The sequence below is a fragment of the Mus musculus genome, chromosome 11 (genome assembly GCF_000001635.26).
Source record: "Mus musculus strain C57BL/6J chromosome 11, GRCm38.p6 C57BL/6J".
NCBI classification, from domain to species: domain Eukaryota; kingdom Metazoa; phylum Chordata; class Mammalia; order Rodentia; family Muridae; genus Mus; species Mus musculus.
Genome location: NC_000077.6, coordinates 64,662,286 through 64,734,374, shown reverse-complemented (window position 1 = coordinate 64,734,374; position 72,089 = coordinate 64,662,286). Strand labels below are relative to the sequence as shown.

At 41.4% G+C, this 72,089-nt stretch overlaps 1 long non-coding RNA gene across 1 annotated transcript; it reads left to right on the top strand.

Annotated features, from left to right (window-relative positions):
- The first annotated feature begins 15,116 nt into the window (after positions 1-15,116).
- On the top strand, positions 15,117-71,582 carry Gm30305. Its single transcript, XR_879925.1, has 4 exons — positions 15,117-15,335; positions 24,685-24,860; positions 56,147-56,355; positions 71,159-71,582. It is a non-coding gene; the product is annotated as a predicted gene, 30305 (long non-coding RNA).
- Positions 71,583-72,089: the final 507 nt, after the last annotated feature.

Here is a 72,089-nt window from a genome sequence, read left to right as displayed (position 1 = left end):
TAGCCACTTTATATCACTACTACCAATATGGAAGGTTGCAAGCACTCTCATTTCTGAGCTGGAGACTGAATAGTGACATGTGCTCCAGTACAGCCCTGAGCTGAACCCCAGCCCTCTCTCTACATTCCCATTGACCCCACTGCTCCTCACCGGAGAGCTGAATTGGAGACATCTGAACTTTCAGGAGATAATTGGTGTCAGGTGAGGTCATGAGGGTGAGCAATTATGATGGAATTAGCACTCTTCTAAACTCACCAGGGAACTTTGTTCCATGTTTGTGCATAGGGGAAAGGCCACCCGAGGACACAGTAAGAACATGGCTGTCTGCACATCAAGAAACAAGCTCTCACTAGCCTGTCCATGCTGGTACCATGAGCTTTCTCCAGAGCTGTGGCAAAGTAGATTTCTGTTTTTTAACTAATCATTCAATCCATGATATTTAGTATGGCAGCCTATGATGACCAAACAATGTGCCTTCTGCTTGAACAAGTTTCCATGTTCTACTTGGATCAGGGTATCTGGAGCCCAGTCTCTAGGGCCATTAGGAGCTTGTCCTGCCTACAGCCAGTGACCGGTAGCTGGGAAGTTTCTGGTCACTTCACTCTTGGGAAGGCACAGCCTTGCACATGCTCACGGTCTTCCCGTACCATCCAGCTGTGACTTTAACACCGTCACCTTTGACAGTTCCTGAATCTTTCTATTAACTTAGGGGCTATTGACCCTACCTATATTAACCTTGAGCTGTGAGCTGAGCCCTAGCTGATTATCCTGTAGTTTCTGATAACACTCAGGCGCATGCATTCCTCCTTCATTCCACCCAAATAAAGTGAGGCTCCTTGTGCTTGCCTGTGTCCCGCCACTGCTGCCTGTGCAGAATGGGATCTCAGGAGTGTACAGCAAGCCTTCACTAAATGCGCTGCATGTGCACAGTCCTGTCAGCAGCCAAGACCTGAAGACTATTCTAGTTTCACTTTATGACCCATGAGGAGCATGCCCTGGGGTCTCTGCTGTCTTGGCATTATCAGAGGGGCTGTCTACAGTCTGGCTAATCTTCACAAGATCTTTACTGGCTACTGGTGATGTGGAAGATGATAGATACCTGGTCCTTGTGATTTCTGGTGAAAGATACACAAACACACACGTACGCAAACACAAAGTAGATATGGCCAAGTTTATTACACAATAAAGTGGGTACCTTCACCGGGCAATAAATACACATGACCACAGAGACCACTGACCTCATCTGCAATATGGACAGATTACATCTTTCTTCCATTTGACCTCGTTTCCAGAAATTTGTTTAACGGTCTTTCTTTCTAAGATCCCATCCCATGGAAACTCCTATTACAGTGGTTTCTAAAGTGGTAATATCTCTATCTCACCCTGTATAGAATCCTCACATGGGAGTTTCAGGGAGACAGAGATAGAGACAAAGTCTAACAAGCATCATGTGATAGCTCGCCTTAAGAAAACTACCCAGCTGTACCTTGGATACACTGAACACAAATTAATATTCAAATGACAGGACCCTGAGAAAATACTCAGATCCAGGATGAGAACAGTAGTGTTCTTTAAAATACTTTAAATTTTTATTTTTACTTTTTTTATATATGGGTACATTGCCCTCAAATGCCTCACACGGGCAGTGAGTAGGGTTGCCAGAAGAGGGTGTTGGATCTCCTGGGAGTAGGGTTGTAGTCAGCTGTTTCCCTGCTGTGCTGAGACTTAAAACCCAGGTGCTCTGTGACAGCAGTCAGTTCTTGCAACCACTGAGTTATCTCTCCAACCTCAACATTAACTTTCTTAACATGTAAGAGTAAAATTGCAACAACGTGGTCAACATACAACAGAGTTTAAATAGCTGAGAAGAACTAAGATCTTTCTGGGGAAAAGGTAGAAATACATGATCTATTTACAGAAAGAGGATTCCTTGACCCAATTTGTCTGGAAGCATTTTTTTTTTTTGGTTTTTTTGAGACAGGGTTTCTCTGTGTAGCCCTGGTTGTCCTGGAACTCACTCTGTAGACCAGGCTGGCCTGGAACTCAGAAATCCACCTGCCTCTGCCTCCCAAGTGAGTCTGGAAGCATTTTTTACTATTGTTTGCTGACTAAGCAGCCTGCTTCAATGACATAAAATATAAAATAATACAGACTTTCCAGGGGCTAAGTCCTCAATGTCTCCAACCCCTGAGCTGAGGCTGACCTTAGCTCAGTGGCAGAGCATGGGACTAACACGCACAAAGCTCTGGGTTCTGTTCCCAGTGCAACAAAAACAAGGCAAAGAAATACAAAAGGCTTCGATTTATTGCTTTAACTTTTCACTCAATAATTTTACTAGTTAGAATTCATCACAGGGAAATGCACACAGGTTTGTGTTAAAATATTGTTATTAGAAAGGTCACCAAGAATCATAATAAGGAAATATCTGATAAGTGGACAGCCACTGACTAAGGAGGTATTTAAACAACTCGTTCAGCAGCACTGTGACTAAAGTACCTGGCAGAGAAAACTGAAGGCAGGAAAGGTTTGATTAGACTGTTCCAGACAGTTCCGGCCATGGTCATTGGCTTCCTGCTCTTGGGTAGCGCATCATGGCAGTGGGGGGGGGGTGTGGAGGAGGAGGCTGGCGGTGGGCAGGAATGAGTGAGAAGTGGATTCTGGGACTTGATTTTCCCTCTTTTATTTTCTCTAGGAACAACCTACAGGATGCCACCACTCTCAGAGTGAGTCTTCCCTCTCCACAGACAAACCCAGAGGCCTGATTGCTATCCTCCTTGGTGATTCTAAATCTGGTCAGGTTGACACTGACGAGGCACTAATGGTGTCTTAGATTATTATTGAAAAGTGTATTTCAGTTGTGCAGCATAGTGCACACCTATATCCCCAGTGCTGGGGAGACAGAGGATTAGGAGTTCAAGAACAACCTGTTCTACACAGCAAATGTCAGGTCAGGCAGGACTACATAAAGAGATCTTGTCTCATAAAACCCTCAACTTCCTACCTCAAATATTTCAGAAAATGGTGAAGTAATGTGTCATACAAGGAAAAATATGATAAGAGATCATGGTAGAAAAATAGTGTGAAATGATAGACACCAGTTATTGATACTCTGAGTACTGAATATCCTATCTTGCTGATTTTCTATTTTTTAGATGCATATTTATGTCCAGAGTGACCATGAAAGTCACTGAGTGAATCACAGAAGTGAGACACTCTGAATGGCTTGGGGTTCAGAAAGATAGGACGAAGCAGTATTTTTCTCTCCAAACAGTGGCTAGCTGGAGACTCTCCTCATACGAAATGTCACACACAGGCTTCCACCTGAGGAGGAAGGGAAACTGAAAAAAAAAAAAAAAACAACATCTTGGACAGGACCTTTCCTTTCTCCTGACCCGAGCTCACTCTTTGCTTGGGCCCCGTCCAGGCAGGAGCACATAGGCATATTTAACAGTAGTGCCCAGAGAGAAGTTTGGTTGGGTTTTCAGGGGACTATGCAGCTGCTGTGGTCCTGTGGCTAGCCAGATGCTGATGGGGTGATCTTGGGAGGGAAGTAGAAAGATTCTCCATAGCCCAGGTTCCAGCTGTGTAAGCAACCACGGTTGTGAGGAGAAAGATGAGAGAGAGTGCCCTGGGGTCTACCCCAGTGTCTTGATCCAGCACCATTGTCTCGCATGCTGCCAGATTATGTGGCTATTCAAGTTATTGAATAGTTAGTACTTGATAAATAATTGTTAAATAAAGTAACTCAAGTTTTTACACAATAGATTGAGGATGGAGAAAATACTGCATGGATGAGGTGGAAGGAGAAAGTGAGTCGGTGAGAGACTAGAAATCATGATGTGTTGTCAGGGCAGCGATACAGCAAAACAAATCATCCCTCTTTTGGAGCAGATGAGACCCTGTTAGCCACAGGCAGGCTTCATATATTATAACAGTCTCATATTCTTTTATTTTAATTTTCCATTCCCTTTCTTTCCTAAATCCTTATTCTCTTCTCTCCCAGCCTTCAAACCTCTCTTCCTAACTTTATCTCCATCCCCTCTTCCCTCACTCCTCTCCTCCTCTCTCCCCCTTACTTCGATTGTCTCTCTGATTGTCTCATACCCCTACCCTTGCCTGCCTCCCTCTTAAATACATTTGAAGCCTTATCATATCATTCCAACCACAAGCTAAACATTGTACACCCTCAAAGGTTTCCCCAGATCTTTGGATTTGGGGAAAATTATGTTACAACAAACACTCACATATTTTATCACATAAGAATAATCACTGTAGAATTCTATTATTAAAATATACCAGCAAATTTCCTATTCTTTCAAGTGGGTCTCACACCGTCCAGTCTCTAGAAAATGACTTCAGAATCCTCAGGGCTGGAGGGGGTTGGGACTTCTGAGAAGCAGGCCTTCTCCTTATGTAAAAAGCAAAAATCTTGGCTGCCTAGAAGATTCCAGGTCCATCAAGGCATCTCTAGCTATTGCCCTTTAAGGATGGACATGTGGATGTGGTCTACAGAATGGGCCACTTTAGAGAACGAGAGACTCATCAATTGCTATCAGTTATAGGTGAGGGAAAGGGGGCTGTGGAGGACTGCACGGGAACTGAGGGATGCTGAAGGTCTCAAGCATAAACATTCAGGACCAAACTAAATACTTAGAAATCAGAATAATTGTGTCCCCAGACTTTGGTCCCCAATTCTGGCTCGGAAATAATAATTGGGACAGAAACACAGAAGTATCAGGCTACAGAATATTAATACTAACAGTAAAGAGATGGACCTCACGAGTGAGCTGATGTGTAGACTTTGACTTTCCTCACAGTGTTCAGTGATTCCCGTGCCTCCCTTAACCAGGCTGTGTACAACAGGAAGCCATGCTGGGCAAATTAAAAATTACAATGTGTGAGGAGCATGTTGTCATCTGAGAGGCTCCACCCAGCAGCTAACTCAGACGGATACAGACACCCACAGCCAATCAGTGGATGGAGCTTGGGGACTCTTATGGAAGAATAGGAGGAAGGATTGCTGGCCCTGAAAGGGATAGGAATTCCACAGTAAGACCAACAGAGTCAACTAACCTGGACCCTTGGGACTCTCAGAGTCTAAACTACCAACCAAAGAACACACACGAGGGCTGGACCTAGGGTTCCCAGCTCATACGTAGCAGATGTGCAGCTTGGCCTTCATGTGGGTCCTGAACAATTTGAACAAGGGCTACCCCAAAAGCTATTGCCTGCAAAGTGGGATATGTTCTTGGAGCTGGGCTGCCTTGTCTGGCCTCAGTGAGAAAGGAGGTGCTTAGCCTCACAGAGACTTGAAGTGCCGGGGTGAGGGGACTCCTAGGGGGTCCCACTTGCTCAGAAAAAAAGAGGATGGGGGAGGGGTATGGGGGAAGGATTGTGGGAGTGGGTGACCTTGGAGTCTTCATCCCAGTGAGTGGGATAAGTAAAAATAAATAAATAAATAAATAAATAAATAAATAAAATTAAAAAATTACAATGTGTGGCTAACAATGACTATGGTATTTGTTTCCAAACATACGGTCCTTCCCTCTACTATCTCCTGGCACCTTGCAGTGAGTATTCCCTTTACAGGTGAGAAGCCTAAGGTGGTCCTTACAGGAAGAGCTGAAGATGGCACATTTTTACATAAAACCCATCCCTCCGTGGGATTCCCAAGGTCCCTGGTGGCTTTATAATGGTCTCTCATTATAACCGTTCTGTCATTTCCTTGTTATTAAAAACTATTCAGGATGACAACAACACTGGGCAATTTAGGATCTGGGAGTCCCTTTGAGGACCTCAGATCTAGGTGGGTGGCTGGAGCGGTGGGCCCTTCCCATTAGATTTATAGCTGTTAGGTATCTTCACCAGGGTGGTGATTTTGTCTTTACTGGTTGTCTTTAGTTCTGTTTTCTTCTTTGTCCCGTCCTTTTCTCTCCCTGCCCCCCCTTTTCTTAACTTCTCTTTTTCAGTTTAAAGCCTAGAATCAACAGGATTTTTAAAAAAATATTCTGAGCTTTCCTAAGGACACTTGGGGGATTTTCAGAATGTCAGCTGTGCAAACATGATGCCATCTTTGACAAACTGTCTGGGAAGATTGGCCAGGGGTGCAGCCAGGCCCTCTGTACCGCACACAGATGTCATGTGTGGTGTCTATAGCCAAGTTTATTATCTGACAGATACAGAGCACAAATATTGACTTTTGCTATTTTTACTGTAACAGCAGCCATAAACATTGATGACTACCGGAGAGGTCAGGCTGCACTGAAAACCCTGTCTCCACAGCCCAACAGGGCCTTTGTGCTGCTGTCTTCGCAGCCCAAGAGGGCCTTTGTGTTGCCTCAGGCCAACTGAGGAAGGAGTGACTTTGTGCCTAGGCCGCTAGAGCTGGGCCAAGCAAGGATCCTCAGTCAAGAACAGACATAGCAATGGCAAGATGTGATTGTGTGAAAGATACTGTCGTTTTGAAGAACATAGAAAAAAAAACCCAATCCCTAAAGGATCTTTATTGCATCTGTGTTCATTTAGTCCCAGATGAAGTTCCTAATATAGAGGAAAAAACTTAAGTGAGCTCAAAGGCTCCCTGTGTGGTGCCTTCCTCTGATCCTGACACACATCTTCCTTTTCTAATGGCAATGCTCCACAGATAACTAAGTTTTCCAGTTTCTTCTTGGTATTACTTCCTCGGCAAGGGAAATAGTCTGTTAGCTCTTCAGAGGTCCTTGGTGGGGGACTGAAGGGCTGTCTTTAATGATGAAAATAGGTTCATTATACAAATGTAAGAAAGCAAGGACGTTTTTCAGATCTACTGGTTTTTGTTGTTGTTGTTCCATAAATTTATATTTTAAAATTTACATCACAAATGCAGAGTGATCCATATCTCCCATTTGGTTATGATATGACATGATCTGCAAGAGCCAGGAACATGACAGTTTATGTAGACAGAGGAGGGTGATGGAGGGATGCTGATGGGGTCCCTTGTGTGTCTTTTAGCATGTCTGTGTCCTGCACAGACACTTTGTCTGCTCCAGAGCACTGGCTCGAGTAGAGTGCAATGTCACAAACCCGCACTTGGAAGCTTCAGTTAGTTCAAGGCCAGAACACCTCCACTTCCCTGGTCTGGAACAAGGCGAGTGGATCCCCACTGTCTTCAGAGACTCAGGGATAGCAATTCAACCAACCGAGTCATGGTTAGGGATAGAAATGCACATAGGTGTGAACAGAGACAAGCAAAGAGTTGTGAGGGGTCTGGAGGGGCAGCCTTGCTGTGTGGTGGTAGAAGCATCTATTACATTTATCTTGACACAATGAAGCCCTGCCTTTACTTTAGAGTCTAAACATCAGAACCCGAGATGTGAGGAAGTGCTTTGTAATAGCGACTCAAACACCACATACTGCGGTATCTGCCTTTGGAGGAGTCACCCAGAAACTCATCTAATCAGCCTGGAGGAGGAATTCCTATCCCCCACAAGACGGTAGATCATACAAGCATGTCACAGAGAAGGAACATCTAAGCTTGCAGAGCCAAGTCCAGGTGGATGCACACCTCCATTCGGGCACGCATACCTTGTAGATTACAAAGAGTTTCAGTTTCAGTGTATCTCGGGGTCATCTTTTCATTTGCACTCAAGAGAAATCAGCATGGCTATTGCCAGAAGAAACTGCGCAGTAGCTCACAGAGAAGTTCCTTGCCCTTAATCATCATCTTATTCTTGCACAAAACCTGAATCAGTAAGATGAAGAATGGCATCGTCGTAAAGCAATTCTGTGAAACACTGTTGACTAGAGAGTCCAATGGTGCTTATCCTTCAGTGTCGCAGCCGACCACAGAGGGAAGTCAGGGATTGGAGTTCAAGGAAGGAGCTGATGCAGAGGCCCTGGAGGAGTGCTGCTAATTAGCTTGACCCTTATGGCTTGCTCAGCCTGCTGTCTTACACAGTGCAAGGGCCACCTATCCAGAGGCAGTACTACTCACAGTAGGCTGGGTCCTCACATATCAATCATTAATCAAAAAAAAATGTACCTAAGAAATGGCTTGTGTAGAGACCAGTCTGATAAGGCAATTTTCCCAACTGAGGTTTCTTCTCAGATGACCTGAGCTTGTGCCAAGGCGACAGTCCTCCATCTTTGGTGGTACAATCCCTCGTAGTAGAGTGTCTTAAAGTTTCTGTTCTTTTGGGTTTAGGGGTCTGCTTTAATTTTTGTACTTGATAGTGTGAGTTTATTCCATGTATTATCAGCTAAAAAGTAAAACTTTAAAAAGTGGCTGGAAGGCTGCAGAGATAGCACAGGGGTTAAGACGCTTGCTGCTGTTCCAAAGGAACGTGTGTGGAGTGGCTTACAACTTCCAGAAACTCCAGACTCAGGATATATGGTGCCATTTTCTGGATACACACACACACACACACACACACACACACACAGAGAGAGAGAGAGAGAGAGAGAGAGAGAGAGAGAGAGAGAGAGAGAGATGCAAAGACAGAGAGGGACAGAGACAAACAGAGAGACAGAGAGATGGAGACAGAGAGAGACAGGGCTAGACAGACAGACAGACACACACACACTCATACACACACACACACACACACACACACCACACACACACACACACACACAGAGAGAGAGAGAGAGAGGTAAAATAAATCTTTTTAAAAGCATGCGACCTTTAGACTTTCCAAAGAAGGTGAACAATGCTCTTTGTCATCCTAGTTGTACATTAAGTCACTTAGAGTTATTGAGGTTCTTTAAACCAAAATATCCAATTCTCCTTTCACTACTGCAGCTACACACACCCTTCCCCACTTCCTTCCTGATACCCACCTAAGTTTCTCAATTTGAGTAAACTTATTATATGACAATTGAATCTTTATGCTCAAAAGTCCGTTTTAGTTAAACATTCCTTTTGATTAGCAAATATAACAGAAACAATCGGCTGTTCCGTGAGTCTGCGGAACAGACTCTGTGGTATTGCACTGAGAACACATTTCTTCATGAACCGAGGCCTGCCCTAGCCCAGATATTAACAGCTGCTCAGCTAGGGATAGGATTTTGTGTCCACCACTCACCGCTTTTACGATGGGGGTTTTGTGTGGCTTGAATTTGCACAGGTCTTGTGTAGGCTTTCACAATTGCTGTGAGTTCAGTGTTCTGAAAACATCTTTGGCTCTAACAATTGTTTTTCTGGAAAAGTCCCCGAGCCCCGGGGGAAAGGGTGTGACATCCATTTAGAACTGAGTACTTCACAGTCTATTATTCTCTGTGCATTGACCAGATGGGGGTCTCTGTGTTAATTGCCATCTCCTGCTAGGAGAAGCTTCTTTGATGGGAGTTGAAGGATGCAATGATCTATGGGTATAGCGATAAATCATTGGAAGTTGCTTTCATACTCTGTCCATCTAATAGAATGATAATACTAAATTCTCCCCTAGGGCCTATCCAACCACGGGTTATTGGTCCCATTAACAGGGCCAACTATGGGATCTCTCTCATGGGATAGGCCATGGAACCAATCTGAAAATGATTGGCTAGTCCCATAACATTAATGACACTAATTTCATAAATTATTTTTTTAACTTTATATGTATGAGTATTTGCCTCCATGTGCACATATACACCATGAACATGTTCAGTGCCTGAAAAGGCAAGAGTTGGAATCACATTTCTTAGAACTGGAGTTCCAAACAGTTGTGAGCCGCCATCAGGGTACTCAGAGCCAAACCCACACTCTGTCTAATGGCAGACACGTTCTCTGTAAGAGCAGCCTATGCTCCTAACCACTGAGCCATCTTTTTAGCCACAGTTGCAACATTTTTGCATCAGTAGGCACATCTTGCCAAGATAGTCATTGTTGCAGCTCCGAGGGGCTCAGAGATGAGTGATATCAATGACCACTTTTCTCCTCTAGTACCATGCATAACCTAGAACTCAGCTTCCAGAATCATGAAAGCTAAAGCTTCCAAGTGAGGACCATCTTGATTCCTCTGTGTTCCTTGACTTCAGGGTGCAGTATCTTCAGCAATGCGATCTTATCATCAAGTTCTGGATCATTCCACACATTTTTAATGGGTAAGAGCAAACCTACGATTTCCTTAATAGAGTGACTGTAGTTGACAGGTCTCATTAGGGCATCTAGTTGAACAATTAAGCAGGTCATCTTATCTTACATTGTCACAGCAGAAGAGAGAACACTGGCTTTCAGGGAAATCAGTTCCATTTGGTTAGAGCTGTGGCCCAGCCTTTTGCCTTAGATCATGTTCAGCCAGTGCAGGAGATCTTGAAAGCAAGTATTAATTGATGGATAATAACTATCAACGGACAACTATATACGCTACCCCACCAAACAAGATCACAGGAACTTGATTTTACTATCATCATAAGTTTGCTAGATCACCGTGAGCTAAAGGACCTGACTAGCTGGTATCATTCACATTAGCGTGGTCAATGTGTACCATTTTCAGAGAGGCCTACATCTTAGTAGAAAACAGTTTCTGGGTACTGCTGAGAGCTTACAGGGTTAAGAAGATATTACTGGTTAGTGGGGCACGTGCGGTTAAGTTGTCATCAGGCAAGCAGGGCCTGCGGGTTGAGGAGGGCCCTGAAATCACGTGTCGATATTTTTACGGGTGCCTCTCAGTCAGTCCCCTGGTGACTTGCTTTCTAGAGCAGAACAGAATTTTCTTCAGCAGCGGGAACTCTGTAGAGATGAGGACGTGAACGAATCCTTACAAACCGTTCTTTCTTGGTCAGCTTATGAGTCATTTCTCCTCAACACACAAAAGCTCCACCTAACACAAATTCGATCATGTCGCTGCTCTTAGTAGCATGCCATATATTTTCTTCCCCACTTGCCCGTGTCCCATCAAAGATGAGGAATGTTGTGTAGAACTCTTGAAGAGCTGAGGTCAGCGTGGAGCCAGTCTGACAAGCTCATGGGAAATTCTTAAAACATCCCAGCCCCAGCTTGGGGCCTCTGTGGAAATCTTCAGATAACAATCTCTGTTTCTTCCAACTTGCCCATCACCTCATCTATAGTATTTGCCCTCATGGTTTGTGTCAGACTTTAAGGAGATGGGGGTAGGGGTGGGAACAGGGGGATCAGATACTTGAAGAAAAAAAAAATCCAGGATGAGAGGCAGCTCAGTTTTTCGCTGCTTACACACTGTAAGACTAGAAAACTAAACTCAAAATAATGAATGCACGAACAGAAAACCGTGCCCTTCAGAGTTCTTTATCGCCTATTAATAACCACGAGGAGCCTTGGAGGACTTTCTCATGCATTCATAGGAAGAGCCCACTCCTGAATGAGTTGATTGTTCAGTGTTTGGCTGGAAGGTCTGTGTTCTGCTCTCTAGTATAGAATGCAGCTGTGTGGTCATCAATGTATATAGAAAATAAATGTTTAGCCACCTCGGGGCTATGGGCTTGACTACTCCTTAGGGAGATCTTGCTGCTCAGCGAAGGAGAACTCACTGAGTACAGCCAGCTGGCTGTGCCCAACAGACAGCCCCAGGGAGAGGCACAGTGTCAGGGAGTGTGGTTTGAGAAGGCTTCCCTAATACTAAAATTGCTTACTTGTTCTCATTTGCTGCATTTGTTTTGACATTTCAAGTAATGTTAAAGAATCTACTCTATTCTATTTTCTGGAAGAAAAGCACAGCTTTAAATGTCTGGGGAGTGCCGCTGTTTGAACACCAGAGCAAATACAGAGACAGGGAGACAGTGCTTCCCTGAAGGCTTTCCCCCCCACAAACCATCCTCTGAGTAAAAGGGCAGAAAGACAATAAAATACAGAACATATCAGCTTTAAAGAAGAAAGCTCAAAGCCACATTCAAGGTTCCTTTCCATTTTCTAGTTACATTCTGCAGCCCTAGTCTGCTATCAGAAATGCTCACAATCCAAAGCGTCTTCACCAGGCGTGACGCCACAAGAGGCAATTTCTGTACCTGACCTCACTTGGCAGATGCCAGTCAAAGCCCAGGAAGACCAAGCCATTTGATGAAATTGCATCCAGCCCTCATGGGTAAGGCCTATGTAAAACATAATTGAACCTCCTGTTTGGGTTGGATTTCTTCCCTGAGATATCTCATTGTGGAGAAGAAAATGTTCCAAAATAAAGAGATCTACAATTTGGGTCTCAGGCATTTGAAATAAAGGACGATCAACCTGTTAAAACTTCCCCTTCACGGCAGCTCTTTGAGAGAACAATGCAGCCGGTCAAAAAGAATATCAGAATAATAATCTTGCCAATCTGTATTTGCTTGAATTTCAAGTACTATGAACATGTTTGGAATTCCTTGTTTAGATTGATGCCTCACAAACGGGTACTTTATATTGAAGACTTGGCAGAGCCTCAGGGCGAATCCCCATATTAGCGAGAGCGTTTCCTTCTCTGAAGCAAGGGACTGTATTAAATACGATAGTACTGAAACGCGAGGAGGGATTACTTGCAGAAACTCAACAGTCCTGATTTTCAGATGCAGTAACAATAGTCAAATGGCCCCTGGCAGTGCCAGCCTGCCTACTGGGTTATTCAGAGTATTTCCTCTTGGGTCAAGCTTCATTTTGCTCAACAAAAAGACATTGTGGTCTATGAAGGTGAGAGGCTATCTCCTAAGCTCTGTGCTTTCCCTGGGTCTCTTCAGTGGAATTTTAACATCTAGGATTGAGAGCTGAGAAATACAGAGAAGGCAAAGGAGAACACATATTGTGTGCATGGGAGAAGCACCTCACTTCTAGTCTAAACAGCTATGCCCTCATCATTTCTTCAGAGTTCCTCCACCTTAAATCAGACTCGAGCAATAAATACCAGAACAACGGATAATCTGTTAATAACAGGAGCTTAACAAAAATGAATGTCATCCTAGCTCGATCTGTATGAGGAGATTCTTGACTGGAAATGCTCAACATGACTATAGTTCAATGGATGTCACATCATTGGATGTTGGGATGTATCTAGTTTCCAACTCTGACATTCAGAGGAGGTCAAGGCCCACAGGTATTCCCAGCTCCTCTCCCTCAGCTTCTTCATATGACAGGAGTGATCTCTTAGGTGTGCATCTCACCGGGCGGACTCTGATGCCCTGGCTTTAAGATTCAGGCTTTGAAATTTCTTTTTTTAAAAGATGTCTATAGTTCTTATCATTCTCTAGTTTATTAAAAGTACAGTAAACAAATAAAAGTTGTATTTATGATGAATGACAGGTTTGAAATAGATGGATAGGGAGATGATGGATGGATAGATAGATAGATAGATAGATAACAGATCGATAACAGATCTGTTTTAGTGTTGGTACTTTGAGATTTTGATTCCTATAGCATTCCTGGTGAACATAAACATTAGAAATTCTCAGTGAAAGTCTAGAGGGCTGAACTCAACAGTATATGAAAATAGTCATGTCCCATGACCAAATAAGCTTTATCTCTGTAATGTGAGGATGTTTCAACACAGACAGATTCATAAATGGAACACACAGTGTTAGCAGAATGAAAAATAGAAATCACATTATTATCAAAATTTCTATTAGTAACTAGTTGGAACTGTGTCTCTAAAGCAAATGATAGAAATCCACACACTCTCCCTAACAAAGACACTTTGTGGGGCTGAGATGTAGCCCTAAACCGGGTTCACCCTGAGCCTCCTTCAAATACTTGGTTCCTACATTTCTCAGCCAGAGTTCAGTGTCATCTCTGTTCACAATTACTATTTGCTGACACCCTGGTTGCCTCCCAGAGATGCTCCAAAGTAAGAAAGGACATCTCCTTCTTGCCTTTGTATTCACAGCCACAAAACTCTGGGAATTGTTCTCACTGGCCAGTCTGCATCCCAGCTAAGAGGAAGAGGAGATTCGTGCTGTTAGCTTTGTTTGTTTGTTGTGTGAGATTGAGCAGTCCAGGCTGGCCCTGAACTTTTAACCTCTCTGCCTTCTGAGTCCGGGGATTGCAACTCCTGTGTTCCACCACACTTAGATGGGTTGTGCATCTCTCACTTTAACTGTACTGACTGGAAGGGGCATAAGGCACAGCCAAAGAGGACTAAAGTATATTCCTTGAAAAATATCCATAAGACAGAGACTCCAGGGCTGTGGGTGTCAGCTAGCCTAAGGGAAGGTGGGACAAAGGTCACTTGTCTACAGCTTATGTGTCCGAAGATAGCTCACTTTAATCTAAAATGCTTAAAACAATGTACTCTGTCCTTTAAATGTTGTTACCTCCCAGTCCTGTGGAAATGTTCCAATGCTCTTTCAAATATTCATATTTTCTGAAGAGGCCTAATCCGCAGTTAAGTCTCAAGTGAAATGAAAGGACAATCTAAGACTGAATGAGCAGGCTTATGAGGAAAAATCGTGGCTTTGCCCAATTCACATAAGGGAAACTGCTAAGCATTTAACCCACAACAAAAGGATAATTAGGCGACATCCCTGTCCATTTGATGCAAGGAAAACATTATTTTAGCTAATTAATAATTTCTAAAGCATTTTCTTAATGACACTTTGATGGCAATCTCAAATGGAAACACATCTGTGTACATACAGAGCAATGACTATTGAAATAGTGTGTGCACGCATGCACACACACATCGTAATTACTCTCTGGATTTGTCGCCTGAGGTAACTTGGAAAATAAAGGTCAGATTTAGAAACCATTTATGGTGAGAGCACCACAAGCCCGGGGAAGAGATTTATTCTCCTATTTCTCATCAAAGCTTTTGATCCTAAACAGCATGCCCCCTTCTTTAACATTTGTTTCCACATTTATTTGTGTGCAATATGAAGGTAGGGCTGAGGACAACTTGCCAGGCTCAGTTCTACCTACCCACGATATGGGCTCTAAGGATTGAATTTGGTCTTCAGGGTTGGCAGCAAGCATCCTTGCCCTCTGAGCCATCTCATTGGCCACTAGCCTATACCTTCTTGTGGTCTAAACTTCATAATACCAAATTTCAAGTCAAAATATACTGACTAGACTACAGCTTTGAAGTTATCGTGCACAGTATGGAAGGTAAAATCATTAAGATTTGATTGGGTATTAAATTGTCTCAATTTATCTCCTTTAAGGAACGTGAGAAACACGCGCGTGTTTTTCCCAGAGAGCTCTGCTCATAAGTACGGGTTGATCCAGCCTCTCGACTCCAGGGGCAGCAGCCAGTTACAATCGGCAGTCAGTACTCTCCTCTCCGTGTATCCTCAATCCTTTCTTTCTCTGGAGGCTCCTATACTGCTCTTTCAGAGTCCAGACCAAGGTTAGACCATCCATGGGCTCCAACAGGAACTGATAGGTGCAAATTCTTTGTCAGATCACTAAGAAATGCTGAGGGCACTTAGACCTTTGAATTAACCAGGTAAGATAAAAACATTTTAACCTAGCCCAGGCACACTCATTTTTCCTGGTGTCCAGCCCCAGTTGGGTTCCCCCTTTTTCTTAGTGTCCAGCCTCTGGGCTTTTGCTGAAGCTTCCGGGTTCTCCTCCAGAGGAGTGGTTCCTCAGACAGGCCCACTGCTGACCAGTAGGGGGAGCCCCAATGTAAAGGCATCGTGGGCTGTTCAAGTTTCTCACACACAGGAATTACATAATTTGTGGCATACTAGGAATGAGATAAGTGCCATTAATGTAAGATTATGTTTTTTTCCTAAATGGGTTAAGATGATTTTAAGTTCTCAGTTAAACGACTAAGAATGAACAGACTTCTACCTGACTTAGGAGTTATTGATGGTTGCTAACTGCATTTTAGAACCTTAAGCACTTTCACAGTTCAGAGTGAAGGGGCAAATAGGGAGGCCAGTGTCTGTCGGTGCAGGAGATGTCAGGGCTGCAGTGGGAGGTGAAGGACACCTGACAGAGACCCCTGTAACCTTAAGACAGTGACTTAAGTGTGGGCCCTGGAGAAGCACCAGTTGCAAACGTTCCTTTGATAACAGCTCAGCAGCCTGAAATCACACACAGCAGGGCAAACAAGCTCATTGCTCATGATCTACACAGATCAGGGTTGGAAACAGGGTAGAAGAACATAGGTCTGAACCCAAGGACAGCCAAATGCTGAAGGCCAACTCTCCTGATTGCCCTTCCTACAACTAGCAGTGGATCTCAATTTCAGCAAAGAGAAAATGGATTTCTTTTCTTTCTCTTTTCTTACAGCTGAGAGATTTTTAAATTAGAGTTAACATGCCTCAAACAGAACTTAGAGTGCATCCATGAGGGTGAATAGACCAGAGGAGAGGTTGAATAAAAGAGGGAAGGGAAGGGAAGGGAAGGGAAGGGAAGGGAAGGGAAGGGAAGGGAAGGGAAGGGAAGGGAAGGGAAAGGAGAGAAATTTTCTTACTGGTTTTCTTATCAAAGTTGAAAAGCTCTATGGAACCAGGGTAGCAGTTACAAAATGGTTTGGAGTTGAAGTTAGGGGATTGTCTACAGACAAATGCAGACTGGATATATACACTTTAAACTGTCGAGACAGATGTGGCCTGATGATAGCTTGCCATAGCACACCAAACAATCACTGAAGTAGAAGGCAGCAGAGTCTACCTTAGAGGCAGAACACACGCAAGAGCTCACTGTGTAAAGCGCTGTACCAGAAGGGAAAGGCTGCCAGAGGCAGTGTTGATTGGCTTGGGGAGAATCAGTGGAGACTTTCCAGAAATCATCATTTTTGCCAGCTTGAAGAGTATGTAGGTATTAGGAGAAAAATGTGGCTTGATGGGTGAGAAGGGAAGTTGTCACCCAGGCTGAAGTAACTGCCTGGATAAAGTCTCAAAACCAAAGGGCCGGGGTTGGAGAGATGAGCCAGCAGTTCCAAGCACTCGCTGCTCTTATGGAGAGCCTAGGTTCAGATCCCAGTACCCACGCTGGGGGGCTCACTACTCCTAACTCCAGCTCCAGGGTGCTCAGACGCCCTCTTCTAGCCTCTGCAGGTATGACATCTATGTGCATATACCCATGTGCACACATACACAGACATATACATAAATAAAAATAAAGTGAATCTTCAAATAACAAAAATGGAAAGAAAATGCTACCCATTGTTGTGACAGAAACCATCTCTGTAAAGTTAGAATATCAACAGCAACAACGACAACAACAAAGATTGAGCTGATAAGGCACAAGCAAAGCAGAGAGTGATTTCCAGAAGAGAGGATTGTTTATATGAATCACTTCAGCCATATATAGAAACTGAAAAGGAGGATAAATACAGTGTCACTTCTAAGTAAGGACGATGCCATAAGAAGATAAAGGCTTCTTTATGTGTATTTTTTAATGTGTATTTTTTTTTTTAAAACGGGAGTCCCTAGAGATCATGAGGACAATGAATAGCAGGAGAGGAAGACTAATGAAAAAGATCAGTTAGGAGACCACTACAGGATTCTGGGATGCCAATGTAGTCTAAGCCAGAGAAATGGTCATGAGATGGGTGCAAGTAAGAGATGATTCATCAAGCCATCTGATATGAGTATGTGGGAGAAAGCAAGAATGACAAGCAGGTGACCATGTTGGAACAGTTAAATGCCATTTTCTGAGAAGGAACCTCAGACATAGATCGAATAGCCAGTTGTGCATTGTACATGTTGAATGTAATGTGTTAATGAGTCATTAAATGGACTGGAATGAGGGAGCCAGGTTAGAGATAAGACCCCATGGGAAGTGGTAAAGACAGTAGAGAATTCCATCTGAGGAGATGGCATTGCCTGAGTGTGTACAGGTGAAGGAGAGAATATCACAGGAAGAGTAGAGAAACCTAAGAAGACGCCAGGTAGACTATGGCTGAGGCATGAGGAAGAACTTATCCCATGTCCCTGCAGCAGGGAATCATAAGGGTATATTAAATAGATAGAGCTGTTAGAGTATTATTGAAACAAATAAGTGTCTAAGTTACATACAGAAATCTTTGACCCCTCCTTGAGTACTTTGAAAGGATGTATGGAAGGGCATATTGGAAGCTCATAAGAGAATGACACTTTATTTGACAGCTCAGCCTAAAGATGGGGTGATAGAGGGCCTATAGTTTCATCAAAGAAATGTGCAGTACCCAAAGAAAAAATTTATTAGAAGCTGGGATATTTTAGAGAAAGTGTATAGGCAGTAAAAACGGGCAGAGGTTATCTCTTCTGCATTGAATGAGAATAAGAGGTGTGAAACAAGGTTGTGAAAAAAAACCCACATGAGCTACATTCTGAAAATGCTTTGTAAAATGTGATGCTATGTGGGGAAAATCTAAGTATCCAAGCCAACGGAAGTCAAGGCAGTTTTTCATCAGTGGTAACTTCAGAAACAGGGAGACAGCACTTAGAGAATTCTGAGATGAGAATACAGTGAGATCATAATTTTATACCCAGCTATTGTTTATGAGAAAAGGTGCTCAAAATTTTTGGATATCCTGGAATGCCCATGCCTGTCTTGGAAATTTATTCAGAAAATTCTAGAAAGCAAGAAACAAATCAAACTTAGAACTTCACAACTATATCACAATGACAAACTAAGCACTTGCACACACTTTTCTACTCCTCCACCTTGGAGAAAAACTAGCGGAACGGGAACAGGGTAATATGTCCTTACAGGATAGAAGGTTCTGGAAAAAGAGATTTAATCAGCAGATCAGAATTCTAAAGAATTTTTGGAAAACTATATGGTAGACTGACTTGGCAGTAGAAGGAGAGTAGAGAAAACCACAAACAAATGGAGACATCTGGCTATCGTGAGGGCGTGTGCCTGTGGTTAGAGCTACTGGAGAGACTGCAGTGGAGGATTGCTTGAGCACATAAATTTGATGCCAGCTTGGGCAATATATCAAAACTTACCAGGAAAAAAAGAAGGAATTATGTAAGGAAGAAGGAAGGAAAGAAAAAGAAGGAAACAGAGACAGCTGGGCTTCTGGAATGGGTCACTGCAGAAGACAGCACTGGTCCTCCCTAGAGAGCCCTGGAAAGTCTCCAAGATCACCATCAATGAGGGTTAGAGATATTTGTCGAATGATGTTGGATGAATGAGCAGGCTGTGTAGTAATTAGCAACATAATTAATTGAAGGGTTGCCAGCCCAGCTGGGCTGGTCCTCAATTCTGATACACAGAAAGCTGGCTGTGTTACTTCCTTCTGTATAATGGATGAGATGTGTCCTCTAAATAACATGGTAGTCCTGTCTTCAGGAAAGGAGAAATTAGTGGAAGGGCAGCTTTGTGCCAAGCTCAGTTCTAATGTGACTAGGGAGCCTGGGACTTCTTACATGCCCCTGCCTCATCCAACCTCTTAGAGGCATCTGCAAGAAGAAGTAGCCCTCTGCCCAGGAGGACTGTCAACCTAGGGCAGTGCTTCTCAACCTTCCTAATGCTGTGACCCTTTAATAGTTCCTCAGGTTGTAATGACCCCAACCATAAAAATCATTTCACCGCTACTTCATAACTGTACTGTTATGAATTGTAATATAAATATCTGATATCCAACCCCCCACAGGGGTCGCTAGCCACAGGTTGAGAGCCACTGATCTAGGGAGATGATACCCTGTATGGGTATCCTTCCCCTGGAACCGCTGACCAAAGCAAAGCTTAGTGACTGACAGTGCCCACTCTAGTCCTTTAGAGCTCTAGGGAAAGTGAACCAGCAGTGAGAAGCTCTCCTGTGAGAAAGTGGGAAGGACAGACCCTGAGAGGTTAGCACAGGCCGTGCGGGCAACTATGGCTTCTTCAGTGACGATCAGCAGAGATGTGTCAAAGGATACCAAACATGGAAAGAACACACTTCTTTGAAACTGAATCATTGGATGGACAAGAAGGTCTGAGTAGTAAAGCGACAGAAGCGATAGCATGATTGTTACAGAAGAAATGGTTCCAAAATGAACGATGCAGCCAATGGATTGTAGCTAAGAGATAAACCCATCTGTGGTCTTGTCCTTAGCTTTTCCCCAACTCTTAAGACAGATCCGCCTTTGCTATTTAGAAGTTTTGTTAGAACAGCAGATATACTTGTCATGTTGTATTTCTATGGTTTGTCTTATTTAAAAAAAATTAAAAACAGAGGCAACTTATTTTATGAAACTGAGGTTTCTTTGCCTTCTCCAAACTCCACTCTTTGCTTTGTGGAACTTCTTGGTCTTACTTTGTGGGCATTTGCAATGTCTCCTAACTTTTCTATTCAAATAGTTATGTCTCTCTTTTATTTTCAGATGCATAAAATTATAGGTTTATGTTTATTTTCTTTGGGTTTATTCTGAAAATTTTGAAAACACCACAAAAATTAAGACAGTAATGAATTATTTATTAAAAACTGTTTTCATGTTCTGTAGGTGTGTCACCTGTTACAGATGCTGAACATTGAGTCTGAATGCTATATCTGTAAATTACCTGCTTCCTCCAAGATCACTATTTTTCTCAGAAAAAAAAAGCCACTGACAATTTTTAGCTGATATTTGTGACATTTTCTTGTGATTTTCTAAATAATATGTTAGCATTGCTATTTCCTAGTTTTCGATATTAGTATTATTTATTGATTTGCTGGTCTGTATGACTGAAGCAGAAAAACATAGAGAATAGTTTAGTTACCTAGTATTTCACTTGGTTTGAGCTATAACACTTCTTCTTCTTTCTTCTTCTTCTTCTTCTTCTTCTTCTTCTTCTTCTTCTTCTTCTTCTTCTTCTTCTTCTTCTTCTTCTTCTTCCTCCTCCTCCTCCTCCTCATCCTCCTCCTCCTCCTTGTCCTCCTCCTCCTCCTCCTCCTCCTCGTCCTCCTCCTCGTCCTCCTCCTCGTCCTCCTCCTCCTCCTCCTCCTCCTCCTCCTCCTCCTCCTCCTCCTCCTCCTCCTCCTCCTCCTCCTCCTCCTCCTCCTCTTCTTCTTCTTCTTCTTCTTCTTCTTCTTCTTCTTCTTCTTCTTCTTCTTCCTCCTTCTCCTCCTTCTTCTTTGTCTCCTCTTCCTCCTCTTCATCCTCCTTCTACTTCTGCTTCTTCTTCTAGTAATAATAATAATTATTATTATTATATGGCAGCCCAAGACCCTTAGCTGCATATGCTGTGCAGATATACCCTGTTCTGAACAACATACCTAGCAATATGCTTGTAACATAGGCACCACTTCTGCACAGGGCTGAACACATACTATTTTCTGAGCAATGGAGAAATTTCTCCTCCATGGGACAACCATCAAACTTAGAATCTGGCTGATCATTTTCTTGATATGTCACCGAGAGGAATGAATTTTAAAAATGGAATGTAGGTGGTGCCAACAGTAGCAGCAGTAGTAATTTGTACTGATTCAGTTATTTTCAAAAAACCAAAATTATAAAAGAAGCTGCGTTCCCTCCTGACTATATAATAGGGATTTTGAAGGCAGGAGGCCCATCTCTTCCTACCCACACTCTTATTTGGCTGCCTGAATCTCATGCCTCAGCACCACCAGCATCTGTAGGCCAAAGCTGACAGAGGCACACAGAGCTGAGCACAAACAGATCAAGGAAGCCCAACTCTGACAGTTCTTTGTTACCTTCCCGTGTAATGGAAATTCTCCCTCTTCCCTGAAAAGGACTTGTTCTTGGCAGTGACAGTGACCTTGGAGTGGGTGGTCAGTTGGGGTAGATATGGGCAGATGAGACTGTAAGTAAATGGACAGAGATTCTGAGAGTGTAAGCCACAAAGATCTCCAAATCCCCTGGCATGGTCCCTGGTGCTGTACTCTCTCCTCCTCTGCTGGAGATGTACCTTCTGCTGTCAGCTCTTGTCTTTCTAGCATGTTTCCAAGTACGTGGAAGAGGCATGCAACACCATGCTTAAATGCACGCCAACAGTTTTGGTCTATCATAGAGTCAATTAGCATCCATGAAAAGAGCTTGAAACTATAGTACATACAAATGAGGCCTTGATGTGGAGAGATTTCCAGTCTCCATCTTTGTGTAGCTTTCCATTCTTATTCTTTTAAATGCACACAAAGTCAGGTCCAGTGAACTGTTTATTCTTGACTGAGACATTTCCCTTCTTGTTCTAGTTTGGGATTAAGCCCCTGGTGTTTACAGCTAGACTTCAAGAGAGTTCCAGGTTAGGTTTGTGTTCATCAATCTACCTGATCATAGCCAGATCACTTAGTTTCCTTTCTTCATAAAACTGCACAAAATGCAACCCAGGTTAGACCAGTTTTGTGCCATGGCACAATAGAACAAAGCAAGACAAAAAAACCAAATTGCCACAAAGAAGGCTTCTTTCTCATTTTACCTTCAGAAAACAGAAAGTTCACAACAGGATCCACCAAGTACCTCGTTGTTCAATTGCCCTGTTTTCTGAGAGCCACACTAAATCAAGGATTATGTGTTCTTTCCAATGCTTTATTGGGAGACATTCCAGTTTTCATGTTCTTTGATTCCCCAGCAGGAAGACTAATAAGCCAAGTATTTTTTAAAACCACACTGTGGTTGAACTTTGGCTGTGAAGTGTTGAACTGACAACCTCAGAGTCAATACACACCCCTCCCACCACTAAGCCCAGGAACCTTGCAGCCTCCATCATCCCCCACTGCCTGGCATGCAATGTCTGTGAGGTGTGACAGAAGGGCATATCCTCCTTCATACTCTTGGGCATTTTTCTTGGGTTGTTTTTTCAGATGTTGACTTTCCGTAGCCCAAACTCCTGATAAGTGTCTCAGACTCGAGTTTCAGGTGTAGGTCACCCAACTACATTCTTTGGGCTCTTGAGCTTAGTAGGTTTTTAGTTTGTTTGTTTGTTCCCATTTCTGGGGTCAGTGTAGATTCTTTTACATATAATTTAGGATGTCTGTCATCTCAGTCAGGAGAACTCACACTGTAGCATATGAATCCCCAGAAGGTGTATGTGTCCCTGTCTACTCTTGACAAGGAGAGATTCAGTGCAATAGCTTGTGAGGAACTCATACAGAGCTGCCCAGTTGACCGAAGGGAAGGGAGGCACACATTCTCTGGGTGTTGTTTGCCTGCACAAGTAAGTGGAGTCCTGGGGAAAAAGCCAGAGGAGTGCTGAGTAGGGCTGGTTTGTGCATTGGTGAAGTAGGCCAGGAGAAAATGATATGCAATACAGGGTCACGCATGGGGTTTGCTGGGGAGAACATGCGCTCCCTAACCAGGAGTGGCTGCTGTTTTGCCATGATTTTTAAAAGTTAAGTGGAAATGCAAAGTATAGCATGAAATTTGATTTTTTGATGTTGGTATTAACTTCATGTGTTTAAAAATGTTGTATTTTCTACAAATGGTGATATTTTGACTTCTTCCTTTGCAATTTGTATCCCTTTGATCTTCTTTTGTTGTCTAATTGTTCTAGCTAGGATTTCAAGTACTATATTGAATAGGTAGGGAGGGAGTGGCCCGCCCTGTCTAGTCCCTGATTTTAGTGGGTAATATCAGAGCAAACCCGGCATGTTTGATTCTGCTATGTAACCCTGTCCCATGGCGATCCCTTCTGTTCCAGAGTTAGATTAAAGTACAATCAAAACACTGAGGGATTATCGGGTCCCTTGCTGAGTTTTCCTATGAAAAGAAAAGTTCTGGAAACATCTGGCTTTCCTTATACAGGCGAACAGTTCCTGGATAATTACTTTTATCGTATTGGATATTGGATAATTAGTTCTATCACACTAATCTCCATAGCAAATGCTATGATAAACTAGCAGCTTGGGGGAAAAAAGGAATGAATTCTCAGATTGTGAATCATGGCTTGAATTTTTGGAAAATTATTATAAGCAAAGGGATAAACTTGTTTTGAAATGAAAAACAATCAAAACCGTGTTTATTTTTTAGTCAAGCCCTTTAATAAGGTTGTTTGACAAGAAGAAATCTGATAAATTACGTCCTAGTTTGGTTTCTGTTGCTGGGAGGAGACACTCTAGCCAAAAACAACCTGAGGAGGAAAGAGTTTATTTAGCTTACAGGTTCCAGTCCACCATCCAGCAAAGCCAAGGCAGGCATTGAAGCAGAGATCACTTAATGCTATTGATTGACTTCCTCCCTCCGGCTTGCAGCTCTCCCTGGTTTGCTCAGCATTTGTATACAGCCCAGAATCACCCATTCAGGCACAGAACCCTCGACATTGTGCCGGACCTTCCCACTGTAATGAATGGTGAATGAGTAAGAAGATGTCCCATAGGAATGCCCACAGGCCAGTTTGCTGGAGGTGGCTTATTAATTTACAATCCCTGACGAGTCCAGGTTGGGTCAAGTTGACAAAACTAACCAGCTCAATGAGCTTGCGATTTAAGTGAAGAGGGCAGCTGTAAGTGTGGACATCAGAGGCAGCAGGGCTCTTCTTTCTCCCCAGTCACATTCTTCTCTATGTGATTTACCTGATAGAGATTTAGTACCAAATGCCACCCCCCGGTCTTTTTTTTTTTGACACATTGTTTATAAGACTTTGCTTTTCTTTGAAATGATTGTTTAAAACTTGCCAAAAATCCCACTGTCACAAAGGACCCAGGGGAAACTAATCCGATCCTCAGGAGCGGCCCTCTGTTCTGGGTTTCAACTGAGCAGGTTTTTAGAACCTAAAAATTTGGAATGTAGCACTTACCCTAGGAAGGCTTAAAACCATCGCAGGTTCAGAAAGGAGTCTCAAGACTCCATCAGAAATCAACTATATTTCATTTACAGAATGTTTGCCACATAAATCTGGTCTATTCTTAATCCCCACCCCGGCCACTGAGAGCATGCAGGCCCCACCATTAGTTTATCTTGAATAATTCTAATAGACAATCTTCTCTATTGCAGACTCATCACAGAATTTCTGTGTGTATAATCAGCATCTGCCTCCATTGGTCCCAAGTTCATGGGTTTCCCCATCACAGATCAGCAGTAGTTGGGAGAAGGGGAATGCCGTGAGTAATGGACATTCCTAAGCAATCCAGAATAGTGGTTCACATGGCTGCCGTGCTGGAGTGGATAGTGTAAGTAACCAGTTTATCTAATATACACGGAAGAATATGCATCACTGTATCATAGAGTGGGCATCTGAGGGTTTGGCACCTACGTTGTGAACCTGAAAGCAGTTCCCCGTGGATACCGAAGAGTAACCCATTGACTTTCCGTCAATGTGCCATCTTTCAGATTGTCTAAAAGAGCATTTGTTCCCAGGTTCCCGTCACGGTAGGAGGACGTGCTGGATTCTATCAACATCTTGATGTCACACTGTCTCCAAACATATGTTCATTTACAAAATTGGCCTTCCTCATTTTTTTATATTCCATTTTGTTTAAAGCCATATTAATGAGTGGCTCCCAGATATGTCAATGCCAGTAAATAATATAAATGTCTCATTTCTTATCAATATATAAAGCATCTGATAGACTAGCTTTTGTCATGATTAGTTGGTATGTTTTTGAGACAGAGTCCCTTTACATTACCTGGTTGGCCTAGAACTCCTGACCGAAGGGCTCATGCCGCTTCAGCCTCCTCAGTTGCTGGTACAATGAAAACGGTAAGATTATTTTAGCTTTAAAAAATTTAATCTCTTCAAGTGATTAAAAAATGTTTGAGCTTCTCCCGAGTTAACACATAGTACTTTGTATGTGCTACCAGTACCCTTTAATGCAGTGGTAACAAGAGCTCTGCCCTCGTTGAATTTCACGTTGTTGGATGTGTGCATGGGTTGTATATTGTCCAAACATTTTGTTAGACGCATCGTGTTCAGAAGTTGTGCAGTGTAGCACTGGAAATAACTCAATAAACTGCCCCTTTAAACACATCACTTTGTAGGTTCATATTAATCTGTAAAGGAGACATTGATTTTTGTCTTGCATTCATATTTTAGGGGAGTTTTGTTTTTAAGTAAAGTTGCACAAATATTTCTTCAAATATTGAAGATGAAGATGAAGACAAGACAGACATTCCAGCTTCTTATGCTTCGCTTTGCCAAACTAGCATTTTATCTACGTGTGGGGAGCTAGGGTGAGGTTGCAGCTGCAGCCAGCTGTTGGGTATCACCTTAGTGACAAATAGTTTCTCTTCTTTGTTTGTTGTGACAACTTGGAAGGAATTGGGTGGTTGCCACACCATGAGTTGACTTATAGTGGTTATTAATACCCTTTGACATTGAGGAGTTTTTCTGGACCCCAGTTTTCATTAAGTCCTGGGTATGTTAGTATCCTTTCTATAGCTGAGGTCCTTCCTCTAGGACCTGCCCTTATCCTTCACTGGTACTCCCAGTGTCTCCAACAATGTGCAAGAATTTATGCTTGGTCTTGCAGAGGCGCTATGTTCTGAGAAGTAGATCCAATGCTAGGTCGTGTGCTCCCAAGCTGGTATCTGTGCAGAAGCTGAGCGCTGACACTGGGTATATCTTGGTGGAAGCAAACCTTTTGGTCTAAAAGTGAACAGATGTTTTCTTGGAAAATACTTTCTTGGGCACCCTTTGCAGTGATCCAGCATTTGTTTCCTAATAGTTCTGGAAAGCAGGGTCCGTTATGTTAGTCTGTAGGTCTATAGTGTCTCAGAGTACTACTATTCTTTTTACTATTATAAAATCCATCTAGAAGAGATTGCATTGCGGCTTCCAAGAAAATGGAGACTACGTTTATTCTGTTGTTTGGAAAACAAAAATAAAATGGAGAAATATATATGGAATACTTGATTCCAAGGCTATAGAAATTAGGTAACAAGGAGAGTGACTGAGAGACAGAAACAAAGAGGTAACCAACCACTCAACCGCCCTTTGCTCTCTGGCTGCATCTTTGGGAAGGTTTGAGGGTCAGGCATGGGGGCAAGGAACAGACCAAAACTGGACTGAGGAGACCCAAATGAACAAGGCACCTGCACTGGATGGCAGAGTGCTAGAACGTTTTAGACTCCTCCTTTCAAGTTGTAATTCCTCATTGAGGCTACACAGGTCCTATAAATCAATTCTGGAAAAATTAATTTCCTTGCAATATTGAATCTTTCAATTAGTGACTATGATAGATTTTTTAAGTATTTGAGGCTCACTTAACTTTTCTTCTTATTATATAATTTTTCTAGCTCAGAAGCCTTGCAGTGCATTTTTAAAATTAGATAAGTGATTAGGTGTTTGATTATTTAAGATGATAATGTTTTTAAGTTCAGTTTCTAATATATATATATATATACATACATATATATACACATATATGTATATATTTGTACATATATATCCCAATCTATAATTTAGTATTGAATTTGTACTTAGCAACCTGAATAATACAATTTATTACTTTTTTCTTTTCTCTCTTTTGTTTTTGTTTTTCTTTTTTTACTTACTCACTTTACATCCTGCTCACTGCCTCCCTCCTGGTCACTGTCTCCCACAATCCTTCTCCTATCCCTTTCCCCTTCTCCTCTAAGCAGGTGGGTGTCCCCCTAGGCATCCCTCCTTCTTGACACATCAAGTCTCTGTAAAGTTATGCGCATCCTTTCCCACTGAGGTCAGACAAGGCAGCTCCCGCTAGAAGAACATAGCTTTTGGGATAACCTCCATTCCAACAATTTATTACCTTTAGCAACCTGTACATTTTGTGGGAGATGTGAGCAAACAGACCGAGAAATGTTGCCAACAATAGATAAAGAAATGATTCCACCCAAATCCTGCTAGGTAAATCAACAAGAGTTTTGTGTTCATTCATAAGGGGTTGGTGTTTATTCACAGGTGAACAAACAGGGGTTTGGTGTTCATTCACAGGCCTGTGTGTGACTCACATGCAGTGCATCTGTAGAAAGTGAGCCCAGAATGCCTGACTACTCACAAGCAGCATCGATGAAATTTTCTGAAGCCAGCTCGTGCTCTCTCTCTCTCTCTCTCTCTCTCTCTCTCTCTCTCTCTCTCTCTCCCTCTCCCTCTCCCTCTCCCTCTCCCTCTCCCTCTCCCTCTCCCTCTCCCTCTCCCTCTCCCTCTCCCTCTCTCTCTCTCTCTCTCTCTCTCTCTCTCTCTCTCTCTCTCTCTCTCGGGTGGGGGTTCTTTCTTCATTAGATATTTTCTTTATTTACATTTCAAATGTTATCCCCTTTCCTAGTTTCCCCTCCAAAAGGCCCCTTCCCCTTACCCCCTCCCCCTGTTCACCAACCCACTCCCTCCCTCTTCCTAGCCCTGGCATTCCCCTATACTGGGGCATAGAACCTTCACAGGACCAAGGGCCTCTCCTCCCATTGATGGCCGACTAGGCCATCCTCTGCTACATATGCAGTTAGAGCCATGAGTCCCACCATGTGTTTTCTTTGGTTGGTGGGTACCAGGGTATGCGTCAGTGGGTAACTGCATATGTAGGAAGAGTCCGTGAAAGCGTTCCAACATTTCTGTGAGCTCTTCCAGCATTTTTTGTGAGTTCATGAGCCTCCCACCTCCCCTTGAGGAGGGACTGTGTCTTGGTTTTCAGATGTCTAGAATCAGGCTGACTTAGACTACTGACTTTTCTGGTTCTTCTGCTTACACATTGTGGGGCTTCTTGGCCTCAATAATCATATAGGCTAATTTCCATAATCATCATTTTTTTCTCTCTCAGTGGTCATGAGGTACACTGTAAACTCCATATATCATGGTGATCCCTAAGAGTAGAACAGAGCTCAGGGCTGTGATATGGCTTTGTAAGTGTGAACCTGGGTTCCCCATACCATGTGAAGCAGGATATAATAGTGCATATTTACAGCCCCACAGGCCTATGGCATTATGGGAGGGGGAGATAGAAGAGTCTGAAAGCTCCTGGTCCAGGATCTGGCATCCACAGTGGTGAACAAGAGACCTGCCTCAATCAAAATAGTGAGTGAGGATCAATGCCTGAGGTGGTTCTCTGGCCTTCACATGGGACCCATTTCCTTGCACTTGTGGTCATACTATGGAAACAGGCACACACATTATACACATTAACACTGTGTTAAATAAATTAAAATGACCTTTGGGATGTGTTAATTTAACAAAAACCCATTCTTTACCAGTCAAAGGGCTACGAATGTTATTTGATAGCATCTCATATCTGCAGCAGAGCAGCTGAGCTTTCTCTGCCTGCCTTTAACCCACTTCTCTGATGTGACTACCAATGTGATTTAAAAAATGACTCAATATATGACGCTCTTCTTTCTGTTTCTATACTAACTTCATGTCATTGCTTCCATGTTTAACATTGGATTTGGGGTACCAGGCTGTGGCCACTCAAATTTGGTTCCAGAGTTAACTATCATCTCTTACTCCCCTTGAGGTGAGAGACACATTTCTATGTGGACACCTTTGACTTGTGAAACAATTTACTGTGAACTAGTAATGTCCAGCCATAGGTATCTCTTATACATTTTGCATTTACTATTCTTACTGTTTTTGATTTTGTTATATATATATATATATATATATATATATATATATATATATATATATATATATATATGAGATCATTTTCTCTTGTGCTAGATTTCATTTTCTGTTTTCCATTAGGTTCCAGGAGCAACTGATCATTGTACATCATGTTTATATACATACATGTGTATCTATGTGAGTGTACAATCATGTGTATATATACCATGGAGCCTCAACACATGCTTGGTTTATAACAAATGCTCTGTGGTGTCCCTGCTCCTGTGAGGTTGCCTACAGTGCACTTCTGGGGTTTCTTGCCTGTCACTGAGCAGTGTACAGCCCTTTGCCCTCTTGCTTTTGCTTCCCCGGAGGCTTTCACTAATCCATGTTGAGAATCAAATTCTCCCTCTTCTTCCCCGTGTTTGTTTTGACAATTTCAAGTTTTTCATTTTTAAGACCCTCTGTGAAGTCACCCAGGATTGCCTGTACTCTTGCCATGCATGTACCTCCGACTGTTTGCTTGGAATATGCAACCGTTAGCTGCAGATGCAGTGAAAGTGACTAAGATGCCTGGAACCATCAAATCCCTTTGTGTTTTGTGTTGGGTCTTTCGTGCATATTTGGGCTCTGGTTTATAACTCTGTCTTAACTTTTACTTCCTGCTTCTGTAGAACTTCAAGGTCGGCCAAAGGTAAAAGTGAAAAGTTCTTCAGTTTCCCCTCACCGTTCTGGAGCAATGTATACAATTCCTACACAATGAGGTTGCTTTTCTGACTCCAAGAACTATATCTAAGCTTTGCAAAGCTGTTCCCTATCCCCACACAGACACTCAGTGCCCACATTTCCCCTTTTTAAGCTTCTTGCTCAGCCTGCTGTGTGCCTCTCTTAGCTCCTCTGTTCAGAACAGGTCTCTGGTTGTTTTCAGGAATGTTTCTGGGATAAGCCTTGCTCACACCCCATAGGCAGCTCTATATCAGGTCAAATAAAGATAGGCTTTCAAGCAGAAGTTTCCAGGACCACAGCAAACAGGAGATATCCCTGGAGAGGAGTTTCTGCCCTGAGCTGCCTTTTCCAGGGCTTGGCACACTTGGTTTTCTAAGATGGCATGATCTGTTGCTGTCATGGTTACTGCTAGAGAAGGCGAGGGGATGAGGCTCCATACAACTGTGATGTCTCAGCCTCACTCTGTCCATGAGTCATTTGTTTGTCTTGAGTAACACTCTCCATATTGGTGAAAGCATTTGGTTGATTTTCAGTATACTGAGCAGTTGGTTCTGACAGCTTCTTGCTTTCACAGAGGGATAATTTTCAGAGGTCCTTGGTCTACCACATCAATTGGTGTCACTCTGAACTTGTTTTTGTTTTAAAGTGATGCTGATACACTAGGGAAGTGTAACACCAAGGCAGCTCCCAGCTCTAAAGTAGTTTTACAGTTGGAAGACTTAAAAAGCATTAAAGGCAATCTTAGTGTATGTCAGATGTGAACATCGACATAGTTTCAAAGGTATTGGACACATAAGATACAGCATCTGACTCTTCTAAGCAATGTGAAAAGTTGTTTTCAAGGCAGTAAAAGCAAGCTCTCCTTGCTGGAAAGAGCCATTTCTCCTAGGTTCTTCCATTACTCCCATGATTTCCACGATGACACACATAGCTAAGTGCTTTTGCTTTGGGGTGATTACTACCCATAATTCACAAATCCAGATGTTAGTATTTACCAAGGAGAAATACATGTACATTCCAGAGCTGGGTTCAGGAGTATACAGCTTTAAATATAATAATGACAGAACTGAGATTTTCATCCATACAAAGACTAGTTAGGTCCCTTATGAATCAATGGCATGGAGTGTGGTATAGCTAAGAAAAGGCTTTCAAGAGTCACATGCTAGCAAGCAACCAGATTCACAACACAGTGTTCAGTAAACAACGAAGGCATGAAGAATTGTACCTATATTATTTGATGCTAATTATATTTAAAAGCCAAAGATAACATTTTCAATTTCTATCCATACATATATATTTGAATTATCTCTAAAACCATGTAGAAATGTTTTCCAGTTCACATCATTGCCTATAGGGAATTATTGTGGAGTCCAGGGCAGGATTAGACTTGTGGAGGGAAGAGAAGGGAGACTTCAAGATTAGGAATGGGATTTCCAGATTATTAGTCTTCTTTGGAAATTTTCAAATGTTTATAAGTATATTTAGATTAGTATGGATTAAATCTAACATATTTATAAGAAAAATAAAAAAACTCAGGGGTGTGAATTTACATTAGATACACAATAAAGTGTAATAATAATAAACATGTGCTGTGGCCATAATGCAGTAGACATTTAGTTTTCTTGGGATCTTTCAGTTTTTAGTAATATCCATATATTAGTTTGTAATAAGAAAGAAATTAAAATTGGTGCAAATAAATATAGATAATGAAAAGGAAGAACTTTCTATATATTATTTGAAAGTATTACTTAATACTTGCTACAAATATTATAATTTTACATCAGAATGCTCTACATATTGCAGACATGTTGTCTGCACAAAGCTCACAGTTCTCATTTCATGAGTCATTCATTTTGAGTGGCCATGGTTCAGGAACACAGACTTAGGTTCCCCCCAAACTTCATATTCCGACGTATGAAATAGTTTCATACTTTTACAGAACAAAGAACGCCTTGAATCAAGGCAGGTTTGAAGCACACTGTTGGGTTCATCAGATGGAAGTTACAGTAAGAGGCAGGAAGCTTTTCTATAGCCCAAGACTCTTTTGGGTTAGTGGGAGTTAGTGGTCTGCTAAGTTAATGTATTCCAAAAGACTGTTTCTCTATTAGTCACAGGATGTTAGCTCTAACATTGAGGTGGATGAGGAATGACTGTTCTGCTAACCCGAGATCAGATAATTAGCCAAGGGATCTGCAACGCTCTCAACTCCTGCTGCAGTTCTGGTAGTCTCTGTAGACTGAGCTTCCCTCCTGAAGTTCTCACTCACAGCTTACAATGACCAGACAAGCCATTTTCAGTGAAACTAAAACAGAAAAATGAAAACCATCCATTTTATTGATGAACTGGTGGACAAAGGAGTTGCCTTTTGCCTTGGAGCGAGACTTCCACGGACTGTGACTGAACACTGCTTAAGAGCCTCAGAAGGTTCTCTTTGAATGCCATCCCTTCAAGTAACCCCAGCATCTATCAAAATCCAACCTGGGACCTGGAGCACAATGCACTCTTTAATTGAATATGTGTGGTTAAATCCCGTAAGAGAGGCAGAAGTTTGCTTTTTCATCAGAGGCTCCTCAGCCCTTTGAAGTTATAGATTGCGGTGTATTTTGTATATACTGGGCAGATGTGACATAGGACACCCCGTTGGATTTTTGTATATTTCACAGTTCGAAGCTGGATCCCTTCCATAAGCAATAGCCTATACATTTGTGTTTTGTTCTCTCTCTTGAGAAGCTGATATTCTCTGTGTAAAAATCACTTTGACCAGTGATCAAAGACTGGGCATCAAAGAGTTTTCCAAGATGGCTGGACACGAAGCTATCTAATTGTCAGGGCTCTGCTGGGGCCCTTCCTATCAGGCCTGGGCCACTATGGTTGCAGAGAACAGTGAGGAAAGACACAGTATTCATAGTGAGTTAAAAACTTGAACTTCTCAATGCTACTTGCCCTCCTCACCAGACACCTCCACCCCTGACAAACCGGTGTGAACTAACGTCTGCTCCCTTCCTGGTGTCTGGGGGAAGAAAACGTGACTCAAACGAATAAAACATTGCAAATGTCAAAATGTATTTCAACTAAAATGATATTTCGCCAGAGAGATCTAATGAGAAAACTGTTTGAAAGACAGAGTTAGAGTTTCCTGGTTCCACATTTAATTAACTCAATCTGACTTTTATTATGTTTTGTATTATGTGTTTCCCTGTTCGGTAAACAAACGGCAGAAAATTAAACTAGGGCAACTGCCAGCCTGCAGTAAATTTAATTGAAAAATAATGAATTGCCACGGGGGACCATTGGGTGTTTTGCAGATAAACTTATTTTTCCTGGAAAGTCTCCACTTGCCTTTGTCACAACTTGATGAATACAAGCCATGAAGGAAGCAGAACGTGCTGGTAGGGTGTGCATGAGGGTAGACGGCCTTGGAGAATCTTTCACAGGCTGCTTTTCAGGACCATCAGCAAGGCCAGTGCCCAGGTTTCCTCCAACAGGGCGGAGCTGACTGCCGGGAGGATGCTAAATGCTCTTTGTATCTGCAGAGTCCATATAGACTGTGTACTATCAACCTTCCCTCAAGGAAGAAGAAAGGCGACCCTGGAAATGAAGGGTATACATGATTTACAGGTCAGAAGACTTCAGACAGAATCAAGACTCTGCCCCCAAACCTTCATGTGTTGTGACTAATAACCATTTAGGTCATTCAGGTCTGATATGAATCAAAGGTATTTCTAAGCATTTGGCTGTTTGTTTTCTTGACTTGATAGTTTTTCCTGGTGTAGAGGTATCTTCTGATGATCTCCTGCTGAACTTTATGGCCAGCCAAGAGAAGGTTTGAATTATATCAGAAAAACAGAAGGACTTTCAGGGTGACAGGAAAAAGACCACATCTGGTTCTCCGTCCCATGGTGGAGGGCAGGTGTCTGCCTACCGGATTGGAGATCATATCTCCTGACTTCATATGCTCGCTCTAAAAAAAATAATAATAAAAGAATCTGGTCCTCCCCAAATCCTTCCCCGTAGCAGGAAGACACCATTGGGTCTCATGGAATATATGCCCCTCTTCCTCCTGTTGCTAAGCAGCAACATATTAACCAGCAGTATTAGCAGGTTAATGTGTTGCTAAATTAAAGCCCATACAAGGACCAGAACCTTTTGAATCTTCTCTTAAGAGGCTGTTACATGAGGAATCCATCCACTATTTGGTGTTGGACCTTAGTTTAGAGAACGACCACTGGTTCAACGGACTTGAAGAACTATTCATTCATTCAAAAATTAAGTTTTTGTGCTTTTATAGTTAATGTGTGCGTATGGTTTTGTGTGTGTGTGTTTGTGTATGTGTTTGTGTGTTCAAATGTGCATGCCAAAGAACATCTTGGCAGGAGTTAGTATTTTCCCTCCCCTATGTGATCTTCAGGAACTGAACTCAGGTCATCTGTTTGGTGTGTGAGTGCTTTTACCCACTGAGCCATCTCAGTGGCCTACAATAAATATTTTTAAATATCAGACATGTACCTGTAGCTGTGGGGGGCCATAATAGATAAAATCAAACTATATTTCTAAAAAGATGAAAAAGAGTCCTGGTCCCCATGGAATATCTGTCTTCCTAGGGAAGGACAGACAAGCGAGTAGAAAATACACTATGTCATAAATGACAGTTAGTGGTAGGAGCTAACATGGTGATCCAGAGGGGTGCTGACTTAGACCTCCTTGGAAAAGCAGTATTTGAGAAAGGCCCATGAAGCAGAGCATGTGCTGAGAATCCCTGAGGGCAACACTGAGGGATGCTGTCTGGTCCTTTGCTAGATTCTGTGCAGGAGCATATCTGCATGTCTGAGATGAAGCAAAGGAAGCAGGGGGATGAGTGGAAGCGGCAAACACAATCAAATGCTGCAGAATCCTGCAGCCACTCTAAGGACTCTTCCTTAGGATTGTAGGATGGCAATCTGGTAGATGGCCCAAAACAGAAGCAACAAGACATGACTGTGGGTTTAGTATGGGGAATAGATGGTCGAAAGCCTGGACAGATGGTGACAGACCAGTGAGACCAGAAAGATAACAAGAACTTAGACAGGAGCCTGGACAGGTACCTGGACCAGGATATTCCTTATCACAAGTTTCTGCAATAATCTAGACTTAAGGTAATTTTATTACTTGCATAACAAGAAGCAGAAATCCATTGCACTTAAGATGTTGGCCTAGTGTGTGGAAAGTACTTTTCATGTAACAGTGACCAAGAGAATGTCCACTCTCTAGCTCCAGAGCTTCTCACTTAAACACAGACCTGGAAATAAGACTTTAGATGGCCTTACAGAATTTAAACAAAACAGAGAGAACAATCCTGATGTTCTTTTAAATTTTATAAATTTTATTAGAAAAGTCTTATAAATAAATAAGAACCCACACACAAAACTATTATGTAGTTGGAGTGGGCATTTGAAATGGGAGCTGTGGGGCTTCATGTTAGATCTTGTGCTTTCAGTGTTGGGCATATTGGATGTGCTTACCACCACCAAACCTTCAGAATCAACAGCACAGTTATAACCAGAAAAACAATTAGCTTTATATTCTCTCTCATAACTCACATCCATCTCCTACATTCAGTCTTTCCTCATCTCTTATATTTAGCCTTGTCTTTTCTGCATATTATGCTATACTCACATGTGCAATAGCATACACACATACACATATACATACATGTATATTAGTATAGATTACTGTATAGATTTGCAGATGAGAGGAAACATGTGCATTTCTTTCTTCCTGAGATGGTGTGGCCTTACTTAATATTAAACATTTTAAATATATCTACCTTCTTCCAAGTTTTAAACTTCAGTTTTCTTTAGAGATGTGCAGTATTCCATTTCCATACTACAATGGCTAGATTTATGTCAACTTGACACAAGCTATGGAGGAGGGAACCTTGATTGAGAAAATGCCTTCATATTATGGGACTGTAGGCAACACTGTGTAGCATTTTCTTAATTCATAACTGATGTGGGAGGGCCCAGCCCATTGTAGGTGGTGTCTTCCCTAGGCTGGTTCTATATAAAAGCAGGCTGAGCAAGCCATGAGGAGCAAGCCAGTAAGCAGAACTCCTCCATGGCCTCTATATCAGCAGAGTATTGCATTAAACATACTCAATACTGATAGTACATAGAGTTCTTTTTCTGACCTCTTTCATGATAAACTTTGATGTGGAAGTATAAGCCAAATAAACCCTTTCCTCCACAAGTTGCTTTAGTCATGATGCTTCATCACAGCAGTAGTAACCCTAGGAAACATGGGTACCAAATTTTCATCATACACTCCCATGTTAATGGGCAACGAGAATGATTCCAGTCCTTTGAAATCATGAATAAAGCAGCAATAAACACGAGTCTTCAGATGTCTCGAAGGTAGATGTAGAGTTTCTGACTCACACTCAAGAGAGAAATCACTGTCTCATATGGTAGTTCTGTTTTAATTTTTAAAAGAAAATTACTAACTTATTTTCACAATGGTTACATTAATATTCATTCCTGCTTATAATGAGCAATGATTACTTTTTCTCTGCTGTCTATTTAGTTCATTTGCTCAGCTATTAGGTGTCAGGTGTTTAATTTCTGCAGTTCTTTGTCAGTTCTAGATATTAACACCTTGTCTGAAGTCTAGGTCCTCTACTCTAGTTCATCGCTCTGCCTATTTTTGTACCAGTACATTGCTGTATTTATCACTATAGCTCTATAGTGTAATTTGAGGTTGGGGGTTGTAGTATCGCCAGCATTGCTCTTAGTCCTTAGTGCATCTTTGCTTATTTATGATCCATATGAACTACCATATTTTTCTAAACCTGTGAAATATGACATGGGGATTTTAATAGGTATTACACTAATTCTGTAAATTAAGTTTGGTAGCATAGACATTTTCACAGTATTAATTCTGCCTATCTAGGAACATGAAAAAAAATCATCATCCAGTATCTTCTATGATTTCTTTTCAATATCTTGAAGGTTTTGTTGTAGAGATCTTTCATGCCTTTGGTTAGATATACTCCTAACTATTTGATGAATTGGGAAGTTATTCTGAATGGAATGCTTTTATTAACTCTTTTTCTTGGAGAGTAGACCACTAGTATAAGTGAAGGCTACTAATTTTTATCATCACTGTTACTATTGATTATGTGTTCTGTCACTTTACTCTAAGTGTTTATCAGGTCCGAGTGTTTTTTAATAGACTCAATAGCATCCTTTAAATAGAGAATCATGTCATCTACAGATAGTGTAGTATGATGTCTTCATTTCCTGTTGTTACCTGATTTATGTCTCTCTCGTCTAATGACTGCAGCTAAGACTATATTGGATGAGAGGGGAGAGCGGCTATCCTTGTCTTGTGCTTGATTGTAGTGCAAATGCTCTCATTTTGCCTTCATTTAACATAAAGTTGGCTACAGATTTCTTGTATAAAGCCTTTCACATTTTGAGGCATATTATATCTATTCATAAACTCTCCAAAACACTTAACATGAGTAAATGCTGAACTTTGTTAGATGCCTTTTCAGTGTCAGTTGAGATAATTTTGAGGTTTATATCCTTGAGTTTGTTTATGAAGTGCATTCTATTATTGGTTTAGGTATGTTGAACCAACCTTGTCTTTCAAAGTCTACTTGCCCATACTGTATAATCTTCTTAATGCATTCCTGAAATCAATTTGCAAGTATCTTGTGTAGAACTTTTACCAATCTCTCTCTGTGTGTCTCTCTCTGTCTTTCTGTCTTTCTCTTTCTCTTCCTCTTTCTCGTTCTTGTTTTCTCTCTCTCTCTCTCTGTCTATCTTCCTTCCTTCCTTCCTTCCTTCCTTCCTTCCTTCCTTCCTTCCTTCATTTTCTTCTTTATTTTTCCTTCTTTGTGCAGAGTCTTTACTGGTTTTGGTATGATGATGCTGGCTTCATAGCAAAGGTTTGGTAGTGGTTCCTTCACTTTCTATTTTATGAAACAAATTGAGAAAAATTGATCTGAGGTTTCCCCTGAGTTCAGTTTATAGCCCATTGCTTATAATGGATTTGTTTATGTTATGTACATCTTCGGGGCTTAATTTTGGTAGATTATGCTTTTAGAAATTCTTCTATTTCTTCTGGACCCCCAGTTTTCCAGGATCTAGCTTTTCTTAGTAATTTTTAATGATGCTCTGGTTTTTTTTGGAGCCACTTATGATGCCATTCTTTGGATCTCTAATCTTATTAAATTTGACTTCTTTCTTTTTGTCAGATAAGCTAAGCATTTCTCTAGTAATATTTTTTAAAGAATCAACTCTTTGATTGATTTTGTGTATTGTTCTTCTTTTAAGTTTCACTAATTTTTTCACCAATCTTTATTATTTCTTATCATCTACTATATTTGGGTTGAGTTGCTTGTTGTTTTCTTGAGTACTTTGTCGTGCATCATTACATTTTTTGTTTGATATCTTTCTGGTCTTTAAATATGAGCAATTATGGTTATAAATGTTCCTCTTACTGATGTCTTGGCTGTATTCTAGAACTTTTTTTTACACTGTTAAAACTATTAATGTTACAATGCTTTGAAGTTTATAAATTCATGGAAATGTTCCATAGGAGAATTATTTAGCGCAGTAGGTAGTGCGTCAGTCTCATAACTCTAGAACTTTTTATAGAAAATGGTTTCATTATCATCTGTCTCTAGGCTTTCTTTTTAAATTTCCTTTCTGATTTCTTGAATGGCCTACTGGTCTTTCAAAAGAGCATTATTTAATCTCCAAGTATTTTTGAAGTTCCTCTTATTGTTATTTTTTTTTAGTTTTATTACATGTCTGATAGGGGACAAGGATCTCTCCTCTCCTCTCCTCTCCTCTCCTCTCCTCTCCTCTCCTCTCCTCTTCATCTACCTTTGTACTTGTTGAAACTTGACTTATGTCCTGTTGTTTGACTGATTTTAGAATCAGTTCTTTGTGTTGGTGATAAAATATGCATTTCCTATTTATTGGGTGGAAAATCTATCTATCTATCTATCTATCTATCTATCTACCTATCTACCTATCTATCTAAAGGCAGTCAATCCACCATATAGTTTAGCTCTAAAAGTTTTTCTTGCCTTTAGTTTGGAAGGCCTATCTAAAATTAAGAGTGTGATATTTATTTCATTGACTATTATTTAGTCTTTTACATCTTTTAGTGTTTATTCTATGAAATTGTTGACAACAATATTTGGTTCATAAGTTTACTTTTGTTATATCTTCCTGATGAATTGTTTCCTTTATGAGTATGTAGTGTCCTCCTTTGTCTCTTCTAATTAGTTTTGTATTGAGTTTATTTTTTCTTAGGGTAGCTACACCAGTTTGCTTACATTTCCCATTTGCTTTGTAACTTGTTTTCCTCCTGTGGTGGTTTGAATACACTTGGTCCATAGGAAGTGGTACTGTTAAGAGGTGTAGCCTTGTTGGAGGTAGTGTGTCACTGTGGTGGAGGGTTTTGAAGCTCTGCCAGTGTGGAAATGTTAGTTTTCTCCTGGCTACAGTTAGATCAAGATGTAGTTCTTCCTGCACCGTGCCTGCCTGGAAGCTGTCATACTCCTTCCTTGACGACAATTGACTGAACCTCTAAACCTGGAAGCCAGCCCAAATGAAATGCTGTTCTTTATAAGAGTTGCCTTGGTTATGGTGTCTTTTCACAGCAATGGGAACCCTAACTAAGAAATCATGCTTTGATATTAATTTTTGGGTATCTTTAGTAGCTATGTTTGTTTCTTAGAGACAACACATAGTTGGTTATTGTTTTATAAACTAGTTTTTAGAATGTATTTTTTTAGTGATGATTTGAGGCTACTTATCATCATTATAATTGCAATCATCACCAGTAGCACCAGAAGCACCATAATCATTGTTATCCTCAATACCACCATAATTATCACCATCATCACCACTACCAATATCATCATTGTTAACTGCATCACTTCCACTATCAGTGTCACTACTACCATCACCATTATTATTATCATCATGGTCAATATCTCATCATCATCACTACCACCATGGCTGCTACCATCATCACCAACAGCCTCAACATCACCAGCATTTCCACCTCATCATATCATCATCATCATCAAAACAGCAGCACTTCACATTTTAAAGCCATCAAATTCCTCTGCTACCTAGCGGGTGGATAGTTGTTGGGAAGGTTTGAGTCTGTCTGAAAGGATAAATAACCACATTTTTTTTTGCCTTCTGAATAAATACGAGTGATTTTGAGATCTCACTGTCTGACGTACCAGAATGGGAAGATCTGTGTAGTGTGTATGTAGATGTATGTGTGTATGTTGTACCACAAATTGATTACAAACTAAAATACTAAATCAAACAATCAAATTTAATTGAGATCCAGGGCAAAATAATTTATAGAGGGAAATATATCAGAGACATCAGGGAAGTCAGATGACTAGGGAAGTTGTGCATTTAAACCTCTACCCTATACACAAACATTAGATTTAATGACCAGCCCAGAATGAGAGTTCTCACTAATAAGATTGTGTCTAAGTTTATATTGAAAGGGTTTGAAAAACCTAAAAGACATTGCTGATAACCCAAGACAGTTTGGCAGCATGTGATAGACATCAAAACTGTAGACAGGGACAACAGAGGCAGTGTGTCATGAAGTACACCTTGGAAGGAGCCCTCAATTGTTCTCCAGTAGAGAAGGAGCTTACTCTGGATTATCTAGTGCAGGAGATGTTTAGTCTGCACATAGGCTGAGTACACAGTGAGCTCATGAGATCAGTGCTAAGTAGGAGCCACAGGTTGGGGCAATGAGAAATGATTTTTGTTATGGGAGGTACATGAGAACTCCCAGATGTAGCCACTTAACCCAAACATACTGAGACTAGAGGATAAGGCAACAAACAAATTCTAGCTGAGGGGAGATGAAGTTCCATCAGGGAGGGGAGAGAGCTTTTTCAGAAAGATTATATGTCTTTGAGCTGCAACTGAAATGAGCCTGGAGGAGAGGCTGGAGACTCAGAGGCTCAATTGCTCCTAAAAGCCCTTGTAAACTCTCTGTACCTCTGAGTACAAATTCTGCACTTTGGCTACATGTGAACTAGGCACTTATTTGTCTTGGGGATGGGGTTGGGTGCAGGTGCACTGATGATTTCTGTATGAATGCACAGCGAATGAAAGAGTTCATGTTTGAGTAGCCACAAACCAAGGTTTAGAACTAAAGCAATGAGCCAGCGATGCAGACCTTCTTGGCAAGTTTTCTAGCCAAGTCTGACCATTTTCCCTGAGTGGAGGCAGGTCCCACTTCTGCAGGGGTATAAGTGGCCACTGCTATTACTCTAGACCTTTCTTAATGAAGAAAGGGAAAAGAAGCAGTGGATCCCAACATTTTGTTCCCATTTTTCATTCTACCATTTTTCTACTTTTTCATTCATGGGATAAAAATTGGAAAATCACATGCCCAGCAGCCCTACCATCTCCTGAGCATCACCACACTCTTTTTTTTTTTTTTTTTTTTTTTTTTTTTGCAATGTCCACACGCACCTGACCAATTATCCCATTATGTGGACATAAATTGCCTTATACAGCAAACATGATGACTTGAGGAGAATGAATAAAAAACTCAGTTAAGGTACCCAAAGTATTTCCTGAGATCATTTAACTACACAGAGGGACAGTCTCTTCTTTTCTGATAAAGCCTTTTTAGAAGACATAAGTCTAGCAGTTGTTGGAAAATTAACTCTATTGCTGTTGAAGTCATCTAACAGGACAGGAATAGAGAAAGTCACATATTAGCCCAAAGCAAAATCTGATAATGCTCAGTGTTCTATGGAACTCATTCCTTTCACTCAGCCATCCTTGGGTGAGGACATCAGGACTCCACATTGTGGCAGCTAGTGTTTGTCAACATGATACAAGCTAGACTCACTTGAGAAGGAACTTCAACTGCAGAATTGGTCAGGTGAGACTGGCCAGAAGTCATGTCTATAAGGCATTCTTCCAATTGTTAGTCTGTGAGGGAGGGTCCATTTGTGGCATCACACCACTATGGGTGGTGCCAGCTCTAGGTGGGCAGGCCTAAGGTGTATAAGAATGAAAGCTGGGGCTGCTAGGAGGAGCAATCTAGTAAGGAGCATTCCTAAAGGGTTTCTCCTTCAGCTCCTGCCTTGGCATTCCTGGGTGATGAACTGCTGCAACCTGTAAGCCAAATAGGCACTCCCCTGAGGTGGGTTTCAGTCCATGTTTCATCAGCAACAGAAGACAAACTAAGACACCACTCTGCAGCTTAGTTACATAAGTCAATTTATTTTCTTGTTTACCTAAGCTTGTTCAAGTAGTCTTATTTGCTAGTGATGAAAAATTTTATCATGCAAAGGGCTTACAAATTCTCTGTCTCTCTGTCTCCCTCTTCCCCTCTGCCTCTGCCTCCCCTTCCTTCTCTCCTGCAATGCTACAATAACATGTCTCTGATAAATCAACAAATTTAACAAAATTTAGCAAGTGATTTTGTTAATGCTTGCACATATGAACTGAAGTTATACACATGAACACACACACACACACACACACACACACACTCCATAATTGTGCTGAAGAGAGCCTACAGATTAGATGTTGACTGATGAGAACTTCTGCGATTGTGAAACGTTGAGATATTACAGATTGTAAGCCAAGATTATCTTGGGCTATCTTCAGTTCCCTTGAAAACCACTTGCCTGTGTCTAACCTAAAGTCCTCATCCCTTTCACGTGAAACTTTCCTGTGCATTATTAGCATAGGAGGCTGTTAGCTTCCACCAACCCCAAAGGATACAGATGTTCTAAAGCGTCTGGAGCCTACAGCAGAGACGTCCCAGCTTTGCTGAAATCCAATGCCCTGACTACCTGTAAAGACACTGCTTTATAACTGTCTTCTGTTGGCTGCTATAAAATGTGTAACCATGTGCACAGTGTAGGCCATGTCGTTCTGGCAACCCGAGTCTCCATTTCTGGGCCATGCTCACTCAAAATTAGCTCAGAATAAACTCAGTTTTCCCCCTTAGTTTGAGAGCTGGTTTTCAGTGACACCTATTCACAGACAACTTACACTAGACATTTTTGCAATTATGTCTTCTTTTTATCTTAAAGTCATTTTAAGTTGCAAAATCATTTATTTATTGTGTGTGTGTGTGCATATATGTGAGTATGTGTGCACCACACCACACACGTGGAAGTCAGAGAACAAGTTACCAGAGTCAGCTCTCTTCTTCCATGATGTGTGACACCAGGAATTGGGTTCCTGTGTCAGGCTTGGCTGCAAGCACCTTTACCTGCTGAGCCATCGTGGAGGCCTGAGTCTCCCTTTTACGATATCCAAAGAAAAGGAATTCATCTTCATAGATACAAAATGTTATGAATGATAAGATTCACCAGGACTTCCTACAGGAATAATTTTTACTATTTTCCTATCCCCCCCCCCATGCCCCAGAGGCTTAACTACCCAGGCTCACATTATGTTCTCTGGGTTACAAATGAATGCAATTTTCGAAAAGTCAACAGAGACTTGAGCTGTAAACCTGCATTTGTTTCAGCTAAGCTCCTTCACATACCTCAGGATCTGGGTAAAGGGATGTCTTTCCACAGTTCTTTCCAATTCTAATGAGCTCTGAAGAAGTTTATTTCAAAATAATCCTTCTGTATTAAGCGCTGGCTCATTGACAGGTCTGCTTTTATCATAATTGTAGGAAGGTTATTTTCCCAATGAAGGTTTGTTTTTTCATGGAATTCCGAGGTTTTGCATTGTGTATATGAGGCAATTAGTTTGGGATTTTTGGAATTTATTTTAGACCTGACAGATGTCTTCAATTTACACACTCTAGGAGGTGACAAACCCCATTAACATTTGAAAGCTATCAATTTAGTTTATCTTTCTTCCCAGTCTCCAAGTTATGAGCCAAGAGACCCTGTCTTTTGTTTGTTCCCTGTTTGCTCGCTCTCACTCTCTCTTTTTCTCCCTCCCTTCTTTCTTATCCCTCTCTCTTCTCTATTTTTATGTGTACAAAAAGGAAATTTGTCTCAGTCAGAATCTAGTTGGTTATGAATTATATTTGATGAGGTATGATTTTTTTTTCTGACTAAAATATGTTCCCTTTTGCAGTCCGCAGTTGTGACTACTGTCTTACAGTTTTGTTCTTCCACCTTCTCCTCTGTTGGTTAATTAACTCTGGGTCCTGCTCTCTTTCTTGGTCTTGTATAGTTAAGAGTCACTGAGATGTGTAGACTTCAGCATGAACTTGGGTGCCCTTCCATTTTTCAGTCAAATCCTTTACAGCGGGCAGCTGCTTCCTCAGTTGGAGTGAAGTTCTCCACATGCCAGTTTGGGATGGGAATTCAAATTGTTCTCATTTGGTTTTCACATGGAAGACCTCACAGGTGTTTGCTTGCTTGTCCACTGGGAACATTCTGCAGCTACTAGATGACTCAGCGGAGGTGTGCTGATAACTCTCCAGTTGTTACTTCAAAGTCTACTCTGTAAACTGTGCTTCGATTCTCATACTGAAGTAGAGGTCTGCATCAAGATTTCCTGATCAATAGAATTTTAAAACAAGAACTCAAGAAATCAGGAATTTGATTGGATCAAGCCCAGAAGGCAGTGGATGTGTGTGGTGGCAATGGTAGTGGTCAGTCATCGCCTACACGCTCACTTTCCTTAAACCTGCCATGTTCTATTTTCAGTAAACACGGTGTATGTTCTAACTGGGAAGGAGGAGTTTAGAGACTAACAGATGTCATTGGAGTGTCAGATCTAGGCCAAAGTTTTAGTGGTTGACCCTATGGTGTGGTCGTTTCTGAACAGAACATCTGACAAACTCAAGTTTCCTTACTCTGAGCATAGAACTTGGCTTTTTCCTTGTAACACTTCATTTCTCATGGATTAAGTTTAAGGACCGAGAATACTTAGCCTGAGATTTGAAGACACTTCTATAGGATAACTACCTCAAAATTCTTCAGAAATCTACAACTAAATCCATTTAGTGGTGAGGTGGTGAGACAGTGGTTTTTTGTTTTTTTTTTTTTCCCTAAGTCGAGAAACAAGAAGCATGTATTAGCTGTCATAACCTAATTTCTTCTAGACATATAAGATAATTTAGCAAGTCAGGAAAAGGAAAGTGGACATTATTGGAAAAGGAGGGTGTCTTAGTCAAGGTTTCTATTCCTTCACAAAACATCATGACCAAGAAGCAATTTGGGGAGCAAAGGGTTTATTCGGCTTACACTTCCATACTGCTGTTCATCACCAAAGGAAGTCAGGACTGGAACTCAAGCAGATCAGAAAGCAGGAGCTGATGCAGAGGCCATGGAGAGATGTTCTTTACTGGCTTGCTTCCCCTGGCTTGCTCAGCTTGCTCTCTTAATAGAACCCAAGACTACCAGCCCAGAGATGGCACCACACTCCTTGATCACTAATTGAGAAAATGCCTTACAGCTGGATCTCATTGAGACATTTCCTCAACTGAAGCTCCTTTCTCTGTGATAACTCCAGCCTGTGTCAAGTTGACACAAAACTAGCCAGTACAGAGGGTAAACGCAGATTGTGGTGCAATGTTTTCCTCCTGAAAGAAGATGTTTTATAATGGAAATAAATTAATTACCACAAAAGTATGAAAAATAAAATTTAAAATGAAATTCTGCAAAAGTCATTTTTAGCAGTTACCAACTAAGATACAACAAAATATATTTTGAGAAATTATAACATATAGGTCTGCTGAAGAGAAGCACACATTACCACAAGGCAAATGCTATACAACTCTGCTGAATAGCATAAAATACATTTGCTTCATTCATTCATACATACATTGTGTATGTGGACATGTGAATGGCATGGTGTGTGCATGTGTGTGTGCTTGTGTGTATGTGTACATGTATGTAGATCAGAGATCAATTTGTAGGCATTGGCTTCCACCTTCCATCCTCTCATTTCTAGGAATAGAACTCAGGATATTAGGCTTTGGCGGAAATGTCTTCACTCTGGAAATCTGTCTGGTGGTTCCTCAGAAAAGTAGACATAGAACTACCTGAGGACCCAGCAATACCACTCCTGGGCATGTTCCCAGAAGATGCTTCAACATGTAATAAGGACACATGCTCCACTATGTTCATAGCAGCCTTAATTATAATAGCCAGAAGCTGGAAAGAACCCAGATGTCCCTCAACAGAGGAATGGATACAGAAAATGTGGTACATTTACACATTGGAGTACTACTCAGCAATTTAAAACAATGAATTTATGAAAATCTTAGGCAAATGGATGGATCGGGAGGATATCATCCTGAGTGGGGTAATCAAATCACAAAAGAAAACACATGAAATCCACTCACTGATAAGTGGATATTAGCCCAGAAACTCAGAATACCCAAGATACAATTAACAAACCACATGAAACTCAAAAAGAAGGAAGACCAAAGTGTGGATACTTTGACCCTTCTTAGAAGGGGGGGGGAACAAAATATCCATGGAAGGAGTTACATAGACAAAGTTCGAAGCAGAGACTGAAGGAATGACCATCCAGAGACAGTCCCACCTGGGGATCCATCCCATAAACAACCACCAAACCCAGACACTATTGTGGATGCCAACAAGTGCTTGCTGACAGGAGCCCGATATAGGTGTCTCCTGAGAAGCTCTGTCAGTTCCTGACAAATACAGAAGTGGATGCTCACAGCCATCCACTGGACTGAGCACAGGGTCCCCAATGAAGGATTTAGAGAAGGGACCCAAGGAGCTGAAGGGTTTTGTAGCCCCATAGAAGGAACATCAATATGAACTAACCAGTACCCAGATAGCTCCCAGGGACTAAACTACCAACCAAGGAGTACACATGGTGGGACTCATGGCTCCAGCTACATATGTAGCCGATGATGGCCTAGTCAGTCATCAATGTGAAGAGAAGCTCTTGGTCCTGTGAAGACTCTATGACCCAGTGTAGGGGAATGTCAGGGCCAGGAAGCTGAAGTGGGTGGGTTAGTGAGCAGGGGAAAGATGGAGGGGATAGGGGGTTTTTGGAGTGGAAACCAGGAAAGGGGATATCATTTGAAATATGAATAAAGAAAAATCTAATAAAAAATAGAAATGCCTTTACTCACTGAGCCATCTCAATGGTCCACAAAAGTACTTTTAACTCAAAATGTCACCTGTCTCATAGGTAATATAAAAGTAATATAAACATTCCAGTTCCCCACTTGATGAGTGTAAAAGTTTAACAATAGCTCAAGAAATATTTCTTTAGAATAAGTTTTTAAAATTTCACACAGTATTCTTAAAGTCCACAATATGTACATACATACATACATACATACATACATACATACATACAAAGAAAATGAGGAAACCCTGTCTCTCTGTGTGTTATTTACCATAAGTCTATGACACTCACAGAAGCAAGCAGAGTTTAAACAGAATACCAGTGCTGGGCAAATCACAGAAAAATGGCCCTTCTTGTACTTGGCTGGTGGCTGTCTATAAACAGTACATTTCTGGTTGACATTTGCCAGCGTGTAGCAAGCACATTAGAATGTGCATATCTTTTCATAAAGGAATGTCACATGTAGGGTTTGAGGTGATGTCTGTAAAAATGGCTGTGCAAGTGTGGTCACTACCCCCTTTCTCAATACAGTGAAGAACTGAGCCAAACAGAAGCCTTTGGAAGTATAAAAAGATCAGATAGACTGTGGTGTGTATTTACATCCCTCCAAGTCTGCAAATATTTCCCTATGCTAAAGACAATGAGGATTCTTCAGAGAGTTAAAGGTTAAGAGCTAAGGAAGTGATCAGTAAGTCAAGTGAGTAGTAACGAAGTCTGGGACCCATGAGTCTCTTGTGGTCAGCGTCAGGACAGAAGGTGCAAAGCAAAAGCCAGAACTGTGACCCCTGCAGCCGGTAAAGCCCAAGAACCAAGGCCAGGGACTGGAATCTCCTCTCATAATATTCTTCAGTTATGATGCTTAGATTGACCTGAGATTGGCTAACACCCACTCTATTTTATCTGACTGGAAGTTCAAAACTCTTCCCAGCATCCCTGAGACTTTACAACACTGCAGGGGATCCTCTGTGTTCCTCTAATAAATGGACTCTCCAAGTGTCTTCACACAAGGCCACACTAGAGGTGGAACAGCATATCCCTTCAAGTTTTGGAATCAGCAGGGCCCTCACCAAGGTCAGTGGTCAGTAGTACATCCCTTATATTCAGCACTTTGGAAGTAGGGAGAGAAGGATTAGGAGTTCAGGATTATGCTTAACTACATAGTGAGTTCAAGACTGCATAGGTTATAGGGGACCCTGTGTTAAAAACAAACAAATAAACAATGGCATCCAATATATCAATAGATAAATAGATCTATAAGTTAATAAGTAATAAACAAAGACCCCTGTGGATATCAAAACATTTGCACTTTCTCTCAAACTCATATGTTGAAACCTGGTCTATAGCCAGTGATAGTAGGGAGTAATTGGATCATGAAGGGGAAAGTCTCACAGAAAGAATTAGTGCCTTTATAACACAGGCTCCAGGCACTTGCCTTCCACCTTCTACTCTATGAAAATACAGAGAGAAATTACTCCACCTTGATTTTAGATTTTACAATCTCCTGAACTCTGGGAAACATTTTCACTGTCTATAAGTTGATTGGTTTGAGGTATTTTCTTATAGTAACCCAAATGGACTGAAACAGAACCTAGTTCACCCCGACCCCTCCACTAATGCACATTGGTGTGCAGCCTGTTAGCCAAATGTAGACAAGAGAGAATTAGAAGGATGAGATCTATTTATCAGGGGGAGTATTTTAAAGAGATGGTTCACAAGTATTGGGATTGGGAGAGATCTGAAGTCTGCAGGGCAGGAGAGCATGCTGAAATGGAGAGTTACTAGGTAATAGTACAAATAAAGGAACTGCAGACACAATTCCTTAGTTGTTATTGTCTTTATTTAAAGTCTTTTAAAGTGTGTGTGTGTGTGTGTGTGTGTGTGTGTGTGTGTGTGTGTGTGAGTGTGATGGCCTATTGATATGAGCATGTGAATACACTGCCCATGAAGGCTAGGAGAGAACTTTGGATTGCCTGGATCTGGAGTGACAGGTGGCTGTGAGCCATCCAACATGGGTTCTGGGAACCAAACACTTGTCCTATGGAAGGAAAGCATGTATGTTTAATCATTGCCATGTCACTATACCTCATTCATTCCTTGCTCTTAATAACTCCCTGTGATTAGAGGGCCTATTCTTATTACAAAGGGCATCTGCTCCACTCAGGTCTTAATCCATCTATGATAAATTACCTGTCATCTATCATTTGGTATCTTCTATATCTGTTTATCTCATCTATCTATCTATCTATCTATCTATCTATCGTCTCTCACCTGACATTTATTATATACTAGCTACTTATCAAGTGACTATCTGTGTTTGCCTTCAAAACATCATCTATATTAAACTGGACAAGCAGACACAGTAGCCTAGCTAAGGTGAGACATAATCATCCCTTATGCTCCAAATTTTATTCTTTCTCTTTTTGTCCTCTGTATTCTCTACTTAAATCCTTGTTAATTATTTGTTTAGATCAATTTGCTCTCTTTTTGTTGTATCCCAGATTCTCCATTCTCTTTAATTTCTCCACATAATAATCCATACACTTGATTCTAGGTCAGAGAAATACCTACACTCTCTTGAGACTTCCAAGTCTCAAACCCTTCCTGTTTCTAAATTGCCAAATAGAAACCAACTCAGTGTGACAGAATTACCAAAGAGTAGGTTTTTGTTTTGTTTTGGCATGCCAACAGTTCCAGCAATATTCTTTTTATAAATTAAAAAGAATTACAGAGAGTCATTCACTCAGCATCAATCTGTTTACCCTTTATTGCTTATTTACAAATGGAATTAAGTGGGGCTTAGCATAATTTACATTTAAATAATGAATAGCTTCCTACATCAATTATTCTTTATTGCATCTATTATTTGATTTTCAATAATCCGATGAAGTCGGCACAAAAATTATTATAGTTGTCATTAAACATGTTTGAATCTGAGACATCAAGGGATGCCTACAACCTACAGAGAGCTCAGCTTGGATCTTGTAGCTGTGTAAAAGCCCTTTTAACCACTGAGACAATACACAATATTGCTAACACACATGGCACCTATTATTCTGTTGCACAAATTAGGGTGGGTTTGCAGGTTAGTTTTGTGTCAATCTGACACAAGCTAGAGTTATTCAGAAGGAGGGAACCTCACTTGAGAAAAGATCTCCATAAGATCTGGCTGTAGCACATTTTCTTAATTAGTGAATGATGGGGGAGGGCTCTACCCATTGTAGATGGTATCATCCCTGGGCTGGTAGTCCTGGGTTCAATAAGAAAACAGGCTGAGCAAGCCATGAAGAGCAAGCCAGTAAGCAGTACCCCTCCATGACCTCTGCATCTGCTCCTGTATCCAGGTTCCTGCCCTGCGTGAGTTCCTGTTCTAACTTACTTAGATGATAAGTAATGCTGTGCAAGTGTAAGCAAAATAAACCCTTTTCTTCCCAACTTGCTGTTGGTAAAGGTGTTTGATAACAGCAATAGTCTCCTAAACTAATACATAGGGGTAACCACAGAGATCTATTCTTTGTTGCTAGTGATATTTAGGCAGAGGTTTTTACTTATAATCCTATGCTACAGATCCATTCATAATTTCTATGTGTGCACTTTCTGAAGATTTTACTGTGTGCTAAGACAGAACTGGTTGGTTTGACACTAATTTTTGCTTCTCTCTGGCTCTCTGGTTAAGTTCTAGGTCTTATCTCCTCATGTTCAGACCTACCAGGAAGCCCTGGATGACTTATGCCTTGGGGAAAACTAGTGTTCCTTGAAAGCAGACAATGATAAAACTGGATTATTTCCTGGAATCAGATAATCATTAGGAAAATGGGTCAGAGAAACCATTTTTTCCCTCTGAGCACTGCTAAACAGTAGATCTCAATGAAAATAGCATTTTTGGTGGAAGAGAGCAATTCTAGATGCTTCAATTGCAAACTAATTATCAGAGTAAATTAAAAATTTAAGCTTGTGCTAATTGAATCTGTAAAATGACAAAAATATTTTTTGTCAGTTTTGATTTCATGCTATAAGTTAAATATGATTTGCCCCAAGAGCTGCTGTTTGGAAGTTTGTTCTCTATGTGGCACATTTGATGTAGTGGGACCTTAAGAAGTGGAGCCTAGTGGGACACAGTTCCTTGAGGAACACTGACTGCTCTTGGAAGAAATGAAGAACGTGTTTGAAGTACTCTAGTTAGTAACTTGCATCACTCTGATAATTCACAAGAGTCCAGTTGTTATAAAGGAGTTCTGCTGATTCCTGAATTTCTCCCACCCCACCCCAGCCCATAAGTGTTCTATGTTGCTGTTTAATTTCTTTTGCTTGCATACACTTCCACCATGATGTGACACAGCCAGTGGCCGTCATCAGAATTCAGGGTGAACAGGACTGCCTGATTGGGACTTGCAGTCTAATTTGTCTTATAAAGTACAAACATGTATATATTAATTGCGATTGGTGTCTGTGAGGCTTTGCTTTATCTTAGAGCTTGGTCATATGTAACTCTGAATGTGGAAGAAATCAGAACCCTCCTGCTCCCAACTCCACACCTTGAAGAGTGGATTAAACACAGAATGGAGAAAATGCAGAACATGGAAGGAAATTATACCCTACTTACAGATTTTCAAAAAATCTGCAATGGGCACTAATTGAAAACCATGCCAGAACTCTTCTGCATGGTGCCCAAAACTTTTTTCACCACTTAGATGGTCCCTTCCTCTGTATAAGGGTTAGGGTTAGGGTTAGGGTTAGGGTTAGGGTTAGGGTTAGGGTTAGGCTTAGGCTTAGGCTTAGGCTTAGGCTTAGGCTTAGGCTTAGGGGTTAGGGTTAAATACCAGAGATAGTGCATTAAAAAATGATGTTTATATCTTATCTTCAAGACTCGACACCTGAGATAAAAAGTCAGTACAGTCAGTGTTATGGTTATGTTGGTGTGTGTGTGTGTGTGTGTGTGTGTGTGTGTGAGAGAGAGAGAGAGAGAGAGAGAGAGAGACAGAGAGAGAGACAGAGACAGAGAGAGAGAGAGAGAGACAGAGAGAGAGGTCTCTTCCTAGCTCTAGCCTGTGTGGCCTTTCTTTGCTGCATGCATTAGAAGGGAGACCTTGTGTCTCTTCATTAATTCTTTCCCTAGAGCTTCACTTTTATGACCTCATTGAGACCCAGTTCTCCCTCAAAGGTCTCCTCTCTCAGTACCATCACAGAAGAGATGAGACTTTCAACATGGGAACTTGTAGATGGGAGAAGGTCTGTACTCCTCCAATCCAGGCTTACTGGGAACCGTTCAAAGCAGTCCTTTGCTTCTTTCTTTGACACAGAATCTTGAGCTAAACAAACATTCTGATTCTATTGTGGGTAAGTAGTTATCTTTCTGTAACCGACTTATTCCAAGTAATAATAAAGCGCTCCCATGGTTTGAAGCTCTTTTATCCGAGCTTCTTCATATGTCGATATTTAAAACATATTTTTATTTAAAGGTATTGCTTCAGCCTAAGTGAAATATTCAACTTAAACAGAAATTTTGTTATCTGTGCAGCTAATAGCTAACTTGTACAGTATGACTTCTCTTTACCCAAGTATCTTTGCAGCAACACTAACTCTACTCATGTATCATACATGCATGACAGACGTGGAAGCCTTGAAAATACACGAGAAAAATATTATTATATTTGCATAAAATAAGCCTTTAATATATGTTGAAAATATCCCCCAGAAATTATGAAACAAAATGAAGGCCAGAACAAAAGTTGGGTCATATTCTCACTATCTATTGATTACATACTTATAAAATAAGGAAATGATAAGTTTCTTGGTAGAAAAGGGAGCAAAAATATGAGAAGAAACTTACAAGAGACAGAAAGTCAATAAGCATTAGAAAGAATACTCAAGCTTTATCAATTGTATAATGAAAAATAACTAAAAATCAAACACAATTTTCACCTCTAACTAAGGAAGGCAAGTTGCTGCACTCTGTACTGTCAGATAGACAAGGGAATGCCTTCTGTGCTATGAACAGTAGGAGGAAAATTAATGCCTTCTGATTAGTCTGCAAAAATGCCCATCTCAGTCATGGTTTAGTTGCCAAATATTCAAAGTATTTATTCTAAACCATGTGTCTTTGTCTAGTAAAATGTGATGTTATGTTTTGATCAATATTTATTTACATAATACCAAAGGAAAATCAATACAGACATTGATGAAATTCCCTGCATAAGAAATATTAAAATGTTGTACTCAAAACACAAAATTTAAGCACATAAATGAAACAAAAGAAGAGCAAAAGACTCCAGTGTAAATTTGACAGGAAATACCTTTACAATTTAGATGTGAAAATATGTATCATAAATGTAAATGTTAACTAGTATCAAAATATTTACATCCCCAAATATTACAGTAGATAGAACATGGAATGTGCATTAGAAAATATGCCAGTCACACAGCTGGGGAGTTTGCTTGCCTCTGCTTCTCCCAGAGACCCTTTAAGCCCAGAAGTCCCAGCTTCCCCTTTTGTTCCCAGCTATTGGCTCTCAGCTCCTTATTAAGCCAATCAGCAAGTGAAGAAGGTGTATTTTTACCAAATACCGAGGCAGGGGATGATCCGTAAGAATACCAAGATCTGGTCAGTCCTCAGCTCGCTGCTGTTTCAGCAATTGACAATTGAGTAATACCAAGACAACCTTCACAAAATGTACAAAAAGCTTATCTCACTAAGAAATGAAATGTTGGGCCAACTCATGGGTTAAAATGGGATGCAAGACTGAGGACCTGCGAGAGTTAGTTACCTTGGCTCCTTCAGGGAGCAGTTACTCATCAGACAAGGCTGGAAGTCCTCACATCTCTGCCTGGCAAGATTGGCCTTAGTGAGAGAAATGTTTGCCTGGGTAAAGTGTGAGGAAGAAGCCTTCACCACAGAACTGTTGTTAATGTTTAAAGAAAATCCAGTTGATGAAGGTAAACATGAGCTTTCATATTATGTACAGTAGAAGTTAGCATGGCAGTTTAATAAATATGATATATAGCTATATCAATATGGATAGTGCTAAATGTATACATGGTATGAATCAAAATGGTAGTTGTAGACAATGAAGAATTCTAACACACACACACACACACCATTTTATTTATTAAAAGATGTCCATGAAATCTATATTTTAAATGGCTCATGAGAAGCAGATAAAGGTAAAACTAGGTTGAAAATAGTGCTCATCAAACCCTTGTAAGGAATTACATCTATGCAAGCAGAGTACAGAATATTGCAAGGAACACAATAACTTTGGATTGTTCCTACTTGGAATGATAATTGTCAATAGTAGTCTTGTGTGAGTTACATTCCTTTTCAAGTCAAAAGTAGGATAATTAAGGTAGGGATAATAAACTGAAAATAAACTAATGTAACTTGGAGGAAAAAAATGGCACACCTGGGTATGATGGCACATACCTGAGGAATAGAGGCCTTGAGTGATATAATAAAACTATTTCAAAAGACATATAGAATACATGCAAATGACATGCATATGAGAAGAGTCTATTGATGGTAGTTGACAAAGGACAGTGAGGAGTAATTGCTGGTTATCACTAGTTTTACCACTAAAGTATTAAGTGCCCCTGTTGATGAAGTTATGACAAATTCCCTATGTTCTGTGGCGGTTTATGCTGGTGAAATCTTTTCAGAAGATAAACTTTTAATATATGTCAATTGTGTGATGTGATCACATCCTTTGAATAAGCTCTAAAACTATCTAATGTGGAAAAAATAAGCTTCTAAAAATATGCTCAGAATATTTGTGGGAATGTTATTCATAGTAGTTTATAGTTAGATACAGCATGAATGTCCTGCTGAAGCAATGCAGAGTCCTGCTGAGGAATAAATGATGTGGAAGCTTGTGATGCGTGTGTGTGTGTGTGTGTGTGTGTGTGTGTGTGTGTGTGCAATCTTGAATATGCACAGTGTGCATGTCTGTGTTACTCTGTGTGTGTGTGTGTGTGTCTGTGTGTGTGTGTGTTAGCTACAAACATACCAGATCACAAATAGAGACACTGGGCACTTTCTCCAGCATCTGCTCTCTGCCTAGATCCTTCTAGTTTTTCTTAGGGTTGAAACATTAGTCTTCTTACACATGACTGGGCACATTCGTGGGTCAGAGGGAACCCTCATGTCCCAGGGAACACATTAGATCAGCCTCCGAGGCTTCAGAGGAAAGAACTGAAGGTACATACAAACCAAGCAAATGAGGTGGTATCTTGAACTTGACTTCCATATCACAGACAGGCAGACAGGCATGGGTCTTTTCTTTCTTTTTAAGCACGGTACATTAGTCACACTTCAGGGAATGGAAAACAACTCCCAACATATGAAACAACGTAGGAATGCAGTGCTAAGTGATGTCTCCAGAGACAGAGTTCATTCACAGATAGCAGCTCTCTCGGGTCTTATTGGCCAAGGCACAGCAAGCTTGCCATGTCCGCATCCAGCGGTAGGGAAGGAAGAGTGAGTGGGAGCTGGCTCTGCAGCAGATGAATCTTGAAAACAAGAGGCTAGCTGGCCGTAGTTCCCGTGATGCTTAGCCAAGCTGATGAGGGTACCAGCCACTCAGTGTTTACCAAGGTCAAAACCAGACCAGAAACAGGATATCCTGGTGGCACACATTGTCACTAGAAGGATCCCTTGTTGCTACTGTGTGTGTGGCTCGTGAGGTATATTGCAGAGAAGTGTCTGTTGAGCTGCCTGGAGCCTGAAAATGTATGTCCATTTTGAACAGTGGTTCTCAATCTTCGTAGTGCCACAACCCTTTAATAAAGTTCCTCATATTGGAGTGACCCGCCCAATCATAAAATGATTATCATTGCTACTTCATAACTATAATTTTGCTACCGTTATGCATATTAATGTAAATATCTGATGTTTCTTATGGTCTGAGGCCACCCCTGTGATTCAAGGGGCGAGGAGTTCACATCTCCCCAGTTGGCAACTGCTGCTTTCGGGGTTTATCTTGTTCTTGCAGACAGTTTGGACCCTGCTTGTCATTGGTGTGAGTGGCCTACTCCCAAGGCTTTGCTGGTTATACCCAGGTGCTCACTTCTTCTGTCTCCTAACCTCAGCAAGTTGGGTAGGGGCGTCTCCATCTTCATCTTCTTTATTTTGTGTTCCAAGGTTCACTACAAGTGGGGAGCTTAGGATGGCAGCTACACCAGACGTCAGGAAGACTGTACTGCCTTGAGTCTTCAGTCCCTGGGAAAGCGAGTGGAATCGTGAAGAGCACTGTTCTGTGCCTTGGAAGGCGAAATGGAAGACTGCTGTGCCAATACTTAGGGCAAGACAGCCTGACCTCAAGGAAACTAAGAAACTGCATCAGATACAAGGTTGAACACGTTACTTTTTCATTTGCTAATTTTTTTTTATTGTGCTAAATACCTATCTTGAGTTTTAACAGTTCAAAGAATTGAAGACATGCTTCCAAAGGGCAGAGTCACAAAGGACTGTATTGAGAAGCAATGTGGAAATATAGAGTAGATACACTGTGAGGAACAGTAGGCCCTGAACACATGCAGAGCTGGAGAACATCTGATTATCACTCAAGGCTGCCTTCTTTAGTTTTGGGAGGAGAAGTTGTTTGTAAGGGCTGATGTACAGGTGGTTTTCAGTTTTGATTGACTGGCTTGCCTTGTGTAAGCCTTTATTCAATCCATAGTGTCTCCCCCCCCTCCCCCACAATGCATCTGATTTTAACCATTTGTATGCCCGGTCTTACATAAGCATAAGATGGGAAATAGGGAAATTTCCCTGGTTACCTAAAGACAGTTTGCCTTATTGTACATGCACCAAAATCCAGTGTCTACCAAGATGTAACCTCTGCTAGGGAGCTATACATTGTGATACTAGTTGTACTGTTTAAAGAGGACTGTTTGTAAAGGGGTCCTGGGCTAAGTGCTTTGCTGTGAAAGGAACATGTATAGGTAAAGCCCTATAGGATCCTATGTCACTACATTTCTTTTTTCTATATTTACCTGCCTCTCTGTGGCTGAAAGTAAGTGGGAATTTTGCAATCTGTTCAAACAGTTCCCATGGCAGTTTCTCTACTACCAGAGAAGTGTCCTCTTGTGCGGGCAAAGGATCATGTGTCAGAAGTCACTACAGCTGACTTTAGTGGTCTCTTCATCCAGGCTGAGTGATCCCTTTCTTTCTAGTCTTTGAAGAAGCCCTTTTCGATTAGATGTCATGCATGCTGCATCATGGGAGTCCTACAGCTTGGGCCAGCATTCCCACTAGATTGCTGCTGTTTCTTATTGTTGCAATTATGAAAGGCTTCATGTGATTTCAGTGAACAGGACAAAGACCATTTTTAGAAATCCGTGTCAATACCTAGTGATGGAGTGATCCTGGTACACCTCTAATCATTGACTCAGTATCTCCATGTACAGCCATTACACCAGTTCTCTCATCTCATCGCAAGCTGGCTTTTTCTTGTCTTCCATCTTCCAGAGAGCATCTACCAGACCTACCCTTCCTCGCAGGACAGCACTCTGCCTTCCGTATAGCACCTAGTCAGTAGTCACTTATTGCAGTTCACAGAGTTAAATGTTCCCCGATGTATCTCTCAATCCAGGGCATCAAGGTGACCCACTAAAGTCCTTGCAGTATGAGTTCTCTGTTTCTTCCAGGATAAGCTTTACATCTAGACTCTGAAGGAGGTGCCCCTCAATCCTTTCTTTCCCCCTTTTAAGATTATTTTTAAATTGTGGCTAGAATATATAAAACATAAAATTCATATTTTTTGTAGTACAAAGTTTAGTATCTTTTAGTGTGTTCAAAGGTTTGTAAATACCAGGAGTATAAATCCAGAACACTATCAAATATTAAGGAGAAATAGCACAGCTTTTAGCAGGCATCTCCCTGTATTCTCCTTTTCTACCCTTGGGAGCTACAGTTTATTTCCCAAATATACAAATGTATCTGCCCTCCCATGTCCTGTAAATGGTATCATTTTGATCTTAAAGTACTTGTAATTTCAATTCATCAGTGTATTCATTGATCTGAGTAATTGACTAATTCATCTTATAATCCCCATCAGGAAACAATAACAGCAAAACCAGTTCCTTCTAAAAAGATGAAAACCACCTACACAGGGACTCCCAAGTCAATATTTCTTTACGAAAGTAAGTCACAATAATAACGCGGTCTCCCACTCCCAAAACCACAGCCCCATCTCTGGTGCCGAATGTTGACATTAAATGGATGATCACATACAGATCTATAGTCTTAACCTGTACACTGTTCCACAGCCAGCTCCTCTCTGAGGATAAAGAGCCCAGGCTCTAAAGTGATGACTCTGCTCAAAATCTCATCTCCCTGTATCCAAGATGCTTAATTTGAGACCAATTAATACACTTTCATTATTTGCAAATTAATATTTATTTGACAGGCTATAGATTTAAAGGTAGCACATTTAGTGTGTCTCTTTTTGTTTTTCTGTCTCTTTCACAATACATCTGACCTCAGGGATATGAGGGCATCCAGAAAACAACGAGAACTGCAGTGGAATCCTCCTTTGGGAGCACTGTCTGTGTGTTCTGTGGTAGTAACACTGGTGCTCATAGGTTAAAACCCAAGTCTCCCCAAACTGCACAATGTTGTTGTTTTGATCTAGCATCTAGCCAGGTTGCTCATGCTAAACTTGAACTCATCACCCACTAAATATGTATTTCATAACATCACACCACTCCATAGGACAGTTGTGGGAAACTGGAGAAGGCTGAAGAAGGCTCACACTGTAGCTCTCACTCAAAGCCAGCATCCTTGTAACAGGAAAGATGGCCTGAGGCTCATGAGGTTTAGTGTTTTGTGGCTAATCTCTTCTGATCATCTAGCTTCCATTGGAACTCATTCTTTACATTTTCAAGATTCTGTTAGTCCTTAGCAAAGGATGTGTTGTCACATCCAGAGGAGACACAAAATATATCACAGCACAGGCCCTAGGGGCAGAACTCACAGCCACTCTTGTAAATCCCATCCGGATTTTAGCATCTCAGATATTGGACTGGAGGGATGCCAGAGAAGAGGGGGATGTAACTTTAATTTTTCAAACCCTACTTTTAATGATGGTTTTTAAACACTTTAATCGCCCTTGCAGCCTACCACCCACCAGAGGTAGTGGAAAAGAAAGGATATGGGGAAGCAGGCCCGTTTAGAAAGGTTCTTTGGAGCAACTCCCATCTGTGTTTCTGGAAATTAGCAGCTCAGTTCACAGGTGAGCAGCAGCATCTCGGTCCATTCACAAACACTTCACAGATACACCAGCAATCCAGTTTGGTATCGTTGGGATAGCAAATGAAAGTCAGCATGGGTGGCACTACCTAGCAGAGGCCTCAGCACAAGTCAGCAGGAGTGACCAGAGCCAACAGGAATACCAGGAAATGTTCTCACCTGTGTCTCTCTCAGTGAAGTGAAGATCAGTGAAGACAAGAGACCCACAGTCATTGCACAGCTAGCTCTGTAGGCAAGCCTGGGTCAGCCGCAGTCACTGGCCATCAAGCTCTATTTATACTCTCTCCAAACATCACGTGTCCTCCACAGGTCTTGCCTCAGCCTGTGCATCTGTCTCAGCTGACTTCACTCTGCCAATCAACTCAAGTTTGTGGAAGCCACAAGAAACTGCAGCGCACCACCAGAAGTTTTTGGTTCCTTTCTCTCTATGAAGTCCTGACTACACAATGTAAGATGGACCAATACAAGCATGTGGTTAATGAAGAATCCTTCACCATGTGTCCTTTCACGTGCTTGCTTTAGCAGAACATCCTTTCTCCTATGTCTGCTTCAGGAAAACATTCCTTCATGGATCTGCCTTAGTCTTTCACCTGTGCCCACTTCAGGAAAACACTCCTTCACGTGTTTGCTCCAGAGAAATACCACCCAACACAACTGATTTGCCAAAGAACCCTTAAGTTTCCACTTCAGGGAGATGTTGACTTTAGGGGTTCCCAGTCCCCTGGGAACATTTTCACCAACCTGCAAGGATGTGTTCAAATATTTCCCCATGGTGAACTGGGCGTCAGCCTGGTTTTTACAGCTCTCAGGTTCTTAGTGTCCTAAACCAATTTGAAGCAGGAAATAAATATAATTATGAAACAGCAAATATCCCTTACACTCCACCCAGGTCCAGAAGAGCTAACGAACCTTGTACACTAGTGGAAACAAGCAAAAGAGAATGCAGTATTTTGTTTACACTGCCCTGTTACCCCCAAAGCATAAAGGCCCTAGATAGATAGCCTTGAACGATTCTCATCGGGGTAGAATGGAGAATACTGAACTTTAGATCTCTTTATCTTTCTACAGTCCAATAATTTCCTTCTTCCTCAGTTATACTGCCCCAGGCTGAGTTATGGTCCAGGACTCCAGGGCATAGCCCAAGCCCAAGGCCAAGAAGGTAGTTACAGTACTCTAGATCCACTGGGTAGAAAAATGCACCCAAGCCACAGAGTGATCCATCTGCCCCTCCAAAACATTTTCTGCTAGGAATCTCTGTCTAAACCAGTAACAGTCTGGTCTACACACAAAGTGGGCAGCATGCTCTGAGCAGACCTGCTGGGAATGTGCAGAGTACTCTTGCTTCCAGTTGTTATTCCGAGTGATTAGACAAACTGCCAGACTCTGAACAAAGCAGTCGGCATTCATTAGCAAGGCACTTGCTGGAGATTCCATAATTCTCCGCTTGAGACAGTAGCCCCAGCCTTATGAATTCAAAAGGGAAGAGCTGTGTTTTTGGCACAAATTGGTCGAGTTTCAAGATTTCTGTGATAGACCCCTGCACAATCATAATGTTGGGCTGAAAGAAATGTGTTTCCAATAAGCAGTATTTACTGGGGTTTAACAGTGTTGTAATGGTTACCTGTCTATTAGATGGTAGTCAAAGCTAAGGAAATGTGTTTTTAATAACCAATTGGCATTTCAAATACAGAAGATAACTGCCATGTGAAATCTGAGCCTGGATCCAACCCACACTTCAAACTTGTTCTTGAGAGTTCATTCACGAGGCTGAGACATAGGTGATCGGGCACTGTGCAAAGGATATCAAAAGGCTTAGAGTTTTGATTCCTCCCTCATGTACGTTCTCAAATTTTCTCTTTTCCTTCTCCCTTTTCCCTCGTTCCTGCCTAGTAGTTATTTTAATACTCCTTTTGTAATATCTCATTGGATTCAATTCTCTCCATGTGAAAAAAATCAGAATTATCCTTAGCTCTTTTAACTCCTTTCTACAGAAGTAGGTGGGGAGAAGTGGTGGGGTTTCTTTAGAGCCAGTGCTTTCTATTGCTTTGCAACAATAGTTTCAGCCACTTGCTCCCTAAACCATCTTAAAAGCAGCCATTCTCCAAAGGTGCCCCAGGCATTCCTCACTGTCTCTTGCATACGTGCATTTTATCTAATCTTCATAAAACACTCGCTCGGTGCCCGTGCCACAAAAATCAAATGCTCAAGCCTTGTGCCAATGCTTTCTAGGAATTATAGGTCAGAGAGGAATGAGGTTCAGCTAAATCATAATGACAGTGGACAAACACCGTTCCCAGGGGTCTGCAAGAAGCTGTTGCCCAACACAGAGCCAGCTGGTGGGGACTACAGGAAGCCCCAAAAAGGCTGCTGTGTCAGAACTGTCGCCTAGTGTTAACAGCACTGAGGACGCTCTTCTCTTGTGTGCCTCTTAGCTCATAAGACACATGACCTGACCATTGCCATCCTCAGTCTTTTCACCATACATGCATTATCCATCTGCCTAGAACGTCCTTTCCTTTCCCTTCTCAATGGCTATGTCCTGCTCATACGATGTAGTTCAGCTCCCATCAAAAGGAGTCACATAAACATCTTCTCATTCATTTTTATGCCCTCCCAGGATCATACGGTGCCCAGACCTTCTCATTCTCTTGAATAGTTTCTAGTGTTCCTTAAGCACCAGGGGCACTCTAGAATGACCCTGCGAATATAATGGTTCCTGTCTGACTTGCCCTAAGAGGAGTGCCTCCCCATGAAGGTTGGAGTTCTCACAGGGATCTCAGAATATCGCAAGAGCAGGAAGGAGTGTCCAGAACACCTCTGGAGCTCAGCTTAGAAAAGAATTTAAATCGAACTTTGGCAATGATATGCAGCACCCTCAGTCATATGGTCTAATGTGGTATTTGGCATGCAATTAACTACAGCCTTGCCAGCCCTGCAGCAAGGCAGATAATGGGGAGAAGCCTGAGGCAGGAGGAATGCTGCTGTTGCTAATGTTGCTTCAAAGCCTCTTAGGAAAGAGCTCATTATGAGCATGCTCCTAACTCCCTGCCTCTGCCAAGTGTCAAACTTCATTAAGGGGGTGGAGGAAGATCAGTTGCAGAGCAGTGCTAGTCTGGGCCAAGCCTGTGCATATGTGTGTGGGGTGCTCCCCATGCGCCCCCCCCCCCCGAGGGGGGGCTGACCAGGACACAGTTAGCAATTCCTCAACTGCAGTTGAACTTGACAGGCTGTGAGCTTCTTGCCCAATTGATCCATGCAACACGTGCACATTTTGAAAAGTGGAGATGTGTTGAGAGGTGGTTCAGTACTTCATTGAAATTTCTGATTGAATTGCTTACCATAGTGCCCTCTCCTCCTGGGCAATTCCCATGGCCTCATGGCAGTACTCTTGCTTGCTTTAAAATTCTTGTTTGTTGGAAGCAGTTTCTTCTGTTAGCAATGATGGTGATGATCTTGCACATTAGAACACCTTTGAAGAAAGAGTATTCAGCTTTCTGATTTTTTTGTTTTGTTTTGTTTTTCTTTTTTGTTTTGTTTTTCTTTTTGTTTGTTTCTTTTGAGTTTTTTTTTTAAATTGTTTTTGGGATTCTTTTTGAACACTCATGTTAAATGACTGAGTTTCAGGCCTATTAAAAAATCATGAAATTAGACACTATCATGCCACTTATTATACTAAAAGAAACAGATTCAGGAAGAACAAAGTGTTCCTGAGGGTCCCTCAGGTGGGGACCCCAATAGATTTCTCACCTCAACCATTGCACCTCACAGTATAGATCCTGGTAATGTCTGAGGAATGGTCTAGACACAGAGAAATATATGAGTCAAATACTCTTTTTTTTCTCTTTTTTTTAATTAGGTATTTTCCTCGTTTACATTTCCAATGCTATCCCAAAAGTCCCCCATACTCACCCCCCCAATCCCCTACCCACCCACTCCCCGTTTTGGCCCTGGCATTCCCCTGTACTGGGGCATATAAAGTTTGCAAGTCTAAAGGGCCTCTCTTTCCAGTGATGGCTGACTAGGCCATCTTTTGATACATATGCAGCTAGAGACAAGAGCTCCGGGGTACTGGTTAGTTCATATTGTTGTTCCACCTATAGGGTTGCAGTTCCCTTTAGCTCTTTGGGTACTTTCTCTAGCTCCTCCATTGGGGACCATGTGACCCATCCAATAGCTGACTGTGAGCATCTACTTCTGTGTTTGCTAGGCCCTGGCATAGTCTCACAAGAGACAGCTATATCTGGGTCCTTTCAGCAAAATCTTTCTAGTGTATGCAATGGTGTCAGCATTTGGAAGCTGATTATGGGATGGATCCCTGGATATGGCAATCACTAGATGGTCCATCTTTTCGTCACAGCTCCAAATTTTGTCTCTGTAACTCCTTCCATGGGTGTTTTGTTCCCATTTCTAAGAAGGGGCAAAGTGTCCACACTTTGGTCTTCATTCTTCTTGAGTTTCATGCGTTTAGCAAATTGTATCTTATATCTTGGGTATCCTAAGTTTCTGGGCTAATATCCACTTATCAGTGAGTACATATTGTTCGAGTTCCTTTGTGATTGGGTTACCTCACTCAGGATGATGCCCTCCAGGTCCATCCATTTGCCTAGGAATTTCATAAATTCATTCTTTTTAATAGCTGTGTAGTACTCCATTGTGTAAATGTACCACATTTTCTGTATCCATTCCTCTGTTGAGGGGCAATAGCCAAATACTCTTTTTAAAATCTAAAATTTTAACATAGTCACGGACAAGAGCATAGATTAGAATATGACATACCAGCAAGCAACACAACCTGCTGAACATGGCTTCCAGGATGGGCTATATACATCTCTTGAAAGATATCTCTAAGGGTGGATTCTTTACAGTTACACACTCAAGCTTCTCATTGGTTTAAAATGACCATGTTTTTGTAATTTGACATAATATATAGTTTTATAGATTTTGTGTTTCGTACTAAAGTTTATTGCTTGATTCTTAAGATCTTATGCCTAAGAAGGGGCAAAGTGTCCACACTTTGATCTTCGTTCTTCTTGAGTTTCATGGGTTTTGCAAATTGTATCTTATATCTTGGGTATTATAAGTTTGTGGGCTAATATCCACTTATTAGTGATAACTCAGTACATATCATGTGAGTTCTTTTGTGATTGGGTTACCTCACTCAGGATGATGCTCTCCAGGTCCATCCATTTGCCTAGGAATTTCGTAAATTCATTCTTTTTAATAGCTGAGTAGTACTCCATTGTGTAAATGTACCACATTTTCTGTATCCATTCCTCTGTTGAGGGGCATCTGGGTATTTTCCAGCTTCTGGCTATTATAAATAAGGCTGCTATGAACATAGTGGAGCATGTGTCCTTCTTACCGGTTGGAACATCTTCTGGATATATGCCCAGGAGAGGTATTGCGAGATCCTCCGGTAGTACTATGTCCAATTTTTTGAGGAACCGCCAGACTGATTTCCAGAGTGGTTGTACAAGCTTGCAATCCCACCAGCAATGGAGGAGTGTTCCTCTTTCTCCACATCCTCGCCAGCATCTGCTGTCACCTGAATTTTTGATCTTAGCCATTCTGGCTGGTGTGAGATGGAATCTCAGGGTTGTTTTGATTTGCATTTCTCTGATGATTAAGGATATTGAACATTTTTTCAGGTGTTTCTCAGCCTTTCGGTATTCCTCGGGTGAGAATTCTTTGTTCAGCTCTGAGACCCATCTTTTAAGGGGGTTATTTGATTTTCTGGAGTCCACCCTCTTGAGTTCTTTATATATATTGGATATTAGTCCCCTATCTGATTTAAGATAGGTAAAGATCCTTTCCCAATCTGTTTGTGGCCTTTTTGTCTTATTGACGGTGTCTTCTGCCTTACAGAAGCTTTGCAATTTTATAAGGTCCCATTTCTCGATACTCAATCTTACAGCACAAGCCATTGCTGTTCTATTCAGGAATTTTTCCCCTGTGCCCATATCTTCGAGGCTTTTCCCCACTTTCTCCTCTATAACTTTCACTGTCTCTGATTTTATGTGGAGTTCCTTGATCCACTTAGATTTGACCTTAGTACAAGGAGATAAGAATGGATCATTTTGCATTCTTCTACATGATAACCACCAGTTGTGCCAGCACCATTTGTTGAAAATGCTGTCTTTTTTCCACTGGATGGTTTTAGCTCCCTTGTCAAAGATCAAGTGACCATAGGTGTGTGGGTTTATTTCTGGGTCTTCAATTCTATTCTATTGGTCTACTTGTCTGTCACTATTGGACATTTTGCCCCTTCTTAGAATCAGGAACAAAACACCCATGGAAGGAGTTACAGTGACAAAGTTTGGAGCTGAGATTAAAGGATGGACCATCTAGTGATTGCCATACCAGGGCATACATCCCATAATCAGCCTCCAAATGCTGACACTATTGCATACACTAGCAAAATTTTAATGAAAGGACCCTGATATAGCTGCCTCTTGTGAGGCTATGCCAGGGCCTAGCAAACACAGAAGTGGATGCTCACAGTCAGCCATTGGATGAATCACAGGGCCCCCAGTGGAGGAGCTAGAGAAAGGACCCAAGGAGCTAAAGGTATCTGCAACCCTATAGGTGGAACAACAATATGAACTAACTAGTACCCCCCAGAGCTTGTGTCTCTAGCTGCATATGTATCAGAAGATGGTCTAGTCAGCCATCAGTGGAAAGAGAGGCCCTTTGGTCTTGCAAACTTTATATGCCTCAATTCAGGGGAACACCAAGGCCCAGAAATGGGAGTGGGTAGGTAGGAGGGGGGGAGGGTATGGGGGACTTTTGGGATAGCATTGGAAATGTAAATAAAGAAAATAACTAATTAAAATTTTAAAAATTTCTCTAAAAAAAAGATTTTATGACTAGCAATCCTATCCTACCAGATTTACAAATACACATAAAGTAACTTAACCTAAACTATACTCATTTAAAATTCATGACCATTCAAACATAGATATTTTCCTCTTGTTTGGTTCATATGGAAAGTAAGTAACTGGGAAGCACAAACGTTACATGTACTGAGGAAAGTATATGTTTCAATCATTTGACAATGGACCTAATATGATATGATTTCATGAATTTATTTAATTAAGGAAACCCTCTCAGGGTTCTTATGAACCAACAATTATTAGCTTAACCTCTGAGTGCAGTATAGTCTTAAGAGTCATAGTGGAAGTTCATTAATAAATTATTTGCAAAACTTAACTGATTTAGGGCTATAATCAAAACTCATACTATTCAACAATACCGGGGAATTCGGGGATTGGAGCCAGAGTGAGCAGGTTTGATTCCAGCAGGCACCACTTTGAACTGATTGCCCTTGAACAAATGACTTAATCCCCATGAGTGTCGTCATCCTTAGAGTGGGACATTTCTGAGAATGAAAGAGGGCGTTGTTCATTACTTGGGAGCAATAAACTTAGTCAAGGACTGGCTGGGCCAGCCAGCCAGATCGCTACTCTGTCAGAATGTCATTTACTTCTTTCATTTCTAATCTATGGCTTTATCTTGGCTGTCAGTAAAAAGCGTTTTGTTTCATTTTTCTAGTGTTGCTTTCGACTCAAAAGCATCAAATCCTTATCCCAGTGCCATGACATCATCCTGAATCTGTCACAGTCAGTTACAAGGCTATCCCTATTAAGGTTATGAAGCCATACGTCCAGGTATAAAAAAGTCTTACAGTTAAGTTGGGAGCTTCATATGCAATTCGACACCTTCTGGTCCTTAATATCAGACCTCACATGGCTCTAGGGGAGGACAAAGGTGGGCTCTCACCTTCCCCTTTGCTTGTTATCCATTCTCCGTTCTCTTCTCAGGCTGCAGCTTCTCACTCCTCTCAGCAGGAGAGCTGAGAACTATGTATGGGAAAGGCCTGTCCCATCTGTTCCATGACTCCTCCAGTATACACTCCTATACTGCCAAATGTCTTTGCCAAGCACTGGGGAGATAACTCAGCTGGTCAAGGGCTTTCTGACAATCATGAAGACCTAAGTTCCAGAAACTGTGTAGTAAAGCCAAGTACAGCATAGGTCTATCATCCCGGTGCTGGGAAGGCAGAGGCAAGAAATCACTGGGTCTCACTAGAAGCCTAATCAGTCACTAAGAAACCCTGGTAGGTGGATCCTGAAGACCAACACATGAGCTTGACATACAACAAGCTCACACCTCCACATACAGGAAAGGCTATACTTACAAAAGCACACTCATGAACAGACACATGCACACTACAAATACACATGCATGCACACACACTCCACACACACCACAAATGCCTGTGCATGCACACACACCATTCCTCACATGCCACAAATACACATGAATCCATACACATACATGCCACAAATACACATGCGTGTACACACACAAACACAAACAACCCCACATACACATACCACAAATACACATGCACGTACACACATACTACTAATACATATGCATGCACACACCCCCCACAAACACACACACACACACACACACACACACACACACTTTACCAGTGCTAGCAGTAGTGACACAGACTTTTTTTGTCACCAGGCATTGCCACTTGATTGTTTATCCTTGATTGTTTGAGGGAAATAAATTCTATATTGTTCACTTGATACTTTTTAAAATGATGAATAAATACCATACCTAGAAATAATGTTAGCTTTAAAAATGTTCAAGATTTATAAGCTCTGATTTATAAGCTCCAGAGTATATATTTAACATTCTAAAACACACGTGCTTTCCAGTTTTTTCATGTGTGTTATATATTCATGTGTAGATAGTGTTCTCAGGCATGTGGGCACATACTATGTGTGGATGCACACATGCGCATGTCAAGGCTTCAGGTTGATGTCATGTGTCTTCCCTTGATCTCCACCTTATCTATGGACTGCATCTGTTGTTGAACCTATAGCTGTTTGAGCTCCTGGGGCAGCCGGCTTACCAAAGGAATCCTTGTCTATCCTGCCTGATCTAGGATTTCAGGCAGAACATCACATCAACATGGCTTTGGCCTGGGTGCTGGGGATCCAAACTCCAGCCCTCATGCCTGCACAGCAAGACCTTTACCAAGCATGTCATTTTTTCAACCCATGACTACTGGTTAAAAAATACCACTGTATTTTGAATGAAGCTGAAAGGGTAGAGATTTCTCATATACCACCTGCCCTGTATGTGGAAGACCTTCCCATTACCATCCACTGTCACCAACTATTTGTCACTACATTAACACCTCAGTACCACCCACAATTGTAGTTTATGACACTGCCAGGGTATGTCTCCTGTGTGATTGAACTAATGGCTTATATCTTGTATCTCCCATTACTACATCATATAAAATGAGCTTTCCTAAGATCTTCCGAGCCCTGTCAGGCCAGCCCTACCCTTGCCCCTGGGTACTGCGAATCTCTCTACTCCTTCTGAATGTTTACCATTCCCTCCAGTTTTAATTGAAAAAAATACTGCAGATAAAATTTGGTTATGTTTCAAAGCTGTAGTACCTATATACTCTAAATATTAATAAACATTTTAAATTTATATAAGTGGTAAAATGTGTTTTAATATACATCCTTAATCAATCACATGGGAACTTTGTATTATATCTATACCAATAACTACATTTTCAAAACACTTTCTCTAGTCTGTATAATTGTATAGAGCAGTGGATTACATTGTGGTTTTATATGCATACCATATACTTTGATTGTATTTGCTTCCATTATTGTGTCTTATACATTTTTCTATTTATTTTATTGGTATACAACATTCCATATTTTATATATGGTTCTGAGAAACCCTGTGAACTGCTACCATGTTTCTGAGGTTGCCTGTTAAGAACTGCCCCAGTCAACATTCTTTTCATGCCATCCTGTAACTTTAGGTGAATATTCCATGAGAATATTTACTTTAAAGCAGACTTTCTGGGCCGTGCACTGTGAGTATTTTCACTGTATGAGTTATTGACAAGATGCTCCGTAGGGTGTTTCCTATCTCAGTCTTACCTGTCAGGAGTGAGCCTCTTGATTTCTCCACATTCCCACATGGGTGGTATGACCTCACTTCGATCAGTCTGACTGCTGAGATGTTTCAGTTCGACTAACTTGGCCTGAAGCTGTCTCCCTACCTGCAAACTCACAGAAATGCAACTTAAGAGAAGGAAGGCTAACGCATCAGTAGCTTCAGCCAATCACAACAGAGGAGCCTCAGCCAATCATATCCTCTCAGAGAAGCCTCAGCCTACCGGTATCCCCTCATCTAGTCAGCCCATGAAACATTGGGAAAAAAGCGAAGAGATAAAAGTTAACTTTGTAACTGCTGCCCCTGCGATAGAGGAGGGACAATGCGCAACCTCTTCTGCTTCCTGCTGCCATGGGAGTCACATGTGCTCTTTGCCCAGTTGAATCTGTTAAGCGTATACCTGCAGGGTCTTTCCTCGCAAGATATAAAACTGTACTTTCATGTACTTTCTGCCTTACTATATGCTGTTAGGTTACTTTTGCTTGCGATACACAGTGGCTGCTGGTACATTCCTATTTCCTAATTTCTCTTGCATGATCTTTTCTCACTTGTGGTTGAAGGTGCTAGCTTTGACTTGTAATTGATCCACCATCACCGTGCAAAGGGTTGCCTTGATTGCGTCCTACCTCAGACTTTAGGTTTTCTCCAGGGTTTTGGACACTTAGAAATGTTAATTTGTAAGACCGTTAGACATCAGCCTTCTTCATGACGCATCTAGTATTCTTGTGTTTATCCTTAGAAGTCAGGGATGGAGGCAGATGTGAACACAGAGTTTCGTTTAGGTGAAGAGAGAGACTGTTATGAAAAATCCCATCCTTTATGACATTAATACTTCTAAATAGAAAAAAAAGACAAAATTCTACAATAACATTTAAAACGTGTGGTGGTGGTGGGGATAAAGAACTGTCAGGATTTTAAAAGCATAGGTGATTTTTCTTGCTGGTTTAACACAGCTACTTGCCTAGTCCCAGCTTTTTGCTTCAAGAACATTACCAGTTCAATGGTCTCCAAAACAGTGTTTATTGCAATAATTTCTGTATGTCACATTAAAACAAGAAAATATCCCCTTATAGACTATTTTGTGCTAGTGTGGATGTAGGTGGCATATAGTATACATACCATCTAGTATACTGATGACCAATAAACTAAGGTCATTCTGAGAATACCCTGACCCCAGAGAAATATAATTAACACAACATAAACATAAAAAGAAGTGATTAGGCTCTTCCAATGAGCGGCACATAAAGTCCCTGGGTGAACACAGGGAGCCTTCTTGGTATTACACACTGACACCCTCTGACTGATATTTCCTGTGTGTAAATGCCACCCCATCTGTTAGTGTCAGAACTGATTATTTAAGAGTCGTCCAGATGCCGTACTTTCTGGGTCTGAGTCTCTGGCTTCCTGGATACTATCTATTTAGTGACCAAGTTCTATCGTTCTGCACTGTTTTAGGACAGGACATCGGGCAAGAAACCCAAGATTCATGGAAGAGGTTTGAGGGGCACATGCCTGCTATGGAGAAAACCATGCTTTGCTACTGGGCCCCAGGAGATAAAAGCTCTGCATAGATGATTAATCCCCAAGTGACCAGCCCGAAGACAGCAGGAGACAAAGATTTCATTCCATAATTACTGCCTGTTAAGATGTCTCCAAACCCAGGCAGTAAGAGACACAGAACGAGAAGTGCTCTGTGATTTCCCCCATTGAAAGCAAGCTCTCACTGAGACAGGATCCTTTACAGTCTTCCCAGAGGCTCGATAGCCATCTGCTCTGGGCTTTCTGCTCTGTGTCAGGCTGTCTCCAGATCTTATTTTGGTTGTTTCATTGACTAGAGATTATTTTCTCAATTTTCCCCAAAGCTGTTGGAATAATGTAATTATTTTTGCTTTGTAGAGAATGAATTACTTTTTGGTGTCTGGTTTGAGTGCCGACGCGCCTCCCTCCCCCAATCCTGCAGAGGAGGAAAGAGAACAAGTCGCTTTAAAGTCTCGGGTGCCTTGTGCTCAGCAGGAGACTGGGCTTTCAGTGCAAGCCTTCACTTAGCCCCTGACATGGCTCTGTGAGTTCGGTGTTCAGATCCACAGTTTGTACCGATCTGTCAACAGGATGCAGCGAAGATTCGTTCCCTCAGTTTGCAGGCGGGCCGTGGGAAGGTTCATATCGATCGATCGATGTTTGATGGACCCTCAGTTCCTTTTGTTTTGATTGTCCCACACTGATTTCCACCTGTTTGATGGCCCTGCTAAAAAGTGAAAACAGTTGAGCCATTCTGACCAAACTCTGGTACCTTTCTTAGTATACTTCAAGGCACAGAAACCAAGCAGAATAAATTAGATAGCTATACACGTTCTTGTGTTCTGTTTCATTGATCACCCAATTGTTTAAATGAAGAATGAAAATAGTGAAGCTTCTAAACATTGAGAACTGGGCATAATCAGGCACATTATCACAATGAAAGAAACCCTTTCAGAACCACTTGCAGGAATGGATTACATGCCATAGGAAGTAGAACTTTCCTGTAAGCAGATTTTTGTCATAAACAAAATTTCCAGGGCATTCATTTCTGGCAATAGAATGATATTTTTTTAAGTTCTTCAAGCAGCTGGAGAGCTGCTGCTAAGAACACTAGCTACTCTTGCAGGAGACCCAGGTTTATTACTCAGCACTCACGGGACAGCTCACAACCGTCTGTAACTCCAGTTTCATGGGATCCAATGCCCTCTTACAGGCTTCATGGGCACTGTAGGGGTACAGAGGTCAGATATGTGAGCAAAACAGCCATACATGTAAAATAAAAATAAATCCCTTTAAAAATAAAAACCCT